This window comes from Hemibagrus wyckioides, linkage group LG11, assembly GCF_019097595.1.
Source record: "Hemibagrus wyckioides isolate EC202008001 linkage group LG11, SWU_Hwy_1.0, whole genome shotgun sequence".
Lineage (NCBI taxonomy): Eukaryota > Metazoa > Chordata > Actinopteri > Siluriformes > Bagridae > Hemibagrus > Hemibagrus wyckioides.
The window spans coordinates 26,480,635-26,552,723 of record NC_080720.1 but is presented as its reverse complement, the minus strand read 5'-3'; the positions used below and the strand labels follow the sequence as shown (position 1 = coordinate 26,552,723).

The 72,089-nt window shown below is 37.8% G+C and overlaps 2 protein-coding genes across 18 annotated transcripts in view; both read right to left on the bottom strand.

Annotated features, from left to right (window-relative positions):
* Window positions 1-12,196, bottom strand: part of cacnb4b (calcium channel, voltage-dependent, beta 4b subunit) — a 24,938-nt gene extending 12,742 nt beyond the window's left edge. Inside the window, exons 1-4 of one of the 3 annotated variants that reach the window (XM_058404242.1) lie at window positions 11,867-12,196; window positions 9,027-9,110; window positions 1,293-1,424; window positions 916-1,038 (exon numbers count right to left, since the gene is read on the bottom strand). In XM_058404242.1, the coding sequence (XP_058260225.1) occupies window positions 916-1,038; window positions 1,293-1,424; window positions 9,027-9,110; window positions 11,867-11,983 (456 nt within the window). In that variant the 5' untranslated portion in view covers window positions 11,984-12,196. Of the gene's footprint in view, window positions 1-915; window positions 1,039-1,292; window positions 1,425-6,897; window positions 7,530-9,026; window positions 9,111-11,866 lie in introns of those variants that run through there. The other 2 variants (XM_058404243.1, XM_058404244.1) reach the window with 2 other exon arrangements.
* Window positions 12,197-16,341: 4,145 nt separating this feature from the next.
* On the bottom strand, window positions 16,342-67,683 carry inpp4ab (inositol polyphosphate-4-phosphatase type I Ab). Of its 15 annotated transcripts, none has more exons than XM_058402773.1 (25): window positions 67,550-67,624; window positions 53,557-53,617; window positions 51,127-51,322; window positions 49,751-49,795; window positions 49,190-49,308; window positions 48,781-48,897; window positions 47,571-47,650; window positions 47,254-47,365; window positions 46,713-46,803; window positions 45,301-45,448; window positions 42,661-42,791; window positions 41,586-41,690; window positions 40,527-40,635; window positions 39,957-39,974; window positions 37,728-37,914; window positions 37,260-37,469; window positions 35,907-36,234; window positions 31,132-31,164; window positions 30,719-30,891; window positions 28,586-28,709; window positions 28,123-28,390; window positions 27,846-27,943; window positions 27,500-27,612; window positions 26,347-26,501; window positions 16,342-18,984 (listed from the first exon to the last, which is right to left on the bottom strand). In XM_058402773.1, exons 3-25 carry the CDS (start codon window positions 51,215-51,217, stop codon window positions 18,852-18,854), a joined length of 2,988 nt encoding a protein of 995 aa, XP_058258756.1. In that variant the 5' UTR covers window positions 51,218-51,322; window positions 53,557-53,617; window positions 67,550-67,624; the 3' UTR covers window positions 16,342-18,851. The 15 variants fall into 15 exon arrangements, with proteins under 15 accessions (XP_058258756.1, XP_058258765.1, XP_058258764.1 ...); XM_058402782.1 differs by having other exon boundaries at window positions 37,728-37,911; XM_058402769.1 differs by lacking the exon at window positions 16,342-18,984 and adding an exon at window positions 18,994-23,540 and having other exon boundaries at window positions 37,728-37,911; window positions 67,550-67,630.
* Between the last annotated feature and the right edge of the window lie 4,406 nt (window positions 67,684-72,089).

Here is a 72,089-nt window from a genome sequence, read left to right as displayed (position 1 = left end):
CATTAGCTGTTACAACATCAGAGGTTGACTAGAATAAAAGACTCATGGGAAAATATCATTAAGAAGGTTCCCATCATTTAAGTGTGTTTATATTACAACACCAGAAGTTATTACATTTTCGCAGTAGAACAGAATTAGGGAATTCAGAAATAACATGCCTGGATGGGTTCACCGATATGAATCAAGCTCACAGTTAATATATCTTTCTGTTAATATAGCCTACATCAATGTACATTATGCCCTCTATTATGTTTAGTTTTACTTGAATGGTACTGGCCTTTAAAACCAGGATATTCACTTGTCATGGCAAGTCAGCAGAGCACACTAAAATTCTGAATTGATACCCTTTTACTTTTTATTTCATTCATTTGTATTATTTTAAAGATTTTTTTCTATTTTTCCATCCCTTTTGGTCAACTGCAATTTCCCACCCACTCAGTGGACACAGCAAATTTCTCTCTTCTCTCATTATCGTATTGTTGCAATTCAAATTCCCAATTTCCCGACACTTGGAAGTGAACTGGATGCCCCACTGATATCTGATTAAATAATGTTTTTTATTCTTGCTGTACAGATCTGTGGTTACAGTCTAAAACATTCACCAGCCACCATAGATGCAGCTATTTATAGACAGAGGAGGCTAGGAAAAGAAGCTAGCAAGCCACCTTGTTTTTCAATGAGAGAAAGTCACCACTTTATTTCTAGGTTTCATCAGATTATAACTCAAACTTATGGAATGTTGTGAAACCAAGTGCAACAGCACCACCAGTGGTTGTAAGAAGAAAAAAAAACCCAGAATGTTCCTAACAAGCTGATATTTTTCAGACAGGTTTTAGGTTTCTCTCTCTCTCTCTCTCTCTAAAAGATTTCTATTGGTTGCAATCATCATCATTGTGACTAATGAGGTCACCGTACCTCTTTGATATGCAGGAAGTCCTTAGCATCAAATGAAATGGCTGTTCCTGGCACAGGCACATCTTCATCCAGCGCTCCACAATAACTGACATTAGTCTTCACGGCGAAGGCCACCGCTTTGGCCTGTAACATCACAGATAGATAACTTAACGACAGCAGTTACATAATAAAATAAAGCACAAAGCTGAACAACCATAATCATAAACACATTTACGTTAACCGTATGTCAGATCCAGCACTACATCTAGGTATCGCTGTGACATTTAACTGTGTGTCATACACTTTGTTGAAATGTAAGTGAGCATTACTGGCAGGATGAAACAAAGACAATGTGAAGACAGAAAGTAGATTATGATAAAGTAACACTGTAGAGTGACCTTTGCCCTCTCCAGCTGTATGGCGGCCTGTTGCTCTCGTTCTTGCCGGCCCTGGCTCCCCACATCCTGCCTCTCCTCCTCCAAAGACACATCCGAATCGGACGGCCTGCTAGTGTAGGAATCAGCTGAGCCCTGGAAAGAAAGGCAACAGTGCACTACTTACACAAACATGAAAAAAACTAGAATCTGTGCTCTTTTGAGAGATGGTACAGTGTGTTTTGGTAAACCAATGTTACTGCAAACAAAGACAGATCAAAGTAAAATAGGTTCCTCCACACTACTCATCATAAAAATCCCAATCTCTGAAGTGGACTACATCAAAACTTAAGCTCCTCAAGGGTCCTGAAAGAGGAATGAGCAAAAAACCTGTAAAAGCAGAGAAAATTAAACTAGCAAGGAAAACAAATCACAAACAAAAACAACAAAATGAAACAAAACAAAAATAAAACACAATTGCATATTGAAATATAATTCCCCAACCTTATGACTTAGTCATTTTAATATCTTCTGCTTTTTTACAGGCTGCTTAGCCACAGAAAGCATAACAAATGGCATCATATATCGAAATAAATGTTGACTATTATGCCACCTCATATGTTTTTCCACTCGCAACCTTTTAATCCCATTAATAAAAAGCAAAGAAAACGATGACTCATATTCATATACAGATACACTTCCTTTTTTCTCTGCGTATTCTTAGCTCTCCATTATTAAGAGGACGTTTTAAGTTGACTTCATTAACTCTTGTTCACATAACTAACTCTTGAGTGCACAGATTCGGTGCAATAAATAGATAGTGCTACATGTAATAACATTATATTATTCCTGCAAGGAATCTCCACAAGCCTACCACTGTCTAAGCCAACACATGCAGTACCTTCTCAGGACCATGAAAGACCTCACAATACAAAATCTGTACGTTTTCATCTGGGATCTCCATTAGGTCTTGAGAAAGTTCCATCGCCATGATCCGAGAAGGAAAGACGCAGCTGGAATAGATCTCAATCAAACCTCCAACATCGACTGTATCCTGATCATTCTGGCTCACTAAGATAATGAAGGAGATGCTCTGAGCAAGCGCACAAGTTGTGGATTAGTATGAACTCTGGGTAAAGGAGTTTTGTTGTGAAAATCCAACTGGAAAAGACATTAGCTCAAGTCAGTGAAATGAGCAGTTGGGTCAATATCACCTAAGAAAAAACCTTGCAGTCGGCTAAAAAAAAAATCCCCATACACTCCAACACACCAGCCATGTCAAAGCACTTTTTCCTCCATTGCAGCAGCAGGCGCTCAGCTCAGGCTTACTTCAGCAGGGACCCAATTGAGTACGGCAAGTCCAATCACAAAACGCCTGATTCGGGAAATGAGAACTGCACATGCATGCTTATCTTTCACCCCCAGAAGTGATGATTCTGGCGAAAAACTGGGATTCGAATGAATGTCCTTCATCCTTGATTTCAATGAGATAACAGTGTTTTTGCTGCAAAATCACATCTTGGGGTCAGTTGGTGCATTTTACAGACTTGAAATGTAATTAATAATGATGTTCTTGTGCCTCCCACATAAGGTTTAATCTTCCCGAACCTTCTATTGTTATGCTGAAAACATTGCAAATCTGATTACTTAATTAATAATGTGATTTTTAGAGCAATTAAATCATTTGTCACTATATTACTGTAGATGTGGAAGACAAAATGTGGGATCCACATGGAAGATATGTTTTTGTCTCCAAAATAGTTATAGTGGGCACAGTATGAGACTATTATAATGAAGACTAAAGGAATATTTCAGTATTTCTCAACCTAATCTTTGTCTGCAGCATCTCTAGCGCATGTAGTTACCACAGACAGTAATTGAACACATTTCCCTGTGAGGTTGAAAAATATACCCAAGAAAATCAGATTACTTTATAATGGAAGTCTAAGGGCAGTTGTTGACTCAATAATGTTGAAAAGTTTTAAAATTTTACCTCAAGTGCTACATGTATTTCAACACATAGATTTGTTGATTTTTCCTTGAGGATTCTGGGATGGTGTTAACAATAAATTCTAGACCGCTGACTCTTAAAGCAAAGCAAAGCAAAGGCATTCAATCCCCCCAAAATTGCTGCTATTAACTTTACTATAAAATTAAAGCTGCAACACCAAATCAGGGCATTACCCCTCCCTGCCAACAGAGGTCTCACTTTTATGAGCTCTAGTAAATCCTCTGACCTCAAATTTCTCTTCTTGTCCCCATTTCACATATAAAAGTCTTGCCAAAGTCTTGCCGATTCTCTAGGAGTGTAAGAGTGAGTTTGAGAGTATTCTATTAAGAGTATTCTTAATAGAATGTTTATGTGCTCTTCTCACTACTCTTTCAGTTATCCTGTGGGTCAATTGATACCTGTTCATGTGTCATGATCATGATCATCATGATCATCATGATCATCATGATCATCATCATCATTATTTGGATCAATTCTTTAGAGGCCAGAGGTTTAGAAAAGATCTTGCACCCTCTTTACCACTTTACTAGTTTGTTTGTTTTGGTGCTGAAAATCCTATTACTTTTCAGTACTTGGAGATTCCAGGGATGCCGGTACCTTTATGCATGTAGAGCTGTGTGAACAACTCAAAGTCCCTCTCATCCCTGCGCTCATCAGTGCTCTAAAGGGTGAGCCCTCAAGCTATATAAAAAAAGAGTGATGGACAGTATATCCCTAATTATGTACACAGGGCTTCTCTACACATAGTCCTTCTCCTTCCTTTTCACTAAGTTACCCATTGTAAACCCATTGTTCATAACGTCTCTATCTCAAAACAAAAAATAATAATAAATTTTAAGCCGGAGCTTTTATCGTCATGATGTATGCCTTTTTCTTTTATGTCATACATTGCAAAGAAAAGAGCCCAGAGACTAATAAAGAAGAATACCTTATGACAGATTATATAAAGGAGGCACTGGGCTACATTCATCCCTTAAACTCACACCAAGAATAGAGGAAACAGATCCTGCATTGTTTATATAAGTTAAATGAAGAGGTACAGATATTCATTACCCCTCAGTGCTATAAAAAGTGTGATCACTAAATGTGATCTGCACAAGACATACAGCTTGTGCTGTAAATGTTCTTATCACAGCTTCAAGTTACTATGCATATAGAGTTACGCCCTATGGTCTGGTCAGTGCCCCCTTGGTCTTCTAAACAAACTCCTCTGTGACTCATTAAAAAATGATGTGTATGTATGATACACTCCATCATATGTCCAATCAGTCGAGAACCCCCTGCTAGAATAATAACCAAGTACTCACTGTCCACAATTTCACACTTCGCTTAATTTTAGCAACAATTTACTCATCTCCCAAGGTTATACTACCATTTAATTAAAGACTGTCTGATTTACTAGCAATAATCTAAAACCTCTTCCCAAATTACCCATTGCTATGGACACAGCCAAAATCATTTTGAAGACGTTTTAAGATATTACAGCATCCCCGAAGATGTCTCATGTCTGGAAAGTAAATGGAAATTAACATTAGTCTCTCATCTGGCAATCACGGTGATTAATACTGTGCCCTAGAGTAGATATAGCTCAAGAAAAATTGAGATTCAAACTCATAAATCTGACACATGCCTCTGTTTACATCTGAGATTCGAATAACCATTTCACCACTAAGATTTCAGACTCAGTTATAGATACTGAGACGATGACTATATAGTTAAAATTCAAAACTATTACACTCTACGAATAAATATTAAAGTAATTTGTCCTCCCAAATCTATTCTTGTGTAGTTAAGTAACTTGTCAACACTGGAGCAATACTGTCAAGTAATTCCTTTAATTTCTGCTTTCCATGGCTCATTAAGAAAGAAAATAAAGCTTCTTTGAGCTTTGCTCTTGGGAAAAAAAAAGGTTTCATCTAGCATTCTAAAGATGTCTTTGGCTAGTCCTTCTGAGGGAACATTTAAGGGTTCTGTGTAGAACCCAGTAAAAGAGGATTTCCTTTTTCAAATTTGGTTCAAAATTGATGCCATTTAGGAAGAAAAGAAGAGAAATTAGCCATTTCTAGTAATGCATAACCACAGATTCTTTCATCTGAAAAATAAACGCATCTCTAAAAAGGCTATATACATATAGATTTTAATTTATGAACGTCTTTGACAAAACAATTTAATCAGCTGTGGACAAATCAGAAGCCTATGTGCTCAGGACCAGCAGATGTCATGTTCAGGCTTTTAAAGATTTTCAAAAATCTTTCTGTATCCCTTCTATCCCTTTAACTAGCGAGGCAGCTGAGCATACATTATAACATTAAATCAGCTAGCAACTCATAGTCTCAATTAGATAGCTGAGCCTCCAAAACACAGGAATGAGCTTTTATTTGCCTGGTGGACTATTTAAAAATATAATTTGTCAACCGCTGATAAGGGCATAAATGTTTGCTGACACCCAAATACAATTTAGAATTTTATCACTTTATTGATAAAATTTATTCAAGCTGTTTGTAGACTTGTGGAGCTGTTTGGAGATTCTCAAATAGTCCTGGGCCTTACATCCACAACCTGAAATTCATTATCTCTGTATTTTAACCACTGACATCTACCACTGCTTCAACAACAGCGCTTAGACTTTCACTATAGATAAAACATGTTGAAATTCTTTGTTCAGACAAAGTAAATGATTCCTTTAATAAACTGAATGCTAATATTTTGTAATAATGAAAATATCTTACACCTACATTCCATGTGTATCACAGTATATCACTGTCATTCTGGTCTTAGACCATAAACACCTTCTATACATGTGAATCCACACCCACACATATTTGGATATGAATTTGGACACATTTTGGATGCAAAAACAGAATCTTCGTGCACCACTGTCCAAAATATCTCTCATCGTGACAACACGCAAGGAATGTTACATCACACCACATGACACACGAGCAGGAACTCACGTAGTGCTCGCTGACACACACGTTAGCTTTTTCTGTCTGCTTGCTCTATAGCAGGTGTGCAAGCAGGCCACGTAAACCATGTGACTCATTTCACTCTACACATCATCACCTGGCCAGTCGAGCCCGGGAACAGGATGCTGGCCCTTTAACACAGCCACGGTGAATGCAGCTTTCACATAGCCAGAGCTTCAGTCATGATATATATAAGGCAAGCTCTGGATTAAAAAGAAGTATGCAAATCATTGCATTATAGAGAAATAAGATGTGTTAGTGTTTTTCAATGTGCTAAAAAATAAAACTAGAGTTGAATGTAAATGTGTGCTGATAATGTGATAATGTATGATCTCATACACACATAGACACACACACACATTGTATATATATATATATATATATATATATATATATATATATATACATACAAACACACATATACTCCACTCAACATGTACAACCCAGAAATCGGCTGGCTGCATAATATCGCGTTAAAGTGAATCTCCCAGGGCCTGTGTGTGTGCAGCACAGCTGAGCCAGTGCTTGTCGCACACATACAAGAGCAGCAGCAGCAGCAGTCAGAATACACACATAAACTGTAACCAAAAAAAAGAAAAAATCTCAATCAGGAAGGACAGAATGAAAGGAAAACAGAAATGCTCACACTCACCGCCTCCGAGTCTTCAAATCCATGCAGGTACAAATTGTCATACATGGAGGTTTGCTATTCCAGAGAGATCCTCTTCAAGAACAGAAGAAAAAAAAAAGACAGAGAGGGGAGGAGGTGGAGATGGAGAGGTGGGGGAGGAGGAGGGAGCCACCAACACCACCACCACAAAAAAAAGGGTTGATGAGGGGGATGACGATCCCCTCGCTCACTAGAAGAAGGATGAGGAGAAAAAAAAGCAAGAGATGCCTATCGGAAAATGGAATGGAGAAAGACAGAAAGGTAGAGATAGAGATAGACAGAGACAGACAGAGATAGAGAGAAATAGAGAGAGGGAAAGAAGGCAGGCCTGTACAGAAGGCTTGGCCTGCAGCTCGTAGAAGATCCCTCGTTCAACCTCCGATTCTCTCACATCCTCAGGCTGGGAGAAGCTCCCCAGAGGCTGCACGATGCTTGCATTTCATTATCCCTCAGTACACACACGCATACATGCACATACACTCGCGTATGGCTCCTCGCACCAAGAGACAGAGAGACAGATAGACAGAGAGAGAGGGGGACAGATAGAGAAAGAGAGAAACGAGAGAGAGAGAGAGAGAGAGAGAGAGAAAGAGAGAACCCTTCCTCAATCTGAGACTGATGACACACTTGGTTAGCTCAATCCTGATTGGCCAAGCAGGTGATGACGCATATTCTCCTTGGCTGTGGAGCGGTAGATATTCTCTGATGTGGTTTCAATGTACAGTAATAAGCCTCATTTGCGCTGTGTAGTCTGCTCTGTTACACTGCACTGACCTCAGATTAAATCTCACGCAACACAACCTGGGCTATCACTGATGAATAAAAAGGATTGTTCTATTATTAGAATAAAGAAATAAGTAAATAAATAAACAAACATAAATAAATGAGAATATTTGCACTAGATTTGAGCAGAATTTGTCTAATTTGCTCATCTTACATTTGATTGTAAAATAATAAAGAACAAGGTATAATTTATATTTAAATAGTTATATACATGAATATAGACAATAAATACATACAAAGACACAGAAGACATTTGAGCTTGAGGTCAAAAGATGTAGAGCTGTAAGGTCAGCTGTAATTTCCTGATATTTACATCTTTATGTGTTTGAAAACTACAAATATGGCACCTTTCCTTTAAACCCAACCACTGTTTAAATAATCAAAAATACTGGAACATGTGACTGAAAGATATCTCTTATTGCCAAGGTGTGCCCTGTTCTATTGATTGCTTAAATAATTAATCGCTGTGAAAATCTGCCCTTGGTTTGAGGCCTGGCTTTCACCTGCGTTAAAAAGGATAATCCAAGATGAAGACTAGAGAGCTGTCTATTGGAAAAAAGCAAGCCATTCTGAAGCTGAGAAAAGAGGGATTATCAATTTGAGGCATTACGTGAGGGTTGGGCATAGATAATACAACAATGGGAAATATCCTGAAAAGGAATCATCATAGAAACATGTTGACAGAATCATTGTGAGAACTGTAGGAAAATAAATAAAATAAAATAAAATAAAATAAAATAAAATAAAATAAAATAAAATAAAATAAAATAAAATAAAATAAAATAAAATAAAATAAAATTCACACACATTCTTAATGTGTTAGTGTTCTTAAACCCACATTAATGGCACATAGATTTTTTGGATGTTTGTGGAACCAAGTGCAACAGCACCACCAAAGATTGCAAGAACAATACACAGAATGGTACTATGAAGTGACGCTGGGGCTGACTTCTTTCTAGACCATCGGTGAGAGTCATATCAGGTGATTAGACCTGAGTGAAATGTCCCCTAGATTTGCTCTCCATTTGAGTTAGTATTTTTCATCCCAATTAGCTGAATTCACATTCTTTCTTACCGAGCAGATTTGATTTAGTTTAACTTCTACGTGTTAATTAATACATTAACTAATACACATACTTATACTGACATGTACAGGGTGGCATGTTGATATTTCTGTACTAATGTTTGGTGAATAAACAGATTTCTGAATCTGATTCTGGTAACAGAAATTTTTTGGAAAGTGTTCTTAATATTCATCATCATCCATAATAAACCTATAAATTATTTTATGTAGACGGCTTGCTAATGAAGAAACGAGAGGAGCTCACCTGTCTGAGGATGAAGCTGGTGGAGGTGGTGCTGCCATCGGAGCGTTTAAGCCGACTCCGTCTCGAGTATGTTCCTCTGTTCACCTGCGAGGGCAGTGAAGAGCAACTCAGCATGATTTAACAACTGAAGCGCATTCTATATTTAGAAAGGATGAACAGATAAGAACAAAGTGTGAATGAAGAAACTATGAAAAGATGATGGTTTACGTATTCAGAAAAGTAATGCAAAGTAAAAATGCACTTGAAAACACATCACTGTAGTTTATTAAAAATGACAAATACCTATGTAAAAATAACGTGCCATTATTTATAGATGGCTTTTCTTACAGACATTTTTACAGTTTCAAAGGTTTCTATGCAAAGAGCTTTTAATGGTAATAAAGTTTCAGAAACACAAAGGAAAACACAAACACTTGACATCTGATATATCACATGTCATAGTCAGTATACTGTATCAGTTACACTCAGCAGGCTACATCCATAAGACACTACATATTTTGAAATGAACAGACGTGCAGATAAACAAAGCATCTTTTGCTTCACATAGAAAAGAGAGTTGTTACGCAAGAGACTGAACCACTCTCACTGCCCTTTGCCACTTTTTCTCTTTTCTTTTCCTTTTTTCCCCACCCATGCCATCTGCAGCCCCTGTAATTCATGCTCAGATTTACAGTTCTTGATTTGGTCCACATTTATTTCCAGAGCAGCTTACAAGCAAGGCTACATACAATCCAAGCCTAAAGCTGAGCAGGGCCAAGAGCCCAGCAGTGGCACTGTGCTAATTCTGGGATTTGGTGATTAAACTCACAGTCTTCCAGTCACATGTACATTTCCTGAAATGAATAATTTTGGGGAGAAAAAAGCAAAATGTTCTACTTTCTATAGTTTCAATGTTAAGCTATCGATATGTATCAGATATCAGATTTTAAACCTCCAGTCTAATATCATGACAAGCTGTCAGTGCTTCTTATACTCATCTAATAGCATGAATGCATTAGTTAATGGCAGGAGGTGGGAAGTAACAAAGTTTGTATTTCACCTGTACAACATTTCAAGAGAAAATATCTACTTTCTACTTCACGACTTTTCTCTAAACCCATATATATCTAAAGTACAGTGACGTTAGAAAGCTTCAACGAATCTAAATGACTAACAGTGCTAACAAATGAGACATTCTACACATCTTACTATTAATTAATGCAGTTTGTATTGTAACAGGTACTGCTAACATTGAGTTACTGTATATTTTTTTATACTGTGAGGTATCATGCTAGCTAGGCATTTGAGGGATAAAGAATAAAAAAACTTGCTAGTCAGATTTAGCGAATGTTTAATCTTTCAAATGCTAGCTAGCTATGAGCATTCAGCCTGTTTGTATTTCCATAACTCTAGCTGGATAGTTGAGAGATTACAAATACAGATGTTGTTTTTAACCTTAGATAATGTACTTGGTGTAAAAGGCTCCAATTTAGCCTGCAAAAATCAATGATTTGAGGCATTTCTTTTGTGAATACTTCTAGCACGTTTACTTTCATACTTTCAATAAATGGATAACGATTTACAATAGCAGTACATAAATAATCATGCACTTTTACTTGAATTAATACTGACTTAATGAACTAATGATGCTTCTTCTTATACTAAACAAATGTAGATGATTTTCCAATGTGTAAAATGTTTGCTTTGTAGTATTGCATTAATGTATACTTTAGCAAATGCAGGTAGGGTCCATAATGCATGTTATGATATCCTTAAATTCTTGGCCCTACTGTAAACTGTGTACCTTAAACTGCATCCAGTTACATATGTACAGAATCTGTGATGAAGCTGATGTGTTATTTGTTTACAGAAATCATCACAAAACTCTACTCAAAACCAGCCATTTTGGCCCACCAGAATACTTTTACCCATTAACACAATCACATTTATTTAAAAAAAAGAAAGAAAACAACCTCTGAAGATCTCTTGAACTATTCAAGCCCTGACATTAAAACCATTACCTTGCATGATATGTGATTTAATAAAAGTGCACCCACATATCACTTGGCACAATTTGTCATTAAATATTCAACACATTTCCTGTTTAACTTTACACCACACATCTTTGCCAGTCTGACCCTCCAGCTAAAGCAACATGGCCATGAATAGCATCCTCTGTGGGCTAGGTTAATTAGGAAGTCCTCATTTGATCCATTTTCGCAAGTCACCAGGGAATGTGAGCCGAGACAGCAGCTGATCATTTTTCTCCGAGTTTTGTTAAACAGGGCCAAGTCAAAGTGGGTCACTGTGCTCGTTTTCACTAACGCCACCAAATAGGATGCTCCTCCTGTGGTCAGTAATCGTGTGCGATCTCAGTCTATATAAAGTGGAGGATGCACAAAGCAGGCATCAAGATTCCTTTGTGAAATGTGTTGCACAGGAAACTCACTCAGTGTTGGTTAAATAAACACCCACAGCTTTGAATTCATAACACAGCAGCATTTGTGTTTGTTTGCGTGTGTGTTTGTGTGTCCAGGTGGCTGCAAATGAAGAGTTGACTCAACACTGATGGAATAATAAACACAATGTAATGTAATATCAACAAAATTACAGGGGGGAAAAATGCAACGTGTGTTAACAACTGTTATAAAAAAAAGTATAAAGTTTGCAGTATGAGGTAAGAAAGCAAGAGTGCAAAGTGTATTAACTCATGTGTGCATGCAACCTGAGGACATTCACTGTGAATCCTAATTTCTAATGAGAATGATTAAGAAAAAAAAGAAAGAAAGAAAACCTACATTTACACTATACGTAAGCTGTATGAATGCATTAAGCTAGATCATAAGTAAAATCGACTCAACTGCACTTTTGAGCTTGAGAACAGGAGGCGTGTGCAGCGCGCTCACGGGTTTCACCTGGAATATGGGCGCCTGGATGCCCTCGCCGATCTTGTTGCGGATGTAGATGTGCCGTGACATTTCCGCCAGCACATCAGTCCACACGGGCGGCTGCGCGGCCGCTGCGCCCCACGGCAGGTTAGGAGGGTTTCTCGCGGTCTGCTCCAGTTTCGCCCGGTTTGCGCGTTCACTTTCCCAATAAAAACCTACTGATGTTACTCCTGGTGCTGCTTTTTACTGCTGCTGCTACTCCTACCGCTGCTGCTGCCTCGCGCGCGGCCGCTCAACACTGCTGAGTGACAGACAGGTCTGTGTGAGGGCGTGCGCGTGACAGTGTACGCGACGCACGCGCTTTCGCCGAGTCTGGGTTCAGTACGTCAGAAAAAAAAGTAAACTGGCACCATGCCTCAGAGATCAGCTAAAATCCCCTCCCCTTTCAATTCACCTGCCTTTTCCCCCTCTAATTTTCTTTCTCTTTGTCGTTCTCACCATTTTCCATCTTTCTCAACTTTTCACACCTTTCCCCAGTTTCTTTCTTTTTCTTTCTTTCTTTCTTTCTTTCTTTCTTTCTTTCTTTCTTTCTTTCTTTCTTTCTTTCTTTCCTTTGCAAGTACATTACATTACATGTATGGCATTTAGCAGACAACCTTATCCATAGTGATTTACATTTATCTCATTTATACAGCTGAGCAGTTAAGGGTTAAGGGCCTTACTCGAGGGCCCATTAGTAGCAGTTGGTGGGATTTTAACTCTCTTTACAAAATTTCTATTTTACCTTTTCTTGCCCCCCCCCCTCCCTCGTATCCACCGCCTACATGCTGGCCTTCTGTTCCTTCCCTTCCCTTACATCCTTACTCTATGTCTTCTGGCTTTTGGGTGGAATTGTATACATTAATCTCAGACACACAGACAGCATGTGCTTTTTTTTTTTTTAAAGATGGCAATAATAAATGAACGTAATTCACGCCCGTGACAATCTTTTTTTAACTTTAGATTTTATTTTGAAATTAACCTCCAGAATAATCTCCTGCTCAGTCCTGTGCAGTGGGAACATGTTGAACTTGTTTGTTCCAGCAGAGGGCGCTCCACGCAGCACACCCACAACACCTAAACAAACAGTTCAAGGTAACCTTTAGTAAGTGACTGGAGTATAATAAATCTGCATAATTTCTGTACTAGCAACAATATTCATTCTTTTTTATAGGCTCTAACCTTTTCCATTCAACGCAAGACAGGGTGCCTCCACATATTTACATATTTTGTCCGCCTTCCTGTCCTCTGAGAATAGTCAGTTTCACTATTCACTCTGTGAAGCCACCCTCTATACTGCCTCAGGTTCCACAAAAAAAGCACACTTCAGACCCTGTTCCAATATTGTGTTTTATACAATCATCAACTACAGTCTCCACTGTAATATATGATTCCCAATATTATTTGTTATATTACTCAGTGAGGGGTTGAAAGATCAAGTGATCATGACTGTAGGCTTCGAGGGCAGAACTTTTTCTTTGCATTACATTATAAATGTAAACAGAGCTAATAAAATGCTTTCACATTAGGCAAGTCAGCATAACATATTTATGTTATATCCTAAGGATATAAGTGGTTAGGAAAACAGCTTTTCCTCTTCCTCTTCTTCTTCTTCTTGTGCAGTGCCAATTAACTTTCAAAATGAAGTTGACCCCGTGAGAATTTCAAGTAAGATCATCTGACAGGATCATTTATTCTTTACACCAGTATTTCCTAGAATAGAACACACATACACTCCAGTGTCTCTCTGAAAGTGATAAGACTTAAAGATGTCTGCAGATCATTCCTCTCCCCTTTCCCTCTTTTCAAATAGACTGAATTTTAAGCGATCCAGAAATCCAGTCTGACTGATTATTAAAAGCCAAACAGCTCTCGAAATGTTTCATGTAGTTGATGAAGTTTCAAATGCAGCACAATGCAGACCTCTGCTGGCACTCACAGGTACAGACATTCACATAAACTGCACAGTAGACAGAGCTACTAGCAGCTCAACACTAGCAAATTCTCACGTAGTTCATAAATAAAATAAAATGTATAGGTTAAAAAAAAGGTATAGGTAAAGTGCATTAATATTTTTTTTAACTACTTTGCTGCAGAGGTTGTGTTTATAACCTTATTGATATATTAGCAAAATATGTAATTTGCACAGGAGTGCACAAACTTTTGCATACAAGTGTATAAACCTTGGCTAAGAGAATTATCATCAGAGCCGCTATTATAGAAAATTACTCCAGGACTTATAGCAATAATAATAATAATAAGGACACCATGTATTCAGTGTTTATTGATGGAATTTAATAACTGCCCATAGACTTTCATTCTAAATGTATTTTTGAGTTAACATTCATGTGTTAGTTCAGGGAAACATGACCAGATTGTTGACAGTGGTTGTAATATCCTGATAAGTGTAAGAGACTGAGTCAGCACTCCTGAAACACTTGAAACAGAAATATGCACCAGTGTGTCATATAATAGTGCTGAAGGGATCATCTCTAACCCTCACATTCTCTTCATTATCTCTCCTGAATGCTCATTAGTCCAGATGCGTGAGCATCAGCAACATCATCCAATTCATTGTTCCCATGAAACTGCCCCGCATTTAGCATCTGCCCTAGAAAAGACTCCTCCTCCATACATGAACCACTAGGAACTACGGTGAGGCTTGAACCATGACATGGAGGACTGTTTGGGTTTCCAATTTCATTCTCCTATAATATTTATACACCATGTGTTTAGAGTAAATGTCTCTAATAAACACAAATGGTTTTTAAAAAGCAGCTTGACCACACACTTTTATAAATATGGGTTTTATAAAGTCAGGCATGGTGGCTTAGTAGTTAGCATTTTTGCCTCACACCTCTGGGGGTGAGGGATTGATTCCCATCTCTGTCCTGTGTGCATGGAGTTTGTATGTTCTCCCTGAGCTTCATGGGTTTCCTCTCCATTCCAAAGACTTGTGATTGGCACCTCTAAATTGTCTGTAGTGTGTGAATTGTTCTGTGTTCCCCCCAACCTTGTCCCCGGGAATAGACTCCAGGTTCCTCAAGACCTCGTGTAGGATACTTGGTATATGAAATGGATTGATTGATGGTTTATACAACATTAGATACACTATATTGTAGTGTTCTGTATATAACAGCCAGCTTACTTTGCCATTATGTCTAGTATATGTCTACTACTACTACTACTACTACTACTACTAATAATAATAATAATAATAAGAGGACAAAGAGGAAGATGTACATGTCCTGTAGTGTGTGTATGCACCTTCTGTGCTTGGCCCCCTAATTAGGTCCCATATTTATAACAATTAAGAAATCCTCAAGATGTGTTCAAATCTTTTTCTTCTAACTGTAATGGAGTCACTATAGTTTTATATCAATGAGAGATTCAGAGAAACAACACAACACAGTTCACAACCCCTTACATAGCACTTTTCATTCATATGTTTTCCATTCAGTGCACACATGCTCCCTCTCTCTTTCACACCCACCCATGACCTCTAACCCTCATAACTGACCATGGTGTCCACACACACACACCAACATTGACATCCACTTACTCTCACTCACACACACTGACCCCAACAGCCACATCTACTCACACACACATCCGCACACTCACTCTCTCTTACTCTTTCCCTTACATACATACATACATATATATATATATATATATATGTATACACACACACACACACACACACAGACACCAGCACCCACATCCCCTCTCTTTCTCCCTTACATATAACACCGATCGGCAATAACATTATGAGCAGTGAGAGGTTAAGCGAATAACACTGATTATCTCCTCATCATGGCACCTGTTAGTGGGTGGGATATATTAGGCGGTAAGTGAACATTTTGTCCTCAAAGTTGATGTGTTAGAAGCAGGAAAAATGGGCAAGAGTAAGGATTTGAGTGAGTTTGACAAGGGCCAAATTGTGATGGCTAGACCACTGGATCAGAGCATCTCCAAAACTGCAGCTCTTGTGGGGTGTTCCTGGTCTGCAGTGGTCAGTATCTATCAAAAGTGGTCCAAGGAAGGAACAGTGGTGAGTTGGTGACAGGGTCATGGGTGGTCAAGGCTCAATGATGCATGTGAGGAGTGAAGGCTGGCCCGTGTGATCCGATACAACAGACAAGCTACTGTTGCTCAAATTGCTGAAGAAGTTAATGCTGGTTCTGATAGAAAGGGGTCTGAATACACAGTGTATGATGGGGCAGCAAAAGGGGGACCAACACAATATTAGGCAGGTGGTCATAAAGTTATGCCTGGTCAGCGTATACACACCCCCCCAACACTGACACCCACTCACACAAACATCCTCTCTCTCTCTCTCTCTCTCTCTCTCTCTCTCTCTCTCTCTCTCTCACACACACACACACAGAAAGTAAAAATGAGCTAGATTAAAGCACATATTTCTCTTTTTAATGGCATCATATATTGGTGACAGCTTATTGTACAGCAGAACTCTTTGTAGACATCGTACACAGCTTAATAAAATATTAATAAAACAGGAATAAATACAAATCAAGTTCAAATATCTGGGAACATAATATTGTTTAAATACATTAGGGTCTATAAATTTCAGTCATTAAAACCCATCAACGTGTGTAAAATGAAAACAAAAACAACAACGGCAATGATACAAAATGCACAAATAAAAATTCTGAATAACGAATGCAAACAAGATTGAAGTTGCATTTCACAGTCGGGCTGACGGCTGCCAGCTGAGGTTGATACGGTAACATGACGCTTGACAAAAGATGACAGTAGTGCGTTGCGCTCTTTATAAAGGCTTTGCAGATTAATATGTAGGTGAATGAGACACTTTGGGATATGAGAGCTGAACACATGGATTGCATTCATGCACATGGCTGCAACAACAACAACAACAAAAAAATCCTGGAAAGTACATGGCTATAATATTTTCATGAAATGAAGGCATTTCTGAAGACTGGGGCATAGAATGATACTTAATGCACTCCACAATATAAAGAAATCTAAATGATCACACTCCCTCAGGCCTATAGCAAAAACAGCTAATATCTATTTATTATATTACTATACTATAGATATAGAATGAGTGTGAGGGGATGTGTGTGTGTGTATGTGTGTGGATACTCTGATAAGTGATGAATGTATGTGTGTAGATCATGATCACTAATGTGTGTGTGTGTGTGTGTGTGTAGATCATGATCAGTTAATGTGTTTGTGTTGGCACAATGATCAGTGGAGTGTGTATGTGTGTGTTGACACAATGATCAGTGACGTGTGTGTGTGTGTGTGTGGATACTCTGATCAGTGATGAATGTATGTGTGTAGATCATGATCATTAATGTGTGTGTGTATGTGTGGGTGCAGATCATGATCATGATGTGTGCGTGTGGACACCACAAGCAATGAAGAGTATGAGTGTAAGTGTGAGACTGTGTGTGTGTGTACACCATGATCAGTGAAGTGCGTGCGTGCATGCTTGTGTGTGTGTGCACCATGATCAGTGATAATGTTGAGAATCCACTGAATCTCCCTGTCTCAAAGAAGAAAACCTCATGCACGAAAGACTCAAAATGGAAGAGGAAAATAAAACTTTGTGACTTTACTATTATTATTTTCTATACTGATTCATTTTTAACTCTCCAAAACGTTTCCTTGTTGCTGGGGTTGGTGCAATCAAGGGAACATCGTTTGTCCGTTTAATTAAGTGTGTTTACATCTTTATAACTGGCCAAGATTAGCAATACAGGAAGTAGCGAGTGTGTTAAGCAAATTAAACAAATATTGTGGGAGTAGATACTGAATAGATATGAGCGTGTTTAAATTGCGTACAATGATTACACAAAGAGCTGAAATGTTATTTGTTTGTGGTATTAGAAATGCATGAATATGTGGTGGTCTGGGAAAAAACGTCCGATGTCAGGCGCCATGACTGAATTCTGGCAAACATCTTCCTAGAACATGCTTGGTAAATAATAAATTTCATGAAAACTATGTGGTTTCTGCCTGCAGAGATCACTAAGTAAAGAGCCAGTTTAATGATCGTGACTGAACAAACGATCAGTCTGCCTAAAGTCCATGCTTTAGCAAAGTAGATGCTTTCTAACACAGAACATGACGAGCTGCTGGTATTGATAAAGGATCAATTTAATCTGCATAAATTGTAGACGTGAAATTATCCGTGGTCACTGGAAATGTTGCGATGAAGGCAATCAAAGTTATTATTATTTTTTTGTGTGGAAATGTTTAAATACTTTTCAAATTTGCCAAGAAGGCAACTTCAGCACTGATGTTGGAGAAATCAGTCGAGTGATGAGAGGACGACGAGGCTCATGTTCGCCAAATCGCCGCGAGTGACTTTCACCTCAGGAGATAAGACTAGATACTAGATACTAGATAGTCTTCTAGGCACAATTAAAAATAATTTTCCCCAAACAGAAATAATTTACCTCAGGTACGGCTGTAGCTGTCAGAACTTCGTAGAGTAGAGAAGAAAAAAGAAAATGAAGATTTTCCCAGGCCGCCAAGCATATATAGATCAACTATACACAATTTTGTATTTGTGTCTATTAACCTTACATTTTTTTACTCTATAGTACTCCATATTATTAATATTTATCTACAGAAAGAGATTACACTGCCAAAAGCTGCTTTTGGCAATGCTTTAATAATGTGGGAATGACGTGTACTATCAGAGTGGTTAATGATTATTGGTTTAGAGCTGGGATTTAAAGGTGGGATCAGGAACATGTGATGCGCTATGAGTGTCTTATGAGGCCCACATACTGACATCCGTGTCAGGTCTAGATGGACTACAGCATATTTTACATACCAGCCGCACAGTGATTGTTTTTTCCTGTGATGTTCTCATCCACTTCGGATTAATCTCTTTAGTTTTGCACAAGCCTGGACCTCGTGCTCACGTCTCCACTTTTCCGAACGTCCCCTCAGGAGGGCGGTAATGCTTAGGGAAAGCCTTCAGCTGGAGAGAGTTGAAAGCGTATTTGCGGCATCCAACGTTCTTCACCGTGTTCTCACGCCGGCATCCCTCGCTAGGGGGAGGAGGAAGGGGGGGGGTTTGGGGGTTATGAAAGCAAGTGGAATTGAACACCAAAAAAAAAAAAAAAAAAGAACAGAAAAAACAAGGGGGCATGTTTAGAGATCATGAGCAAAGAAAACTCAAGACAATCAAGAAGCACAGGTGTATGATAGGATGGGATATAGAACAATGGCGTTATGGGTAGGCAGTGTAAAAATGGGGGGCTGGAAGAATGCTGTAAAATGGGATTGAAAAAAAGCAAGCAGGACATGCCGCTGAGCCAATGCTTGTCAATAGATAAAAGAGTTGGACTGAGAAACAGTTGCACTTTGAATAGAATAAAAAAATGCACTTAAGTTACAATGCTAAATATTTTTGTCTGGCTGTATTTGGAAAATCAATTGTTATCAGTAGAAAGTTTAAAAAAAAAAAAGAGGTTAAAAGGTGGGCTGACTGTGTACAACATAAGTGAAAAAATTAAGACTAGCTTATTATAAATTAAGACTGGTTTTGACAAAGTGGCTTCATACAGAACATCTGTTACCACAACCGTAACAAAACAAGCTAACAAACAGCTGAACAATAGTCCTGCTCATCCCACTATACTCACTCACAAGCGTAGAGATAATACGGAAGAGCAAAGCATAGATGGAGATGCACCGTCATCAGATTCTCGCAAAAGCAGCTCACACCACAGTGGCCTATATCCTTCACGTTCTCTACGGTCATGTCTCAAACTCTAGAGGTAGTTTAACATAGCTTATTCCTTAGCAAATAATATAAATAGGAATGTAAACATTCTCTAAGCAAGGAAGCGGAAGCTAAATGCAAGCGCTACCCGAAAGTCTATTAGCATGCGAAATCCATGACAACAAACACAGACATTCTCACTAGCAAGAAACGAAACTCTTGACTCTTGTAGCTTGCGTCTTGTAGCCGCTACTCTTTTAGTTCTGATGAGTTATAAAACTAGTTAAACAAATTAAACAATGCACGAATCAGGGTTAAAATCAGTTAAAATCAGTTTACATGTAACAAGCTAAGCTCTGAACTAGCTTCCTTAGCAGATTAGCAAAACAAGCTACCTGTACCAGCTACATACAACCATCAATCTCCACTACTTTGTATGCATTTTATGTGACAAAATAACATGAAACCATTATTATACCTTCGTTTTCAAACTGTAAAAGAGAGATAGGAGCTAAAGTTATGAGTGAAGAAACGTCATGTCACACAGTTGCTCTGAGGAACCATCTGGATTTGTTACTTTACTGTGCCACACAGAATTGAAAAAATCTCAGTTCAAATGTCACGCTGTTGCTTCGTCACTGAAAACATAGTTCTGTCGCACAGAAAACAATTGATTTTCTGTCGCTTTGTCACTTGCTAGTGTGAATGTAGGCTAATCATTCCCCGAGCGTCACACAAACTTATTATTCATTCCAAAAAACCGTAATAAACAGAGCAATACACGCAAAAAAACTATTCTGTAAATAAGACAACGGAGGGAGTGTAACTCCAGTGAACAGATATGACACTGCAACCTCATGCATCATATAGAAGGACAAGAGCAGTGCAAAGTCCCCAAAAAAAGTCTCACATCGAAAACTAGTGACCTATTTAGTAACCTATTTAATACCTCAAATCATATAAATGATATAAACAGATGTCCTGCAGTTTAGGATGTCTAATCTCACCTAAAGCATAAATATCCAGAACTCAATTCCAAGTCAAGTGATACAATAAAATCCATCAAACCTATAGAAAATTTTTTATATCTTTTTTCATATATCAAACTCTTCTGAGGATCCATCAGGCCTACTAACTCTCTCTCTCTCTCTCTGACATTTCTCTAAGTATATAAATAGCCACTATGAAAAATATGCCAAGCATATTTTTAGACACAAGCTTTTAAAAAAGCCAAACGATTCCCAAATGACCAAATGTGGATATTCAGAGCAGTCGATTTCATTACTTTGGTCAGATGAAAGAGTTTTGTTTAGAAATGAAGAAATCCTGACCAGGCTGTTGAGAAATATTCATTTATGTTTCAGAATGCATCAATACTGCTAATCAAGTGTTGGTCCAAAACCGTGCTCATGAAATCGTACTCAAGACCCAATGTTTGACATGTGACGAAAGTCTAGCCATCACACGCAATCATACTAGACTGTGAAAAATACCATAGGAGTAACTGGAGCATCTTACAATTAACATGACAAAACGTTTAGACAGTAGGTTTGTTGTGCAAAGCAGTATTCAATTCAATTCATTATAATTAATACAGAGCTGTTAACAACGAACATGGTTACAAAGCAGCTTTACAGGAATATATAAATTCAAAAGATATATAATTTAAAATAAAATATATCAATTTATTAATAATAAATTAATATTGATATATTAATTAATAATTAATGTATTAATATATTTAATATCCTGCTCCTAATATCATTTTATTAAATAAATATTTTAATTGTTTACATTTTCCCCCACATTTTTCAATTAATTTTTACATTTTTCAGTAATCAATTTAATTGAGCCTTTATCGGTATCAGCAAGCATGGTCATTTAAAGGAAATACCGTGAATTGTGAAAACACAAATGAACTTGTGATTGTCTCATTTGACAGTTTCTCTGCACGTTCGACATCACTGCTAAACTTCGTTTCAGCGAGCACTGAAACAACGTGCCTACGAGACAGAGAAAGTGTATGTCAAGGCTCATTGTAATGACCACGATCGCTGATGATGATCTTTGTGCTCACGTCCAACCCCCTCGCTGTCTCCGTCTAACCGCTGTAGAAATCTCAACAGCAATAAATAAAAAGTTCCATGATGCCCCCTGTTGTGTATATTATAGGAAGTAGGTGAGCGCTGATTTTAGTAACTCTATCGACGAGTGAATAACAAACCAAAAACATAGTCTGTCTGGGGGGAAAAAATAGCATTAATACATCCCTATTTGTGCAGCATACAAAAATCCAGGTCTGATCCAGATCTCAGAACATATTTATTTGGCATCTCCGAACAAATACTGAAAATATATTGATTATACAGGACTGAGGAAGCTCATACGATAACCTTCTGTGCTAGTAAAGGTTGTGAATTCAAATCTCAGTACAGCCAGGAAGCTCCTTTGACTCGGCCCTTAATCCTCCCGTGCTAAAAGCGGCTGCCGAGGAAATAAATATAGCAATCATAGCAAAAATAGAGATTTCTAAGATAATGAGCTGGGAAAGCCCCAGGAAGAGCTGTGAAGCGTTTGGGACCTGAATATTATTAATATGGCACAAAGAAAGCAACATAATTAGTACAATATTTGGCACTAGAAAGTTACATTCTGCTTAGGATTTCCTGCATAATTTGCCTTAGTAGAAAAAGCAACACGTTTAGGTTCGCATCATCTAAAACAAGACTCGGATAATAAACAGACGTATTCAGTTAACCAATGCAACCTAATTGAAATTGAAGTCAAATGAAAAAGGGCATATTGCGAAAATTATTGGCTAATAAAAAATAATCATATTAAAAATACCGAGCTATATTTACTGCATAAGTAAAAGTTCCCCTGACCTAATGTACAATCAGATTCACCTGCTGCTAAAACGTCGTTGTAAAAGTGCACCGGCTTTGTATATAGGAGATAATGCTCTGGCCAAGCCGACAGCTTTGCATTTTAAATACAAACACATGGAAGACGTCAAAATTCAATCACAAATCACTGAGGAAATATGATCTTGGTTAAGAAACTGTGTCTCTATGGTATATGGTCTTTAGAACCAACACATCTGTAGCATGTACAGGGAAAAAAACGAAACAACAAATTCTTACACTTTGTGTGATTATCTTATACTTAATAAAGTCTTATATATCTATATACACATGTATGTATATACAGTATGTTATAAATCTTGGGATGGACACCCCAGGTATATAGGGAAGTAAGGAAGTAAGGCAGAAACGCATTGTTAGGGACACAGAGACCTTTAAACACATGTGTAGCCACTGAACATGGAAAAGTTTGGAAAGCAAAAAAGGAAAGGAGGAAGGCAATCAAGCAAGAAAAGCAATATTTAAATACTATTAAAAAAAAAGAAAAAGAAAAAAAAAAGAAATTAAATTGAAATAAAAAGATGTTATGACTAGATCAAATAAATAAACAAATAAAGGAATGAATAAATAAATGGCTTGTAATGAAAATTAAAAAAGCAAATAAATAAATAAATAAAGACAGAAAGAACAAGAAAGGAGAAATAAAAATAAAAAAACCTCAGCATCAGAACAAAATGACAGACGAACGGAAAAAACTTAAAAATAATAAAGAAGTAAAGAGAGAGCTAGAGAGAAAAAGAAGAAGAAGGTGTAGAGCTGTGGGAGTGTAGTGGCTCAGCTGCAGCGGAGTTTGGCCAGCAGGTAGGCGACGCTGAGGAAGAGCCAGACGATGAGCAGGTTGGGGCTGAGAGCGAGCAGAGGCAGAGAGTACAGCAGACTGGGCTCTAGTCTCAATTCCCGCACGGGCAACACGCCGCTCAGGTTCTTCTGCGTCACGCCCTCACGGGTACCAACGCTGCAGCCAAGGGGTGGGGCAGAGGGTCGGAGGGTGGGGTGGTAGGGGGGGCGTGTTCACAGACGTTTCACAATAGGGTTTGGAATGAAATAACCGCAGCAGGAAAGACAGTGAAGAAGATCAATGATAAAATAATAAATAAATGAATAAAACATTGTAAGGTATATAGGGATAAAATAAATGTATGTTCAAGAGGGAAAAAAACAAAACAATAAATAAGACCAAAAATGGAAACAACGTCACATAAAACAAAACAGAAACAAAAACAGACGACGCAGAGAAACAAAATGGAGAGAAGAAGAGAAAGCGAAGAAGAGTAAATTAAGAAGAAGTTCAGCTTAATCCATGTGTACATTCTCAGACAGAACGCTACCAAGCTGCACTTTTCCTTGATGCTGAAATGGTACCATTAAGAGCACTACTTTTATACCTTTAGTATGTAATTGTAATCCCTTTAAAACAATTTAGGGTGTATATATATATATATATATATATATATTTTTTTTTTTACCTTAAAGTTCCCATGAAATGACATACACTGGAAAAAAGAAATATGAAGTCAGTCAAGATTTAAGAGGTATAGTTTATGTAAAAATATTATGTTTCTCAACAAAGTGTGATTTCATTGCTTAGACTTAAACTCAATTTGAACATGCTTCTAAATGACTCGATTAAATGATGTAGAATGCGTGTGATCAATTCATATAGCATTACTGTAGGTTACATTGTGAAATCTCACATGGACGTTGGCACTGATGGGAACTAGAACTATAGTATTACATTCATGTGGAACCAATGTAGGAGTAAGAATTAAGTCAATTCAATAAGCTTTATTTTCCCCAGAGAGAGTGACATTGTGTTGAACTGCTTAGTGGACTTACACAACAACCAACAGACACAGTTCAAGATATGACACATGAAATCTAATCAAACCTAATTTGAAAAAACCTCATAGTAGTTTAGCACGTATACTGTATGGAGAAGGCATAGAGTTTAATAAATAATCAATAATAATACAGAAAGAATGCATGCCAGGGGGTGGTGTGATGCAGCACAACGTGCAAGTGGAGTGCTGCTAACCCCCTGAAGTGCATTATATTTGTATAACAGCATGGTTTTGGAGTGTGTTATTCTGTTTATACCACAGTGCTGTGATTTTGGTTTCAGGGGCTCTTAAGGATGCATCATTAAAGCTTTAAAGCCAATTAAAGATAGATATTCACCCTAAAAAGATACCATAAGGTACACAAGATGTCTCCATGATGGTACCATCCCAGCAGCAATGAAAAGTACAGAGTGATTTCTTTATTCCTGAGAGTGTACAATGAAAGGCCCAATTAGGAGACAACATTTCCTGTACGTTATTTACAAAGCTTCAGGGTCGTGCAAGCTAGAGCATGCAACAGATCCACGTCGCTAATGCAGCCCAAAATAAATAAATAAATAAATACACAACATCCCTCTTATCCACTGCGGTGGAGTGTAACGTGGCCCAAAAATAAAGTGCAGCTCCAGAGCCACCCAGGCATAGGTTAAGACCTATGGAGGAGTAGAGGGAAGTGTGTGGAGAGTGTGATTTCTCGTGCACTAGAGCAAAACACACTCACACACAACTTTGCTCTTTGTTGCAAAGCCATTTTTCGAGATACTGATCACCAGGTGAACTCGGCAGCCTACATGACTTGACATGACTTGAACAAAATCATCCCGCTTCTTGTCTCCTTTCTCTGAAATCCATGACGCTTTACAATCCCTTCTTTTACAATCGCTCGACTTACACTTCAGAGAGGATCCAAGAAGGGGATAAGTAGTAGTGTAGATGATTTGAGATGAAGCCATTCCACCTATACATGCTATGTTAAAATGCCTTTTCGAAATGTTTGTTCATTACCCCTGCAGTGATTACTTTTAGTTTATTTATTGGCTCAGCTTCTGCTTCTTATCTGTTCAGCAAGCAAAGCACAGGAGGGTGGATCGATAGGGATGGAGAGGCAAGGCAAGATGGCTGGTGGAGATAATGCATTGTCACTTGACCCCAAAAAAACCCAACAACCACAACAAACAATAAACAAAAACAACAGGAGCAGCAGCAAGAGCAAAATCCAGAAGCAGAGACACACAGACTTCCAGAAAAAAGATGATGAGCTTCAAGACTGCTTAAGTTTATAGACAGAAAGATGCAGATAAAGAACTGGAGAGACGTACAGTACAGCAGTGTCGAAAAGTCTGAACCTGCTTTATTCTTTGTTAACATAGGATTGTTAAATTTAAGCTTTAGTTAAAAACAATGATTATATTTAAAATATATATTTAATATACCTGAAAGTTTAGTGTCTGTCTGTCTGCCTAAATGTTATATAGATAGATAGATAGATAGATAGATAGATAGATAGATAGATAGATAGATAGATAGATAGATAGATAGATAGATAGATAGATAAGAGATGAGCTAATAAGCTACATAAGTTCTTTAATAGAGACTGAGGGAAGCAAACGTGTGAAATGTGGAAGAGGACGACGCCGTAGTAATATCCTTGTCCTCTTTCCCGAGACATGTAGGTGTAATGTTCTGTCCTCAGATGCCAAGATAAAATACCATCATTTTAGGGGTGTTTATTTTCTTTGCCAGAAAAGTTACACCACTTTGCTGACTAGCATGACTCTGCTTGTTAAAACTGCAAAAATGATACACATATTACTAGCTAATTCCACTGCTGATGGTTAATGGAATCAGACTTTTCGATCCTCCTGTATCTAGTAAGACTCGTGCGGCTGGCATTGTCCCGGTTCTGAGGCAAAGTCTTACCTCCGCATGCAGTCGAGTGCCTGAGTGAAGACCTGAGGTGCCATGCCATGCTCGTGCTGCAGGATTAGACACTGCTCCAGCGTGACAGACATGGCCGTGCGGTCCTTCGCACTCTTACAGCTTGTAAAACGTACACCGTTTAGCCGCCGGCAAATCTAAAAGCGAAAAGGATATGAATTACACCGGATAAAATTACAGTTTATTACAGCAAAGTCAGTACAGACTTGGTGTGCAGTATGGCAAGTCAGATGTAGTGTTTCAATAGTAAACAAATCAGTGTTTTTTGAACAAATCTTTTAAGTACATGATTCGTTCTCGGTGACATCCATCTACTGACTCATATTTTTCATTCACTTAAGACATTACCACTTTGGCAGCTTTTTCCTGCTTGTTCCAGACCATACTAGAGTACAAGCTGTGTAGGAGCAGGTCATCGTTTGGACGTATTGAATCGAAAACACCTCTTACTGAAGGAGACCTGGTGTTGATTCTGAACAGAAACTGAAGGAACTGGTTTGTGAACAATATGATCGAACTGGGACTTGTCGGTTGTGAATGAAAAAAAGGCACAACATGTGTCCATCATTGAGTTTGGGTATGAGTCTTTGAGGCTCAACAAAAGGAGATGGAAGAGCACTTGAGCACTGGAGAATTATTATATCTGTGCATGAGGCATAATCCCAGTTTATGAATATGTAATGAATGACAATGACCTTACTCAATAAAAATGATTTTATTACCACAAATGTGCTTTTTTTTAAACATATAATATAGGAAAATATAGTAAATCTGCTGCTGATGAAAATATTAATCACCATTTTTCACATCTTATTTCTCACAGTTTCATTGTATTTCTTTTGTACAGTACATAAAGCATTAAAATGCAATTAATCTGATATCATACAAGTGTACAGTAGAAACAAATTGCTTCCTTAGCATATCCTAACTCATAAAGACAAATAGGTTTGGAGACAGGCTCAGGCATTGCACTGCACACCTGAAGCAGCTGGCTTGCTCAAGAGCCCAGCAGGAACTGATTAACAGTTCTAGGACTGCAGAGAGCTAGTTATTTAGAAATGTGAAAAATGTGTTGCGATTCCGAACAACAATACAAATGGGAGGAAAAAAAAAAAAACTATGATGTATTATCTACCTCTGCAGCCTGCCAGAGGATGTCAACGTTCTTATTTTTCCTGGCATGAACATTTTGACCAAGGAAGCGCAAGAGCTCGGGAAGACATGTCTGACTACGGGAACGAGGGAGGCCTAGGAGGAATAATAGAGGGAATAGAGAGACAAATCGATGCCATTAGTGTTGGAAGTAAATATGAAATTTGACACTATTGTTCAGAATATTTCAGTAGACAGGTTTGAAAACAGAGACAGCAAAGTCAGACAAGTTCATGCTGGAATCCATCTTGGAAATCTGTTAAGTTTTTTTTTTTTTGCAAGAAAACTGGTGGAAGAACATGTGGCATAAAGAACATGTGGTGACTCACAGTCATCTGGAAGCACCTCCTTGAACTGTTCATAGTAGGAATTCAGACGCCCCAGGCTCTCCGAATTAATGATCTCCTGCAAGGACGTGTCCCCAAACCTGGACACACACCAGAGTTATGTGCTTTTTAATCCTTACACAAACTGTACAGAGACATCTAAAAGGTATGTTCAATTATTATTACACAACAGTGTTGACACAAACTGAAACTAAATAACTGAAGTAGATGTTGATATTGAAATGACTATGTTCCAAACACAACGGTATTAAAAACTCACTTCTCAGCTAGCGTTTGCTGCTCGTTGATGCCCACATTGAAGTGAACGGGTTGTACTCGCAGCAGCATGCCGTTCTGAATTTCCCGAGGAAGCGCGTCGAACATGGTCCCTGGCAGTGGAATGCGCACGTTAAAGCCGTCGCGGTTCCCTGTGATCACAGGCAGCATGTCTGGAGAGGATGCTGACACAGCCTGTGTCACCTTAAACGTTACGTTCCTTAAGTCCATGACGCCCACACTCATGTCCTCAAGCATGGCTAGCTCCTCTCCTACAATGCACACAAACACATACACACAAACACATACCTGGATGTAAACTTCAACAACCTTCCACATGCTTAATGAATATTAACACCTTTAGCTGTGCTGCTTTATAATTGGGTCAGATATAAATCATCAGGACATGTCTAGCTGACTATGTACAATATGAAAAACCCAGCAAACAAGATGCTCTGCAGGTTTACCGTAGGTACTCAGTAGACTTTCAAACTGAGCGAGCAGTCCGATGGTGTATAGCTGCCTCAGGAAGCCGTCGTTACGGAGACAATTCCTCAGTTTAATAATAAAGCCACAAATAAGTGCCGTAAGCTAGAGAGAGAAACAAAGAAGCGTGCATTACATCATCTTCCTCATAACCTGTGATGATTTGTTTCTCACTATTAAAAAAATTCTGGTGCACATTTGATGTCACTAATTCGAAGACTTTACCAGCTTTATTTTTATTGTAAACTTTAAGTTTATTGCTCTTTCAGCTTCAGTGGCTAGTTCATGGATACAAATATTACTCAAACCTTTAATAAAATTTAAAAAAATCCAATAATTCAGTACAATATGACAATTCTATATTAAAGATTCTTAAAATTTATTTGTGATAAAAATTGTAAACATTCTCCTTTTTTCCATGGTTCTTGCAATATTGACAGGATTCTTCGTCCTTCAATAAACAGCCATGGGGCAATCTGATGGGCTTGAGGTCAGATAGTGTTTTGATTGCGCTCTCTGATTATTTCCATGTAGGCTTTTTTTTTCAACCATGTCTATTTTACCAAAATGCCAAAATGTCCCAAAATCCAGCAGAAAACTATGCTGTAACTGTGTCTTTGTAACTGATTTACTCGAATTAAAATGTCAACAATTGGATGGTCTGTCTTCAAAGATTTCAGTGCTGGAAGGCAGGATTTTAAATCAGTATGAAGTTCTGCTCTTTTGCTATTTCAATATTTCAGAGCAGGAAATAGAGCACAGCACTTCTGCCTGGAATACGAATGCAGAATATGGTGCTGGTGGCTGATTACTGCTGCTGCTGATATGTGACTGTCTATTTTTGACCCGTCTGTGTATATAGGATTATGGATAAGAAAGGACTTCTTATGTCAAAAGCATGCATTATATATATGTTTTAATATGGGTGTCATGAACACAAATTCTTGGAGGTAGGATGCAAATGCTGTTTGTTGATCACCATCTCAAGAAATTAGAAAACTGCTCAAAATAAAAGTCTATTGGACTATCCAATAAATGTCAGGCAAGCAGCAGGGGCAAAAACAGGCATAGGTCAATCAGGATATAATCAGATTCCAAACAGGTTAGGCACAATCATGGTCAAGAACAAAAAACAATGCTTAGTCAATAAAACATGTACACAGGAACATCAGCACAGGCTTTGGTAGACCTCACTGAATGTATACTTCACAAATAAATTATAACAAGGTGCATTTAAGCTGTGCTAAACCTAACATACATATTTAAACACAGGTACATAATGTACATAGAATGATGGTGAGGATGGGATGATGGGAGTGCAGGTGGTTGCTGGGAGTGCGAGTCCATGGTGGACGAGTTGAAACAGAGTCTGTAACGTGATGATGTGACGATGGGGCAGTTCCGGGTTGCATAACTTTTCCAGTCTCCAAGGGGGAATTGAACAGAAGTGAGTCTGGGTTTGACCTCATACGCCTTCGTGTAAACAGGCATTAATCTACTGTACTTGCTAGTTATACAGTACACTGTGCTTGTCTGTTGCATTATCTAGCTAAAAACATAAAACTATGAGACATAACATAAGACATGACAAATGATTTTACTAAGAAAGATACTCGCTTCTTCTACAATACCAAAAGTCTGGCTTGTGCTGCACTTTTCCTCCAGAGTCTTTTAATCTCACAGTTCAAGGATGTGTCCCAAACCAAACCAAGTAGTAAAGCTGAAGAGTAATGCAAGCAGGTGACATGACAAAGTATTTAGTACAATAGTATGCAGTTTGGGATGAAGCGCTATTATCTGTGATTACTCAGTGTTACAGAAGAGTTATGAGAATAAATGAGGTTTATTGTCTGCATTAATGCGGCTGTCACAGTTACTGAGTATCAAATAAAAGAGAAAGACTTCTCAACAATAGCTTGTCTATTAGCCAGCCAATCAGCCTTCACTGTGATTGCCTAATCGAGCAGGAGGGAGCTAATGCGCTAACTCATCCAACCCAAATATTCATGTATACATGCTCATACAATTCCCAGCATTCTTAGTAAGGATAATAGCATTATGTTCCTTGGCCATTTTAGTAGTTTCTTTTTTCAGTACATGCCTGGTGTACTCACCGTTTGGCAGAAGACCACGTCTCGGCGGTACTGCACACTGAGGTCCATGGCTATGGTTGGCGCTCGGTCTTGCATCAGCAGGAACACCATTGACTTTTTCGCCTTGTCGCTCATCATTGCCACACATTCCGTTAGCGTCGTTAGCAGGGGATACAGAGCCTCACTCCACTCACCTGACACACGCATGACCACACACACAGACGAATCAGTACTACAGACCAGCATTATTCACTGTGAAGTAGCAATTAAAGAGTCAATATGCAAAATATTGGAATAATTTCTACTGCTTCAGGACAACATAAAAAACAGACAACACAAAGCACAGGTAAATTATGGACAAAATGACTCTTGTAAACATTTAGCATAAGCACGTGAGCGATAAGGGGGTCGTAAGGGGTTGGTGGGGATCTTACCTGGGTAACTCTCCTCTCTGCTGCTACTGGCATCTAGAGGGGCAACATGCACAGTTAGGAAGCACAACCAGCACATACAGTGTGGCCTTGCCAAGCACACACGGACAAATACACACACGCACACACACATACACTGTGGCTCAACATGGCCATAGACATGATATAGACATTAACTTGGATTTTAAAACTTTGCTAAACATAGCATGAAATTGTCTGAAATTCTATTTATCCTGGTAAGGGTTGTGTTGGATCCAAAGCCTAATCTGTGTACACTGGGTATGAGGTGAAAATACACTACTCACAAAAAGCTAAGGATATTCGGCTTTTGGGTAAAATTTCAGGATGCACCTAAAATGCACTATAACCTTTACAGGTGAACTTAATTTGACCTTCTCTACACTTCTGAATGAACATGTCCAACTGTTCAGTGTTTCAGTACTTTTTGCATAACTTGCTGTTCTCTAACAAGGTGCAAAATATGCAACTAGTGTTTGATCGATGAATCGACCAATAAATTTTCTGGTTCAATTAGAATTGGTATTTAAACAGTCCTCTTCATCATGCTGTTCACATTTTGACATCATGAGACCAAGATGACACCTAACAATTGATCAACAGTACCTCGCCATTGCGAGGCTTCAGACAGGATGTTCTCAGAGGGAAGTGGCCACTGAGCTTAGAGTGTCACAGAGTGTCATCAGCAGGTTGCGACAGAGATACAGAGAGACTGGAAAAGTCACAGAAAGGCATAGAAGTGGACGTCCTTTGGCCACATCCCACATTGATGACTGTTTCATTGTGAACAGTACCCTGGGGAACCGGTTGTTGAATGCCATTCAACTCCAGGCACATTTAAGGGAGGTGAGAGGCACCCAAGTGTCACATCAGACCATTCAAAACCGTTTACATCAGCATGGTCTGCATGCTAGACGACCTGCATGGGCCAGGGAGCATTTACGCTGGACGAGGGACCAGCGGGCCTCAGTGCTGTTCTCTGATGAAAGTCGATTCACGTTGAGCAGAAATGTTGGCTGCCAACGATGTTGTCAAGGATAGCGCTATCCATCAGGCACTGTTGTCACCAGACGAGCCTTTGGTGGTGGTGGTGTTACAGTCTGGGCAGTGTGTCTACTCAATACAGAACTGCCGTACATCTTGTGAATGGTACAGTGACAAGCCAATACCACCTAAATAACATCATTAATCCAGTCATTGTGCCCCTTGCATGAACAACACAGGCCTAATTTCATCTTCATGGACGACAATGCTGCAGCTCATCGAGGTCGCATCATTAGGGAACGGCTGCTGGAGGCTGGGGTACCTCAAATGGAGTGGCCTGCACTTTCTCCAGACCTGAATCCCATAGAAAACCTATGGGATCAGCTGAGTCGCCGTATAGAGGCTCATAACCCTGCACCCCAGAACCTCAATGACCTGAGGGCCGCCCTTCAAGAAGAGTGGAATGCCATGCCTCAGCAGACAATAAGTCGACTCATGAACAGCATGAGACGTCGTTGTCAAGCTGTAATTGATGGTCAAGGGCACATGACACATTATTGAGACATTGACATTTTTTGTTGTGGTATACCCACCACTGTTGTTGGCTTTTGTTTCAATAAATTGTTTGAGATGAGGAAATCACCATTGCATGCTTCTACTTAAAAGCCCTACTTTCATGATATAATATCACTGTAGTGCGAACTTTTTACATTTTCCATAAATTTCACCCAAAATCCAAATATCCTTAACTTTTTGTGACTAGTGTATGTTACAGATGGGTTGCCAGGTCCATTACAATGGGAAAGTTTATTATAGCCAAATCAACCTACTGGTATGTTTTTAGGGGATAAAAGCAGACAACTCAAAAGACAAGGAGGAGAACATAAGGAGACAAAAAGACCAAAACTCTTTCACCAAAACCTGTTTCACCCAAGCGCGCACACACACACACACACAAACACTCTGGGCTTGTGAGCTATAAGCTATCCCTAAGTTTACATCTAGGAGCTTCGCAATTCTCTGTGAGCCGTCCTTATTCAATCATTTCAAATCTTCCTCCTACTTTTTATGCTATGAATATATGGGTGTCAGTTACTGTTTACTATTACTAACTGCCTATTATCAGTTCCTTATTGTTATAATTATTTGTTTTTCCCCCCAGTATGCTCTGTGCCTGAGTCATGCCAGCCCTCTAACTGGCACAGATTAAACAGACATGCAGCAACACAAAGACACCCCCAGAGTGTGGGCCAGTCAGTGAGCCAATCACTGCACAAGCTGCAGGTCACATGAATATCCAAGCTTAGATGAAAGACAGAAATCTCCAGAAGAGCTGAGAAATGATACGGCGACAAAAACAAAACATGACTCAGTCGCACAAAGTGTTTAACGTTTTCGTATTTGGCACATACCAAGACACAGACAGAGACAAGGTTGTGGACTAACTGTAACAGCGTCATGAGAAAAGTTGGATGATTATAATATGGATTATAAAAGTGATAACGTAAAGATATATATTAAAAAAGAAGAAGAAGAAGAAGAAGAAGAACAAAAAGCTTGTGCATATATAACAACTAATGACAAACTTAGCCAATAAGCCTGTTGCTATGGCAGCATGCACCCTGATGAGCAGGTGATAAGAAGGGACATGAAATGATGTGTGTGTGTGTGTGAGAGAGAGAGAGAGAGAGAGAGAGAGAGAAAGATGGAGAGAGAAAGAGGTAAGCAGCCATATAACTAAGGTCACACATACCTTACAATTTTACTCCCAGAAGTAAAGATGAAGCCAAATTTACTTTGCTTTCACAATACATTTGCACATGATCAAATTCTTTCACAAATGCACAAGTTTTTCACTATTTTCCCACTCTGACTTTTTAGCATTCACACATTCATCTAACACCATGTTTTCAACCGGTGAAGCTGTTACTACTTTGCTGCACTCTCATTGGTGGGCAAACTGATGAAAAAACACTGTAACGGCATATCGGTCACACCAGGCAGTTACAACACTGGCAGACATTAAGAAATTATGTACAATCTGCAAGTAATAAACACAACATGCTATTGCAGGAAAATAATCAGTGATGGGGTGTTGCGATGAAGCCCTATGAAGTTCCCCAAAAATACTGCTACACACTGCAGTGGATTCTTTTCTGCTAACACTACATATGAACACTAAAAATGATTTCTTAATTATACCACAGTGTGGCGTGGTGAATTCTTCAATCTAATTCGTCAGAAGGTGTGAATAATTTTCATATATGTGCACAGTTATAAATACACGTTTCCATAGAAACAGTTCATCCACTCATACTTATACATGTATAGTGGATGCTTGACTTAATCTTAAATGTTTAAAAGTCCAAAAGTCTTGCATACTGAAAATCTGGGATTGTTTTTTGTCCATTTAAAATTGAAACTAAACAAAAGACTTTGGAATTTTTAAATATTTAAAGCAAAGAAATGTCCAATATCTTGAATATTTAATATTTCTAGGTCCCTATTTAAATGCAAGAAAATTTGTAATACTGAGCATGTTAACTGCTTGTACAAAAGATCAGATTTTCCTCATGTCTAATCTCTTCCACAGAAGCATGTGTTTAGAAGACAGACTGATAGATTTGATGTAACATGGATCATAAGTTTTTGCATAAACGACTGGAGTCCATGCCAGCTTGAGAGCAGACTGCCATCAAAAAGTAAAAAGGGAACACATCAAATCCTAAGAATACATGAATACTAAATTTATATAAATATATAAAACATAATACAAAGTTGATATTAATAATATAATCTGCAATGGAAATTGTGGCAAAATAGAAGCTGCAATACCCATGCCTGAGTATGTACATTTACAGCTTCACTTCTGACAATCAATTTTTTGTGACATCTTACTCTTTTCTTTTTTTTTTTTTTTACCAGGTACCAAAAAAATGGAATTTGCCATTGCTTTTTCATGTTAAACTCCACAGTGGTGTTTAATGGCTCATATGGTATGAAGGTAGACACCCAGGGCTTTAAGTTTTAGCGGTTTTTCACCAGTATTCCTGTTTTTATCTAGCCTAGTAGGAGAAATATTTTCATAGAAAAGTTATAAAAATAATTATTTTTCCACCTAAATGTTTCTATCTTCATAGTAAATGGTGATGCTCTCTGAGATGCCTCAAGTGCTTGTCCATAAGCATCTAAAATTTGAAGGCGTTACCTACAACCACTAAAAAGGTTATCCAGGGGTAAAAATGTCTCACACTGAAAGCCAACAGTGTCTTGACTAATTTTAAATCAGACTTGCGGTGATGAAATAATTCATTTATTTATACAGATTGAAAAAGTCAGTTTCTATTCTGTTGGTGGAATGGAAAAAGCCAATTAAAAAAAGGGTTAAAGTACATAGTGGACATAGTGCCAGTTTAAACATTTTTGACCTATTTTTATTGTTTGGACAATAGTCCTTTACTGGGTGTGTGACTAGAAGAAATGCAGAATGTGAAAAGCATGAATCTGATCATGTATGCAAATGAGGAAAGGGCAAGTTTACACAGGAGCAGAGTCATTTTTAAGTGCTTTGATTTGAACCGCAAGCAAAGCAAATCATCCAAGCAGGGAATACCTAATTGCTGTTGTACAAAAGCAAAAGAAATGACTCAGTTCCGAATAAGTCCTAATTATAGACTAAACTATTGTGTGCATGACCTTATAGCCAGAGAGAAGCCGTATAATGGAAGGAAGAAAGAAAGAAGGAAGGAAAGAGAGTGTGTGATTGGGCCACCTACAGGCTTGAGTTTCTGTATTAAGGGAACATGCAGGGTTCAGAGCAGGCAGTGATGATGTGGATGAAGGTGAAGGCAGTGATGAAGATGAACGTGAGGATGAAGATGGTTGATCCCGTGGTGAAGCTGTTGACGCACACTCATTCGTGCAGACTGGGTTGATCCAGAACGCCTGAAACCTCTCGTTACCTTTCTTAGGAACGGCGCTCTGTTGGTCGGCCTGCATCATGTCCTCGCTGCTGCTGCTCCGCAATCGTTCATTCTGCAAGAGTTTATCCACCCGCTGGATGATGCACTCCAGACTCTTATCCACGTTCACCCACACCTTCTCCTGAGTGCCAGAGAAAAGTACAGAGGATATTTGGTTTATATCCTTGTCATATTACGGTAAACTGATCTTAATTACTGCTGCAGCTCTCATCGCTCAACTTCAGTAATACACACACAATCGGATGTGCAGCTACGAGCTCAGTTCATACACATGATATTTCAGCCAAGTATTAGTCTACAAAAAGAAATTGAAAGTAATTTTTATAATATCATGTAAATAAAACAACTAAAACACATACAAAATACTGTATATTGCATATACTGTATATTCCTCTATGATACAATTAATTACATTATTTAATGAAATCTATTAGCCACAGACATTTTAACTCGGCACAGTCACAACATGACAAAAAAAAAAAACATTTATCAGACAAAACAAACAGATTGGCTCTAACTTTGGTTTCTCATCTTGTTTGCAGTTTGTCTCTTGTGGGCATGTAGCCACTGCTACTGTATTGTTGTTACTTGTGGGAATACCATCTGTGCCAGGTTTTTTTTTTTTTTTTATTCTGATGAGAAACGGCAGCTACAGTTCTCTCCGAAAGTATTGAAACAGCTACAAACAGCACCTTTTGGTTAAAAACCACCCATTTTTCAAGAGATCAAAAATATTGGAAGGGTGTTTATTGATGTCTACCTTGTTTAATTGCGTATTTAAACTATTAATAGCTGTGAATGTCTACTCTTGGTTGGAGACCTGTGTTTTATCTGTGAAGACAAAAAGGATAAACAAACATGAAGACCAGAAAGCTGTCTATGGGGGGAAATTACACCATTCTGAATCTGAGAAAAATGGGAAAATCAATCAGAGCCACTGTACAAGCATGGGGCATAGCCAATACAGAAAGAAATAAACCATTTATGTATTAACAACCAGAGATTGAGCAGGTTGTCCACCAAAACAAGAGCAGTTGATGACAAGGTGTTTACAGTCCAGAGTATGAAGAATACTTTGAGAGCATAAATATAGAGACCATACAGCAAGACTGAATGCTATCTCTTAAATTCCCCCAGTTCCCTTACCCATTCCTCTTCGTGCCAGTCCGCATGCAGGGATGAGCGGTTGTTGCTCCACTTGGCTAGCAGTGTGTCTTGGTCATTGCGTAGCACCACATGCTCTGAATCAGCTGATGGTGAGCTCTTGGAGGCGATGTACTCTGGTCTGGCGGCGTTCAGGGCTTGCACAGCTGATGCCAGTAGCTTACAGTCACACACTGTCACAAGCTGCCGTGTCTGTTAGAGCGTGATTTAGCAACAAATATTAGCTATAAATTATTCTAAAAAGCATAAGACTCAAACACGTGCAAATATTTTTCATTCTTATGTATTACCTATATTATAGCAATATTATAACAGCTGAAAAAGCATAAAAGCGCCCCCTCTTACAGCTACAGGTTGTTTTATGACAGACACCTTAAGAAAATAATACACAATATTAGCTGAATGATATTAAAGCGATATTAAATGAAGTGTGTCTATCTCCTTGCCCACCTTGTCTGCCAGTATTGTGAGTGTTCTCTCCAGGCCGTTGGCAGAGCGCTCCTTGGCAGCGCGAGAGAGGCGCTCGGCGTAGTAGCTGACCTGAGTCTTCAGAGTGTTGATGTGTGAGATGATCTCTTTGGCGCGGACAATGTCCTGAGGGATGTACATGATGGACTGGGAGCTGCTCAGAGAGCTGCTGCATGGACACAGAAAGTTACACACATTAGAGGTCTGTATGCCAAAATTCTATTAGACAACATTTCACAATATTCTTATGACGTATGCTTTAGATTAGTCAGTGTCAATCTATTTATAATATCACAAAGAACAAACAAATAAATGTGGAAGTCATGAAAAATGAAATACATTTTGATTGACATTTAGTAGTTTCGCACATACTAATATCCACAACAAGTGGATACAAGCAAAATCCAGTCTAAGCACAGAACTGCTGAGGATTAGGAGGGTTATGCTCAAGGGCTTAAAACAGTGTCTGTAACTTATTATCATTATCAACTAGCCTTAAACCATACAAGTGTAACCCACTAGCCCTAACCCACTATCCCTAAGCGTACAACTGTAACCCACTGGTCCAAACACACTATCTTTAACCCACTTTCCCTAATCCTACAATTATAACCCACTAGGCCAAAGCCACCAGGTCTAACCCACAAGCCTTAACCCATTATCCCTAACCCTACAACTGTAACCCACTATTCCTCACACACTACCCGTAACCCACTATCCCTAACCATACAGCTGTAACCCACTAGCCTTAACCCACTATCCCTAACCCTACAATTATAACCCACTAGAACAAAGCCACTAGGTCTAACCCACAAGCCCTAAGCCACAAGCAATAACTCTGTACCTGCTATTCCATTACCCTCTGTACCTGTTCTTGTTTCTTTCCTTATTACCCATATGTAATCAGCCAAAACATATTTGATGCCCAAAGCTGCAGAGGCCCATAAACATATACTGTGGTGAGGCAGAATAATTAATAACAACACAAACTACAGTCAAAACTCTCACACTTGACTACACCAGGAGCTACAGTCTACTGAATTTTGAGAATCCTCAACATGCAGTCATCCAGCTAGTCTAGCACTGAGCAGTTTTCGACTTCCCTTTACTCAACTAGGTGTAAAACAACAAGTGTGTTTGCCAGGCTTCTGCAAAATTTCCAGCCCAACATCTCAAAAACCACACAATCGCCCTAAAATTTGCCAACTTGTCAATTACCATCTATTTGCCCTAATCATACAACAATTTTCAAATCAGAGTGTGTGGGACAAAAAAAAACAACCCAAAACTCGGTCAATAATGGCCATTATCTTCTATCTGTTAAGCAGCAATGTTTGTTTGAATATTCGTTCATTTGTAAGTCTTAACATTTTGTGAATGAGAACTTTATAAACATTTGAAGACCTATGTTGGGTGGCTGATACACATAGTGGGGCTCTGTTACACCTGTCCACATGGATGAATGCCACCAGGCCAAAGTTTCCTTTTATAGTCTAATCAATAAACTGGTAGATGGGAACAAAGCTTAACGTGCATGTTAGAACTATTAGCATTGACATTCCAAAATCACCAAACATGCTTCCTTTAATAACACACCTACAGATAATGACAGTATCAAAATCAGACGTATTGAAAGACATTTTGTGTCCCTTCCCATAGTGCAGCGGGGTGATTAGGGTTCAGTGATGCACCTGTTTTCTGAAAAATTATGTTTACTGCTCAGCTTTATAAAGATGTTCTCTTCTGTAAAGGTTGTAACTGTGGTGATATTTCTTATCTTATATGTGTCTATATATAAGACAAGGAACAAACACAGACCAGAGACATGTATGCTTGTGTGTGTATGGAGTACTTATCACACACATACACACACACACACACACACACCTATTGTAACACTTATAGGATGTATCCATGGGGAAAAATCATGCACAGACATAGAGCACAGAGTGGGGTCAAAAATTTCCAGCCCACTACAAAGAACTGTTTTTGCTTCATCAGTTATAAAAAACATATAGAAGAATAATACTAACTTGTTACTGTTCTAGCATGAAAATGTACAATTTTTAAGTACATCACCTGTTCAGTCAATAAGGATTTCTTGGTGAATGCTGATAAATTCATTTTTCATAACTGATCAAATACCAAAAGTTTTGGACAAAAACAAAGGTAACAAATAGGTGGAAAAAACTTCAACTTAAAATAACTCACCATTCCTCCTCATAAATGCTGATTGGAAAACGAAAAGGCAATTAAAGAGCAAGAAATAAACGACAAAGGAAAAGATCAGCATCACTACAAATGAGTAACTTCACTCTTGAAAACAAGAGTGTATGAAAGCAGCATCGAAAAATAAGATGACACCAAGAGCTACGATGAAGAGCTAAACCAAAGTGGAATAATCAACATGCACTAATATATAATGTAATAAAAAGTACATGCTGAGATGATCCTCAGGCATTATGTTTATTGACAGTGAGCAATTATAGCTGTAAATATAAAGAGGTTCTGTGGTGAATGATATTCTTATATTCTAATTAACCTTATAAAAGTTGCACAAAAGAGCAAAGCTGTGATTTTAGAGCGCTGGTGTGTGTCTGTGTATGTGAGCTACTGAAATGTGCTGAGCTTGATGCACAACAATGCTGAGTAGGCAGTTATAGATGCTGTGTTATACACACCAGCCTCTTACCAAGCTGAGTAATAGGAGCGTTTCTGCTTTTCACACACACACACACACACACACACACACACACCCAGACCTCTATCACTGTCACTTACTGTTTCTTGGCCTCCTCAAATTTCTGGATGAGTTTACGCAGGCCGCTGTTCTTAAAGCCCTGACAGTGAGCTGCTGGAGCACCGATCGTCACCACATCATATGTGTGATCTATACACACACACACACACACACACACTCAACATTACACAGAAGCACAGACACATACCAGAACATCCATAACACGTTTGGTAAAGACAAGCTAACAAAATTTAAGCTAAAAATGCACATATGTAATATCTGACTAACTCAAACACACACACACACACACACTCCTGTTTTATGTTCTACATTATATATCAGTCAGTAAACTAAAACAGATAGCGGCTTGTCCAATGTAGGTCAGTGCTTTCAGGGTGCTGTGTCCTAAAAAGGAAAAGTGTGTGTGTGTGTGTGAGTGAGAGAGAGAGAGAGAGAGAGAGAGAGAGAGAGAGAGAGAGAAAGAATGAGAGGGCCATAATTCAAACTTGCAATATTGAGAAGATATGACTGTGTGTGCCTAACGTATAAACACTTGTATATGCTGATGTGTTTACTACTGTTTCCTCTGGGTGTGGACACTTTGAGCACTAAGGCATAAAAAGAGAAACAGTCAGGTGTGTGTGTGTGTGTCTGTACACTGATTCTCACAGTTTGTTGTTTAAAAAAATGGGTCACTTAAGTGGGAAGAAATAGGAGGAAAAGAGAAAGAATTGAAATGAAAACATTTTCTCAACCTTGATTTAGTTCAGATTTTTTGTGTCTATTTGTATTGTCCACTTTAACTGTTCTGTTATAGTCATAGTGTATAGTCATTCATACTCGGTTCTTTCAGTTTGTCTTTAAAAACGAACAATCCTACAAATAAATGTGAGGATTTCTGTGAAAAACCTCATTTTTTTTGTCTATTTTGGGTTTTTCTGCATTCAAGTAGACTGGAGGCAGGTTTTATACTGCTGGAAATAACTGCCTGGGAGGGTTGCCAAGATGGCTGCAGAGAGGACAGACTCTACTAGAAGGCTCTGGCAGAAGGAGAAGCGAGCAGGAGAGCAGAGACGAGGAGAGGCGAGGTGGAGTCTCACCAAACCCAGAGTCGTCCTGCACTCTCATCCTCTGCATATGGAGGTTAGTGGACATGAACTCCAACTTCTTGTCAGCTTTGAGGTTGCTTGCTTTGAATGAGGGGCCTGAAAGAAAGCGGGAGAGGTAGAGAGAGTTAGAGGGAGAGAGGAAAAAAAACAAAACAAAATTACACTTTACAATCTAACTCCAAATTAAAGGCACCATTTAAACCAAAAGACTGGTAAACTACTTAGATTTGTCTGAAGATAAGTGAGAAATGTGCATAAACCTAGCTTCCAAAACAACACTGATTTTCACGCAAGCCTTTATGATGACAAACTTTTCTTAAAGGGTTGTGCTAAAGAAGTGCGTTCTGATAGTAGCCCACACTCCTGAAGCAACTGGACTCAAACACTGGACCAAAATCAAACACCTGAACACCATTACCAATGACAAAAATGGGACGGCATACAAGAAAGCCCCTAAACCCATGGTAGATGATGATGGTGGACCATGAATTCTGTTAAGTATTAGAACATTTTAGGTTAAGGTTCAGAACTTGACAATAAAAGGGTAAAATCTCCAGGGCTTGCAGAAGGGCAAAATCTACGTTTAGAGACAACCATTTCAGTCTTCAGATTTGCACAAACTAAAGACATACAAACTTAAGAATGTACAAAAGTTTTGCATAGAGTGGACCAAGATCCTCTACAGGCATCTTCAACCATGTCAGAAATAACAGGAAGGGTTTCAGTTATTCTCTCAAGGGAAGACTTCACCATATGTATTTAGGGGTGCCAATAATTTGAAACCAGTATTTTGCAGAAGTAAACTTTATCACACAGCACTATTTACCCTGTAGCACAGACATGCACAGAGGCCAACATCTGGCTATTGCAGCTGCTGCTGCGTGTGCGTTTCTAACTTGCAAGCTCATACCAACAGCAGCTGTACAAATGTGTACAAGTTTAAACTGAAAACACATTCATTTTTTCATAGATTTTGTACAGGGTGCCAATAACTTTGGAGTTGACAGCGTACGTAATAATATGTTGCATCATTGTTTACATCATTGTTTATAATTACTCCACACACCCTTGTAGTCCTGCAGGTGTTTCAGCATCTCCTGATAGGTGAGAATAACGCTCTGGTACTGTGTTACGATCTGCCGCCGGAGATTCTCCCAACATGGGGATAATTCCCCCAACTCTTCCAGCTCATATACTCTGTGGACACACACACACACAGAGACAGGTTAACAGTGACTAGCTATTTTCCCCATTGTTATTCAACAGTGTGTCTAAGTGAATGTGTTTATACAGTCATGTGTCAAAAGAAAACCTTCACTCAAACACATTAAAATAATTTTATCTAACTATTTGTAGTTATCTAACTATAAACTAAGTTATGGTATACTATAAACTAAGCTATAGTTATCTAAGTTTATATAACTATTTGTGAGGAGTTTAGTGATTATATTGCTAATTTGCCACACTCATGTCTCATTGCTAGAGCAGTTACAATGCTGTTTAATATTCAGTGATACCAGAAATTAAGGCAAAACTGTGCAAACTCAAAAATGAAAGCAATTTCCTGCAGATTTGGAAAGATTTCTTTGATTCGTGTGTGGGCAACATGAGTACAGATTATCATAGACAGTAATAACGTGTCATCACTAGTAGGAGTTTACGAGAAGCATCCTGTGATTGAAATTAAAACTCAAGTAGTTTTTAACCAAAAACAAAGCACAAAAAAGTTCAGCAAATCAAGGTGACATTTTTTGGCCACAATAATCCCAGAAACATTAAGCAAAATTCGAGCAGGGACTGAATAGGTGAAAAAACAAAAAAACAAAATCTGATTTCAAATATAATTGACAATGTTCCTGTTGCACTGTAAGCCCCTTAAATCAAAAGCGCAAGAGCTTCTTTCATCGCTCACCAATTTTCCAGCGACAGTGAATCATATTAATCTAGATATACTGCAAAAATGGACTCAATGTTCCAGAAGGGAATACAGCAAATTAGACCAGAGACATGGTTCAGCTAGTTGGCGATCTACGAAATGACAAGTGTTGATGCCGAGCAGCGATGTAAGATTGAAAGTTGAAGTTTTGGAAGCTGCTCTGTTTGAGCAGAGTATATAGGGGAGAGAGGTGAGAAGAATGCTAACTAAATCACACAATTACACACCATCATGTATAAGCATGTACACAGTAAGAACCTGTGTAGGAATCTGTATATCGTGTTCTCCACATGAACAGATTTTATAAAATGGATGTAACTGTTGATATAGTGAAGCGTTGGAAAGGAGATGTTTAACATTTTTGGAAGGAATCTGCAATGTCAGCATTTTCAGTATGGAGGGCTTTAATGCCTTCCAGCATCTCTGCAGCACAGTAAGCTGCATTTGTCTCATCTTATTAACTTCAAGAGTGAGATGCACGTGAATCGACGAGAGCTTTGGCTCGTCTTGAATGTGTGCTGTGATGTCGTCAGAGGACATGTCTTGGCTCAAATCTGTGGAAAATCTGCAGTAATTTTGAATAATTTTTTAAGCTCCTTCAAATATCACATTAATAATTTGTGTAAATGTCAATCACAAAATCCTGGAGGAACTGTCTGAGACTGACTATATTAAGAAATTGGAGAGATACAGATGTTAGACAACACTCTCCATCCACATCAGAAGCACACCAGTTGAGGGAACATCTTTTGGAAGAATGGTGTTCATCACTCCGGTACATTCCCAGAGCTGTTCTTGTGGCTGATGACAGCATGAAAACTTACTAACACACTGACTCACGGTTTCACTTCTAATTTATCAGTCTTTTCTGCTTTTAGCTTGTTAGGATAAGTCATAATATGAGCAACTTCAAATAGTCCTGTTCAAAAACTGGCACCTACATATTAAAAATAATAATAATAATAATAATAATAATAATAATAATAATAATGTTTCCTTAATAATAATAATAATAAACAGTTTCCTTCTCAGTTACACTGAGGTGCCAAAACACAATTCTCTCTGCAGGGTGTCCCAGCATCATTAGAGAAAAAAAATATATGGATAAAACAGCAAAAGAAATGAATTCATTTACAAAACATGCTGGATATGTTCACATAAATTACAATGAGTAGAATAATTTACTGGTTCTTAAGATTGGCTCTTACTTCCTCAGATTTATCATGGTATGTATAAACATGAAAAATAGACACACTGAAAATCTTGGATTTTTTTTTCCATTTAAAATTGGAAATAAACAAAAAGATTAAGAATTTAAAAACACGAGTCTACATGTTCAATATCTACCGCACTAGGGTTAGTAGTTAGTTAATTTAAATATAAGCAAATGTATGATATTGACCTGCTTATGTGAACTGCTTTGCATAAAAGATCAGATGTCTATCATGGATCGTTAAACACTTTTATTTAAAGCAAAAAAATGGAGACATACTGTGCTACAAAAACTTTAAAAAAATACAAAGAAACACTGAAACTCCACTTTTTACTCAAGTTGTTGTTAATAATGGCATTTATAATGAGAAATTGCTGCATTAAATGATAAAAGTATACAAAATAGAGGCATTTTCACTGGTAGTTTGTTAACCCAATGATCCTGGACATATGGGACATTCCTATTTTTGAAAGTCTGGTGAAGCAAATAATGTTGACATGTCCTTGATTAAACAGGATTACTATCTCAAATAAGCGTGTGTGTGTGTGTGTGTGTACCTGGCAGAGTCCTCTTCCAGCAGTAGTTTAACAAACTGTCGTGGGACGTTGAGAGACAGCACACTCTCAGCCATCTGCTCCAGAATGCGTAAGTGATTCCCGTCAGTGGTGGGGAAGCGGTACATACGAGACATGGTTCCTCCAAACACTGAGGAAAAAAAGAAGTGTTTGTGTTTTTACCCCTTTAATAAATTCTGCAAGACAGAAACTGTGCAGCTATGACAGTAGTGTCACAGGGTTATATGCGATCACGTATCATCATGTACACAATAACACGTGTATCTGTACATCGTGTTCTCCACATGAACAAAAACAGATGGAACTGTTGATATGGTGAAGTTCAGCATTGGGAAGGAGATGTTTAACATTTTTGGAAGGAGTCTACAGTGTCAGCATTTTCAGTATGGAGGGCTTTATTGCCTTCCGGCATCTCTGCAGCACAGTAAGCTGCATTTGTCTCGTTTTATTAACTGCAAGAGAGAGATGCATGTGAATTTAATAGAGAGCTTTAGCCATCTTGAATGCATGTTTCGCAGGACATGTCTTGGCCCAAATCTGTGGAAAATCTGCAGTAATTTTGAAAAAATGCATCACATTCATTTTTTGAGTTAATTCCCAACGAAAAATCATGAAATCCTGGAGGGATTAGTCTTAGACTGACTCTCTGTTATGTTTGTATAATATTTTATTATAAATTATGCATCTGCCATATGCAAAAAAGTGTCATTTCTATTGCACACACAAAAAAACCAACCAAAAACACTGGAAACATCAAACCATGGGATTCTAGTTTACCTTGCAAAAATTCAGAGATAACCGAACTTAACACAATGATGACAGTTAAAGTGATTACATCATTATTTCATTGTTATAGTACAAAATGGAGGAAGTGTGTGACTAAATGCTGCCGTTTTTCTATCTGATCTGCTTTAACAAGATGAAAACTTTAATCAGCATTGCGATTCAATCAAAATAAACTGATTATTGCAATTTAAACTGATTATTGGCAAAAACGTGGAAAATCATCCTGAAACGATGAATATACTAACATCCATAATCTATAATTCTCCTCCTCAATAAAGTCCTTCATAAACCTTCTGTCTAATTCATACTGCTGACACGTGTCCAAATCATCTCTCGATTTTTTTGATTAAACAACTGAAACTCCCAGACAGGATCGAGGAATAACATCAGTAAATACACAAAACCTTTCACAGTTAATGCTAAAAATTTTAACATACACCTCTAGCTCATACACGTCATCTATAACAGATGATTCAAATATAAATTTGTCATCAGAATAATAACACTTTCTTTAACACATCCTTATAGTGCAGTTGTTATCATTTCTGTGACCCAGTCATGAACAGAAGTTTAAAGAATTAACATTAATTGAAAAACTCAACTCGTACCTGATCGCAGGAGGGTGTCTTTACTTAAAGAGGCATATTTGGCTCGGATTCCTATTGATTCTGTCAGACTCTCATCGACAGCGAGGACTGTCTGTGGAGAAAGAAATAAAGCACACACAAAGGTTCCCATTTTTCACAGGTTTTCCCATTACACATTTAGAACTCAAACAGGAACCAACATATGATGGGGTTCTAGTTTCATGTATTTTTTTTAGTTTAGCAATTATAAGCTCATAAATGACTGGACTAAAACCGATATATATATATATATATATATATATATATATAAATATATATATATATATATATATATATATATATATATATATATATAGTGCACTATTTTGGAGCAGAACTTGTTTCTGTGCCAAATGGACAAAATGTATAAATGACATTTGATACATTCCAAGGAAAAAATATGTTTATGTTTCTATTGTCTATTTGGACAGTTGGTTAAATTGTTCCTATTAGTAATGCTTATGGTCTAAATAACATGCACACAAGGTTTGGGTCATGCTAGTGTGTGTGTGGTGTGTCTCACCCTGCCGTTAATGGTGTCTGGTAGATGGGTTAGTGGTGCCCGCTGCTCTCTCTTCTCCTCCAGCTGCCAGGCGATAACTGTGATATCCCCCACGTGCATGTTCTCTGCCGAACTGAGACATAATGAAATAACAACATTAACAACATCATATTCACTCTTACTGCATCTGCTCGTAAACAAATTCTACATAGAAGACATTAATGCTTTTCCTCCTTGGTATAGCTTCCTATATTAATATACACTGATCTTTCTGAAGTAGTCTTTAAAAAAGAAAACCTTAAAATAAACTTCACTAGAGCTGTATAAAAGGGTCGTACCTTAGAGGCAGGTGGAGTGTGTAGCTCTTGTCCTGCAGTAGTTCTTTCACTGTGAACATCGCTGAGCCTAATAAATACATCTACAGAAAGAGAGAGCAGGTCTGATGCATTTTCATGAAGCTGTATTTTTAGTACATTCTAAGAAAACGGGTTATTTGAATAGCAAAATTTTAGCTTCCTGAAAGTGCTGTACTTAGAACCCTTTCTCATGAGGAAACTGTGTTAACTTTCCTCTAGAGGGACAACCAAAGAGCTCTTAATGTTTCTTATTTTGAGAGTGTGGAGAAACAGTGCTCTAAAATGTTCGTCACCTGAAAATAAAATAAAACAAATAAAAAGTCTAAAATTTTAATTCAAGGTCAGAGCTGGTGGGTTGGATTTGCGCCTTGGGACTCATACATCATCATGGATACATCAGATTTAATCACGCCAGACCCTTAGGCACCTTATGATCGTTCTAAATGCCAAACACTATTATCCTACGCAGCGGTTATCAGCAGTGGTTAAAAAAAAGGGAGAGAGAGAGAGGTCACACACGGAAAAGAAAAGAGTGAAAAGTTGCTTCAGAATTGAATGAAATTCAAAGGTGATATGGTGGAGCATTTCTTGTTGAACAGATGACTGACAGAGATCTGGGTTTTCAGTTATTTACCTACTCAACTGACAGCCAGGCGATTCCTTCTCATTGTGGAATTTGCAACATTACCCTTTTGCTCCAAACTAACATTTGTCTTGTTGTCTTGTTATAAAACTGCAATAAATAAGATTCTGAGATACTTAAGACCTCACTGTAGATCACTGCCATTATCACAGCTGGCAGCTATCTATTGCACTACAAGTAGTGTAACTTTTCCATCTTTAATATAAATATCTATATTTATTGTTTAATGTAAATATATAGTATATTTTTATATTATATCTGCCATCTCCATTTGGAAGTGGTGGCTTAAACACTCTGGGTTACTGATTAGAAGGTTGTGGGTTCGAGCACCAACGCTGCCACTGTTGGGCTCTTGGTCCCTGAGCAAGGCCCATAACCCTCTTTGCTCCAGGGGTGCTGTATCATTGCCGATCATGTGCTCTGACTTCCTAAGCTGGGATATGTGAAGAAATGTATTTCACTGTCTGTAATGTAATTGTGACAAATAGAGGGCAAACAGACAAACAGCCCTTCTTTCCATGTTTGTGGGTGTTTGTGTGAGCTTCTAACCGTGCCCTGTGAGCGGTCCTTCACATCGTACACAGAGAGTTTGATCTGTGTCTGCTGATTGATGTAGGAATCCTGGAAGAAGGCCACACTGCTTAAGAAGTTAGGGTTCATTGTGCCCTAGAAAACAATAACAAGACTGGACCTTTAGCCGCATTGATTTATAAACCTCTTGTTCTCAATGAATTCATATGTTTATAGAACTACAGTGTGTCCAGATGGATCCCTTATGCAAATATTGCTTATTATAGTCATTTTTATTGTTGTTAGCTATCACAATATTTGTTCTTCATTTTATGTGTGATTTAAGGTATGCATTGCAAAATGTGTACTAGACCTATATAGAAGACTATTTTAAATGCTCATCTGTTGTATAGGAACAACAGGTTTTGGGTGAGGCTACTTGAATTACCTCGATGATCTCCGTCTGTGCATGCTTGGTCCAGAAGGCTTGAGGTGGAGTTGTACAGCTCACAGCCACAAAGCTGTTGGGTTTACGGTCCAAACACGGTGTAGTCAGCTCACTGCAGGCTACACACACACACACCCATGCACACACACACCAAGGTCAAAACAGGGTGAGATTTTTCCATAAAGCATCTAGTATATACAAAACAGACAAGGCTGCAAAGTGAGGCACATCACTGCTTACTAGGCTGTATTTAGAGAGACAGAGAGCAGAGAGCAGAGTAGAGAGACTTTAAGCCTCAAGAACATAAGCTCTTTGCCAGGCACTCCCACTGACCTTCCTATATACACACACCTGCGATATTCCCTTCTGGACAGCCTCACACAGACTGAAGTTTAAAAACATTTCTGGGCACTAGCGCCTCCATTAAAACTTATCAGAACAGCACCCACCAGAGAGACAAGCCAGGAGTCTAATGTGTAAGCTTATACCTGAATGGCTGTGACCTTCTTGATACAAATAAAGGTATGATTTCAAAAAACGATGCAGAGATCATGTACTGACCGAGGCTAAACTCCAACACGGGCTCATCTGGGTCCTGACTGTTTCCTAGAGGAAGAAAAAGAAGATTGTGAACTTTTGCTTTTGGAATAAACACTTCAAATTATCCTTGCTGTTCCATTGGGAAGAGGTTGCCAAGGAAACAGTATTTTTAGGCAACTGTGTATGCCATTCATACATTTCATAGTCAAAGGCAAAATTCATTCAAACATTTCTTATTCACACTCACACTTCTGTTCTGGTTTTAGCTATTTAGGTGTTGCACATGTGCTAATGATGTGACAGCACACTTTACTGTTTAAGAAGACTGTAGGCTAAAAACAGGAGTTAAAAAAATACCTGTGGAATTGTACATTGCTACATCACAAGTATTATTTTGAAATATTTTTCGTATTCATTTCATAAACATTTCATTTTTCATCATGGAATATTTGCATCTTACTTAATTCTGACTTTTAAAAATGTATTTTGATGCTTAGATTATTCATTATAATTCTTTATAAAATTCATTATAATTCATTATAAAAGGCATCTCAATCATATCAATTATTCTTTTATGGTCCCCTTCTCACTATAACATAACACTATAGCCATCCGTATGCTTCTTAATAAGGATAAGCCGGTGTTGAACTTGAAAATGAACAGCCTCATAAAATGTTTTAATATGCTGGAGTAAGCAAACACACATAAAATCATTTCCTTTGCCTCCTTAGAAAGCATGAATATGATCCATCTAATTTAACCAAGCATGCTTGCATTCTGCTAATAGGCTAATATTATGCTACAATTACCTGGCTATAAAATTAAAATATTAAATATAAATTGGCTAGGCATAAAAGCAAATTCTAGCTAATGGTAAATATTAGATATTTTCATTTTTTATATTTCACCATTACAATTAATTCATTACGAAACTATGTAGCATTAGCCGTCTTTAAGACTAGCAACCTTACAGAGGCTAAATAATGGAATAGCTATGCCAGAAAATGTCATTGTTGCTTTTTCTGATATGTGCAAAGCAATAAGCAGAAGAAAGTTACATAAAAATTCACACAAAAAACGATAGTATAATACAACAAATAATCAGTTAAATCAATTATAAAAATAGCTTTGTGTTTTGCTTGAGCACACTTTTTGGCAGAATACTTTAAATTGAGTAACATTTCTAATAAACATTTCTAGCAAGCATTTGTTGGAGTCTCTTTATCTGTTATTAATGTGATACAAACACCACTGAATGTTCATTGTGTCTGGCTTAAATTTGAATGCATTCAAATACTACATTATATCAAATAACTACATTTCAAATGAAAGTTTTCAACCATAGAAAGCTTATTTTCTAGATATATTTGGTATAAATTACTGTAAAGGAGTCTGACCAGCAAGTGCCAGGCCAAGCATCTCAGAGGAGATGTCCAGCGTGGAAGCTCTGTACACAGACCACGGACGCTGTCGATCTTTCACAGACATCCTGCCAAGGTGTGTGTTCAAGCTGGAGAAGTAGCGGTGAAGAAGCACACACCTCCAAGCACACACTCCTCAGGGCAGGCTTGGGGCAGCTTACTTCTCAGTCAGCTGAAACAGAAAATGAATGCAGAAAAACAGAAGAATTAAAACAAATGAATAAATACAATACAAAGAACTGCTTTTCTGAGGTAAAGGTAAAAACTCAAACTCAATATGTGCTATCCTGGTTAGGGTTGTAGAGAATCTGGACCCAGGTACAGAAACACATCTTAAATGGTATATACACACACACACACACACACACACATCTTGTGGTAATTTCTGAATACTGGCATAGTTATTTTTTTACGAGATGGAGGAGGACACCAAAGATCCCTGAGGAAAACCATTCAGAGACAAGGAGAACAAGTGAAACCCAACAAAAAAATAATACAAAAAACTAATAAATCAAACAGGAGACCCTGGAGCTGTAAAGTGGCAACACTACCCGCTGCTCCATCATGCCAGCCTTGATTAATTAATGACAAACATCAATCAGTTGTTGGTTTGGTCACAGCACTATCAGTGAACTTGCACCAGTAACACCCACTACTGTTCAACGTACAGTAGAGCAAATCACTGATATAAACACAGGGTTAGTTGCTATTTACAAGTGTTCATACGATGTAATCTTGGTAGCTCAGCATTGTCTCTATTCCCATAATGCACTGCTAATTTGAACTTTGAGAAGGTGCAGTGAGCTTGTTTACAAAATTCAGCTGACTAAGAAATGAGCAATTTTAGGAAGAGGTAATGTTCAACAATCCTGCTCACTTAACTGTTCGTGTTCCCAGTAACCATTATTGGGAACAGGAACATATTGGGCACTAAATAATAAGTCAGGCCACTGCGGCATGCTTTATAGCAACACATCTTTGCCTTTTTATGTATTAACAATGTACACTGCTTGCCAGTATATTGTCAAGATGACCTCTACAAGTTAGACAGAAGAGTGTAGGTTTATCATTTATTTTAACAGAGAAAGCAGTCTTTACAGGTAAAACCCAAAGTTCAAACCAAAAGTTGACATTCAGGACTATTAACTGTTTAAATAAGCAATCTAACAGTTCATAAGGAACACTTGGCAGTCACTTGTTCCAATATTTGTTGATCATTTGGAAAATGAGTGGGTTAAAAAAAAGGCACCATGTTCTAAAGATCTAAAGATGTAAATATTTCAGGAAATGAATGCTGAAATTCTGAACTATCACATGTTCATAATTTGAGCTCAAACCCAAACATCTTCAGTCAAGTCCTCAAGTCTCCATTAGGCTTAAGGCTCACCTTGAAGTTCACCCTACCTCAAAGATCGAGCTGCTTCAACACACTGAAAAATTTATTTAGCAGTCTTTTAGTTAGTGAAACTGAAAAGACGTATATTTGTTGCTAGAGATCGAATAAATATCTGTACTGCAATTAGTGACATTAAATTAGAACAGTCTAGAAGTGCTCTGTAGAGAAATATTGATTTTTTTAGACTACAACATATTTTAAGATAATTAATTTAAGATCATTTTAAGATAACTGATCAACCAAATAATTGTTACTTGTAGCCCTGGTAGATACAATGACGCAACATAAAGTCACATAAGTCATCTACAAGCACAATGCACATGCTATCGAGACTCTTTTACGTGGCACATGAAGACATGATCAGTTTCCCCAAATCTGTTTTAATGCAGTTACCTTGCTAACTAGATCCTTATATTTGATTATGACAGCTACCACTTTTTAGTCTAGTTAATTATGTAGGGAACCAAACCATGGTACAGTACTTGGTAGCACACAGGGACTTTTACTCACAGAGTGAGCTAGCTAATCCATTTTTTTTTTTTTTGTCCATCCTGATAGTCCTTATCAGAATTATAGCATACACTAGCATTTGGGATACAGCTGCTTTGTCTGACTACATGAGTCATGTGGAAATCAATACTGTTGCAAGCACAAAGTTCAAAAACGAATCTGTGAGCTTGCTGAAACCACAAATACAATTCAAACAACAAAGCATGTGCCGATTATAATTATTAAAGGCGGTGTCTAAACCTGTGAATATTTTAGGACATAACAGTGCACTAATGTACGAAACAACGTTGTCTTATCATTCGGCTACAAGATGAGTATTTCTATCTTTGTGAGGAGAGGAGGATGAATATAGCTAGCTCTTCAAGGCATCAGAGTCCTCTGAGTCAGGCATTAAAAGCGGTTCATGAACAAGTGCAACACACACACACACAAAGAATTAGTCATGCACAAATACATCATGTGCATCCACACACAACAAATGCAGCATTATGACTACATACCACATATTTCATCTGTTAATGGGTGTGAGGTGTGTGGGGATCATTTTCTGTCCAGCAAGTTCTTCATCATAGTGGCACAAGAAGTAATCAGAAAAAAAAGGAAAATTAGGACAGTTCATAGACTCCTTTTTCCTCCATCTATTTCCATTTGTGAAAAGCAGGAAGTCCATTCAACTCTGTCCAATCAGAGAAAGCAAATCCAGTGTAAAGGGTTCTGCTGGTAGGTTTATATGTTGTGTCCCACACTGTTTTGCTAGTTGGCCCTGGAAAAGCACCATCTGACCATGTTGAATGAGCAAGTTTCTGATTGGCGGTACAGCCCAGTGAGTCAGCCCAGAAAGAAAAGAAGCAAGCAAACAAGACTCTTGAATTGCCTGACACAAAATGTCTCATTTTTCAACTTCTCAAAACTGGGTGAAATATAACACTGTGCAGTGCAAAGCTGTAATTCAGCTTCACATTTAGGACAATGGCTTGCAGTTAAACAGTGTACTGTGTAATAACAATAAATATGCTGCCCAGACATGAAGGAACAGCTTTATTTACCACAGTTGGGCAGCTCTCATATGAAAGGAATCAGTTTTTAGTATATATCATAAAACGCCACATATATGAGAAATCACAGTGAAAATGTGGTATGTGGTTTGGTTCATTATGCCTCAAACAATCTAGTTCACACTGGGATACACAAATATTATTTTTTAATAAAAGTATTTGACTTCACCTCTTCAGCATAATTAAAGCAAAAGCTAGTTAAGGGCAACTAGCTTGGGAGATTTTAATGAAATAAGTTAATAGGAAGTTAAATGAAGATAAACTGCAGCAAAGAATGCTTCAAGCTTTAATTAACAGCTGTACACAAGGAACAAATTACATTTTCAGATTAAATGCTTTTTAGGCTATACTGTTACAATGATAATCAAAACTGTACACTCACTGAACACTTTATCAATAACTAGCCAATCATGTAGATACAGTACATTGCATAAAGTCATGTTGATGCATGCCAGCAGCTTCCAGTAATGTATGATGTTCAGGTAATTAATCAAGCAGCAGAACAGGGGAAAAGTATGATTGTCAGTGTTTGATAGGATTGACAGGATAGTTTTAAAGTGTTTTTATATAACTGCTGAGCTCCTGGGAATTTCACTCGAAACAGACTCTAGCGTTTACACAGAATTTTGCAATAAAGAAAAAAACCAACACATTTGGATGATGGGAGAGGTTAATGAAGGGTGGAGATTTCCAGCAGCCTGCTGAATCCATGCCACAAAGAATTGAGGCTGTTTTGAGAACTAAGTCATTTGAGGTAATTTGTCTGTAAACAAATCAGCGTTTTTGAGCGAATGTTTTATGAATCTTTTTCTTTCAGTGCCATATACTGACTCATATTTTTCATTCACTTCAGTCCTGCCTGTTTAAAAACACATTACTGCTATGGCAGCTTTTTTGGACACACTGAAAGAAAACGGCTCTTAGTGAACGAGACTTGGTGTTGAGTCTGAATGAGAGTGATTCTGTATAAACTGGGACATGTAGTTCAGTTGAACTGAAGAACAAGGTGAACAATTTGATCGAATGAGACATTAGTCATTCACCTTGGATGTGACACTTGCTGATTCAACTAAAGGTGAAGGGGGTGGAGCACGAAGCATAATCCCAGTGTTTAACATGTAATGACTGATAAAAACGACAGTGAATGAAAGCTGATTACTCTAAATGTTGTGCTTTTTGTTTTTGCTCAAAAAATAATAGATTTGCTGTTGTCAATTGAGGTGAAAACTGATTTTTAAACACTCAAACGCATATTTTATATTTTAACACCACATAAGATCAAAGGTCACTGAATGAATCAGTAAATGAATCTGAATGAATCGCTTTGGTGAACAGAATCAAAAGATTCCAGCCACGAATCGAAATTACCCCGATTCCTAAGAAGTGTTGACTGAGTGTATAGACAAAAGTCATAAAATTACATATCAGACTATGAAACTATTTAAAAATTATATATGTATACACAAGCTCTAATTATTTCTTGTGAAGTATCTGGAACATTATCAACTTAAGCCGGTTTCACAAACTTACTATTACAACTTGTCACACCAGGGATAATGATCTCAGAAAGAACTGACTCTATGATAATACATGTCATTCATATCAGATTAAATAGTGAAGCTACTAGGTTCTGCTGGATGTGTAGTGACACAGTGTCGGTTGTAGCTCTTCAGCTGGACAGCATAAAAATTATTTCCCACAATCGTGATAGTAAATAAACAGAGCATTTTAATACTAATCAGCTAGCTAAAAACCTGCAAGCTGTAATTAATCCTTTCATTTTTCCTTTTTCCAAGTTGGGGCTTATTTTAACCTGTCATGACATGACTGTGATGAGACATTCCATCTGTCTGCAACTGATCTTCTTTTGAATGCAATATATTCTTTATGTTTTGCCAATGCCGCTGCTTCGTTTGTAGCCAGTTTACAGACAGTTTTCTGTATTCACACCCCATCATCGTATTGGTAGATTAAAAAAAAGACGGATAAAAATAATCTTTGTTGGATTTTTTACAACTCTGTCACTCAACATGATGGATAATGTTATATACTAATCATCATTTTACGATATTTTATTTACTGACCATCATTTTACGATATTTTATTTACTGATCATCATTTTAAGTACAAGTAAATTAGCTGTTATATATAAACCTAGGATTTATTTTGCATCCAGAATCTGAGCTGCTGTTGTGAAAAATGAATTCAACACCAGATTCAAAATTTAGCATCACTGTGCCTGATAATACCACGTTTGTCAATGTCCTGCACATTAGGGCAGCGTTGCATTCATGTTCTCCTTGCCTTTGCTTTCAGTAGTTTCTAGATGAAGTAATTCTACATGAACGTAAATCCTGATCATCCAGTTGTTCGTACGTGGAACTAAACTGGAACTCATACGTGGATTAATGAGACAAAACTAGAAACAATTTTCAGGTCCATTTATAGGACCTTCTCAGAGATCTGTGAACTAGAACAAGGATCTGGGGAAAGCTTTTTTTAAGCTAATTCCCTACAGACTGCCTAACACACTTTTCCTATGACCTGCTGAAAGTGGCACACATACTCGACCTGGAGACCATATCTGCAGGGTGTGAATGAGGGGCATACTTCATTAAATTTACTATTTAAAAAAAGCTGCTAAGAGTTGGCTTGAGCAGCAGGCCTGCTGGAGTAGACTGAAACACTCCTGGGAAGCATGGTGTGAACGTCCTCTCCCTTATGTTATTCGATGTGTGAACCTCTGGCAAGAGGAGGCACAAAACTGTCTCTAGCTTCTAGCAACACTCTCACGTCTATTAGAGCCTCCGGCGATAATGACAAGCCTTTACTAAATAGCTGCCACTAAGGGGTTCTAAATCATCAAACTTGCCATGTACAGTATGAGCGCAAAATACAGCTTATATGTTTGCAACAGCAATGGAAACTTTAAGCAGTAAAAATAAATAAATAAATAAATAAATAAATAAATAAATAAATAAATACATTAGTAAATTCAATAATAAATAATTAAAATCATTAATTAAAATGAATTCATTAAAAAATCGGAATCAAATAAATATAATTTATTATAAACTAATAAACAAACAAACAAATAAATAATCATCAACACCTCTTGTTAAACATATTGGAATTATTCACATAAACTTTTTTTTTTTTTTTTTTTTTTTTTTTTTTACAGACAAACATTTTTTTCCTCTGAATTTTTTTCTCACAGAATGCACCTGCTAATAGATTCAAGTTGTATTTATACACTTGTTTTTGAGTTACTAGGGTTACAGTGACACTGATATGGTATCAGCCCCAGAGAGCTCCCTTTACTTGTAAAATATACTCAATAACCATGGTTACCATCACCAGGTGACCGAATGAGCCATAAAAATATGGTGTATGTTGTACTAATGAACAGAAGACACAAAACTCATTAGTTAACACTCCTTTCTTTGGAAAGATCATCCAGAGTAAACACAAGAAGCCGCGTTTATCAGATATCAACAGACAAAGATGAAAATGTGAGACAGGTTTGTTTAAAGAGTTTCATTTTTCACAGGCTGCTGGACTGAGAGCAGAGCAACCATAAAAGGGCAAATCCTACTTTTGGTTTCTGTCTGCGAGCCAAACCTCGAAACCTCCTGTTTATGCATGCATGCACAGGCGTTACCAACGAGGATGGCAAAGAGACCTGAACCACCCTCAGAAATGACATTTCATCGCTTATCCAACCCTCCCACACTGAATACTAGAAGTGCAGCACTAAACTCAACAAGCCTTTCTCTCCTGCAGGTTTTTGGTCGCCTGCCCACGTGCACTAACTTTTATTGCACAGTCACTCTGTGTGCATGCACACACACACACACACAACCACCACCATCATCATTTCAAACTAATATACATGATTTATTCTGTAAAACCTGACCATATAATAATTATACTGGATACATTCTAGTGGCAGCACATACAACGGGAACAATTTCCTGTTCTGGTGTGCTGACATGTACGCTGACATAGTAAGCCTTACTCCAACGCTCTTAACACACATACTACATACATTACATTAATATTACATTTTACACTGCAACATGGATGAATTCTCAATTCTGATTGGTCATCAAGGCATTGGTCATCAAGGCTGCAAGGCAAATCACACATATATATTAATGTGCTCCTTCTGATCAATCGTGTAGCCTAATATATGTCATGTGCATAGTAATAACAGTCTGTATTAACATATTATCCACATTTTTTGTCTTATCTTTCTATCTTCTAGAGAGAGAAAAATATAATATATAATATATATTAATATATATAATATAATGAAAGGTACTAACCTGTTTTAGGGTCATTCAAGAACATTTAATCATAACCAACCCCTCCAGGACTTCAGTCATTTTTGTGATCGCACAAACAACAAAACTTTACAATATTCAGAGCTACAATTTTTCAAAATGAATTTTAGGATTTTCTACAGATTTGTTCCAAGATCCCCAGTGTGATGTCATCACAACACACCCTCAGCCGAAGCCCTCATTGACTCATGTGTTGAACATGACTACAGTTATCATAGGCAGTAATTAGATATGTGTCTTCACCGGTAAAAGTTTAAAAGAGGAATCCTGTGCCAGTTCCTGCAAAGAAAAGCACAAAAAAAACCTCACAAATTCTTTTTAAAAAAAAAAGGGAAATCCTGGAGGAGATGACTAACAATAAACTGATTAAAGTTATAACACTGATCTTTAATATATAAGAAAATTATTCGTGTTGGGTTTTTTTTATGGTGGTAGAAGAAGACCCTTCAGGATGTGGTAGTAACAGTAGCTATGCCTCCCACTAGCTTCCTATAACAGCACATCCACCCTACACACCCTGAGTGAGTAGAGTACTACACGGTGTCTTAGGGTTCTGTAGGGTAACACGATACACTATTAATAATCAGTGTGTTCTATTCATTTCTCCAGACGACATGTCCAACTCTGATTTTGCTGTGTTTATGTCAAACCACAAATGAAACCTTGTAACTCCTGAGATAAGAACATCTGCTCAGCGATAGTCTGTCGATTACAGTCTCAAAATGATTTGAGCCCTTAATAACATCAAACAAACAATGCTGGTGTCTTGCAACAGGCACACTTATTACTGCTGCATTATTTGTAAAAATGTAATGCTATAGTTCTAGATCCTATTATTGCCAACATCCTCATGAGATTTCACAAGGTAACTGGTTTACGTTAATGCTACATGAATTGATTATGCTCACGACACATCATTCAATCTAGTAATTGAGAAACTTGTTTAAATCTTTTGAGAAACAGAATATTTTGAGTCTGACTGTTTTTTTTCCCCCCAGTATGCTTAGTACATCAAATATTTTACACATTAAATCCTGCTTATTACATCATCGGCTGCAAGTTCATTACATCCTGTCAGATTGCGGTTTCACTGGTTATGTTAGCGCTAACAGCCTGGTGGTTTCCCCAGAACTCTCAGCGTCTAGCCTGCAGCTCCCTTTTGTTACTCCTGCGTTTCTCCAAGACGAAGACTCCAGATGGCACACATTGATCATGTGCTGGTGCCCCAAACGCATCCCTCACCCCTCACCCTTTGTGTTTGTGTCATGAAGGTGACATCAAGGCCTGTTATTCAAAGTAAAGCATGCATAAATTTCTTTAGAAGGGCTCAAAAGGGGAAACCCTTTCACATGAAAATGAGCGTCGGTCATCTTGCTTGCAGCAGAATGTGTTTTCACTCTCTCTCCCTCTTCTTCTCTTTTACACCCACAAACAAGCAAGCTCCCTAAAACATGCCAATAGCCAAACACATAGCCATAACACACACATACACACACACACATTCAATATCTTACTCCTATCAACAGCAGAAATCTAACATGAGCCCCATCACCTGAAATGTCACACTGAAATCAATTTATAGATAAAAGCCTCTTGGCCATGTATTGACGAACCCATTTTGTGTGCTTGACAAAAAGTGCAACGTGGCCTACAATATAAACGCATCCTATAATAGCCGGCCATCGAGGAGCCGTGTTAATCGATTGGTGACTCAGAGCAGGGGCAATCCGGGAAACACAAGGTGGCCGATGAGTGACCCTGGAAAAGTTTTTTTTTTTGTCTTTACATATTTTTATTTATTTGTACCGAAACATGTCATGCATGTCATAAGAGTTCCTGTCAAGCAGGAGGTGGGAGGATGCAAACGACCAACCTCACCACTTCAGCTCTCATCCTCTGAGAATAACAGGAAGCTTCTTTGAAACGACTGCTGTGCACTGTTACACCAGCAGAAGACGACTGAGCGCTGAGCATTTCTTACACTTACACTATAATGACTATTATAACAACGCAGTTGACTTCCTAATAATACCGAAGGACAAAACAAAATCTACAAGATGTTGCAAAGGGATGGTGGGAAGCTTTGGTAAAGCATTTGTTAATGTTTTACCATTATGTCTAGCTGCCTTTTCTATTATAGCATGGCAAAAATGTTAAAGCTGTGGTTTTAAGGTTGTGAGGCGTGGTAATAGTGTTGAGGCCTTATAGCTCAAGGGTCCCAGGTTTGAGCCTGAGCTCAAGTTTCTGGGGTTTGCAATGTTCTCCCCATGTCCTCAGCAGTTTCTCCAGGTTCTGTAGCGTCTCAGAAACATGCATGCAGGTGGACTGGCTATGGTACACTGTATTCCTTATAACAGCTAAAATCACAAAACTGACAAGAGTAAGTTAAACATCTAAAATGCCTCCAAAGCAGTGTCATTGCTTTGATTTAATTAATAAATGAATGACTTGAGGGTTTTTTTTGAGGTCGGCAAGACATATTTCAATAGGGATGCGGATGTGCCCATGCCACAGCCACCAATTAGCATTGGCTAAGACTAGCTTCCATCCGTTGTTAGCCTCACATACACGTGTGGTCCGGCCAGTCATGTAAATATAAGAACTGGATGCACAAATTGTGTGCGAGTATGGATGTTTGCATGGTTGATGCCGAGTGTAGACGTGACTTGGTTAAAGTGATGTGGTTAAAACAATCTGTCTTGCATTAGGAAGATACTCAATGCTTCTACTGAAATGATCCGAGAGCTTGATGCCATCAATGCGTTTTACATATATCTAATAATGTAGGGGGAAAAAAAACTCTTCAAAAAAGGCAAAAAGCAAATGCACAAAATAGCACATAGACTTAAGAGATATAAACACTGATTGCAGAAACCTTTAAAAAGAGCCAGTGATAAATTGATAAGTGAGCCGATAAAACAGTGGTATTTGAATGGCAGGCTGGGGTTGGGTTGAACTGTAGAACTGCTAGACATTACATTTTAAATATGCTTGGTAAAGATAAACATGATTCACATTACTCGTAAATAGCTGTAATTGCATGTGGAGGTCTTGGTTAAGTTGTCAGATGTCACTGTTGCTAAATTCTGACTAAGAAATTGCAGCTGATTATAATGGAACTCATCAATAAAAAAATAGACATAATTCTAATTTCTCAATCTACTGAAAACATTGCAGCACCGTCTATTTCCATACTTGCACAATCTGATAAACGCTGGCTACACATGACTGCCGTCTTGCCATCATGTAGTTAAAAGCAAATATAAACACGACAACACAGCAAAACTTCTGTCTTCTGTCTCAGTTCTGCCAAATGGGAAGTTCTCCATGTTCTACGTGTGGATCAGTATCAGCATATTCTGCCCAACAGCACATCTTTCACAGCTGAGCATGCCTACGCTAGCTCTTGTAGAAAGTTCTCCATTAATCACAAGGCTCCGTTTCCAAGCTGCAATCTGCCACATGACTACAGACCAGATCCTGGCCATGTTAGCATCAGGACGAACGTTATGCAACACCACAGAGGCCGGCTGTGGAGATGTTTCTGCACAGTCATCTTTAAAGGCACACTCCTAAAGCAGGTAGGGAGTAGAGATGGAGAAGCCCCATTACATGGCTTAAATATTTATGCAGGTCTCAATAAAACGCACTAGGGATTTATGAAAACAAGTAAAATAATAAGACAAACTTTTTTTGGTTTTTTAAGAAAAACATTCAATGAAAATGTTTTAATTGCCTCTTATTTGTTTCATATTGTACATTGCAATGCTATATTCTTTTAAATAAAGGCAAATAAAAGTAGACAAAATAAAATGTATTATTAAAAAAGAGTGTATTGTGAAGACACTTAGTATGACCCAGCTGAGGCTCCTATTTCATCAAAAAAAAAAAAAACTGCTCGTGAAAAATACACGCTCCAGGTAAAATATATAAATCATATAAATAACTAGAGTTTTAATTTTTTTTTTTCCATATATACTCTCGAACAAGAAAAGTAGCTTGCTGAGATTTAATAAAACATACAAAGGACAATAATAAATCAGATACATTTGATGGGTTTCAAGGCCTTGGCTCAGCTAGGACATAGTATTTGCAAAGTCATTTGCATTTGCAAAACATCTCTGGCTCTCTACACCAGATATTTCCAATCATCTTAGATGCAAAGCAGCTTTTATTATTTTTTTTTTACCACTCAGAATACACAGAAAGTAAAAAAAAACAGCAACGTATCTCAGGTTTTGGGCCAGCACAAGCAATCAGAAACAGCTTGGCACTGATTCTACAAATCTCTGGAGCTGTACTGTTAAGATAAAACCCATTCTTCCAAAGGATATTCCCTAAAATGTTGGATTGATGATTGTGGCTCTTGCTGGGTATAATTATATAGGTGTGTATTGGGGGTTGGAATCTGGTGACTGTGAAGGCCAAATCATACAACTGGCATCATTTTCACCCTCATCAAAACATTCAGTACGAGCTTGTGCCCTGTGGATGGGGGTGGGGTCATCCTGGAAGAGACTGCTCTCTTGCTTTCTAGATAGAAATAAAGGTAATCAGTCAGAAGAACTTTGGATTGAATTTCACAGGGTTCCCTGTAGAGGACAAGTGGAACACAATCATGTCAACAAAATACCTCCCACTGTAAGGGTCAAGCATGTACTGTAAACATGCACTCTCCCACTTGTTGAAAATATGGTGAAGAATGACTCATCTCTGTAGACCAGCACAGAAGGTCAATTAGGGGTTTACTCTAAGGGAGGCAGAGCACTCAAATAATTTTTCCATCTGTTTCAGCTAAAACCCTTTCTTTTTTTCAAACTAAATACAGAATATGTTATTATAAATTTAATTAAAGCAGCTATTAAATTAAAAAATTGTCAGGTCAAACTTAGTGTGTTTTGGTAGCCACAGTTTTAAACACTTTATCAAGGCAGAAACTTTAGCATGATGTCTTGAACACTCCTCTTAACCATTTCTTAAGCTGTGTTCAACAATTTCATACATCAGTGCTCCTACAACTGGTTGCCATAGTACTAAGGTTTCTCAGTAGGTGGCGCAACTAATTTCATTTGACAACAAATCTGTTTACTTCACCCTAAAAATAAAGCATTTAAAATTCAGCAATGTATACCTGTATCAAATCATCCAATGAATGAGAGGCAGTGTTTGCTTTTTGCTACAGATCACAGGCACTGTACTGTCTCACTCCCATTGGTAGTCACCGCAGCAAGTCGCTCCATATTTGCAAAAAAGCTAAACATTTATCAACTCTACAATGGTCGCTGTCGCACGTTACCGGAAGTCACCAACTCTCATTGAATAGTCGCTTTGTTCCTGTGACTCGCTGTATGTGTGAACGCAGCATTAAACATTTAAACACAATTTCATTTTATGTGGCTGCAGTTGGCTTATTTTAATGTCCCACTGTCCCACTAGTCCAGAAGTCCAAAATGTCAAGTAGCTATATTCTTGTAGTGGACATGATATAACATTAAAATATCTCTTATACAAGGCTGTATCCTTGCTGAATAAACAAAAAGGTTGTTTTCCACCATCAAAATACTCAATACGCCATAATTGTCCTCTAGGATTTTTATAAACTTACTCTGTGAGAAAGAAAATGATTTCATAAAACTGAAGCTCACAACTGACTACTACACCAGTGAACAGGGTGTGATTTCCAATATGCGCATGATGTGGGTTGATCTGATTTGAGAAACGATTTACATTTTTCCGAAGCACCTCATCCTCTCCTTGCCCACACTTTCATCTTACTCACTCTTCACACACACTTAACTAATACAACCTTCCCAATAACACGCTGTCACTTAAATAACAGGTCTCTAAACATGATCAAAATACAAATACGCCTCTCTGTCTCGCTCTATTTCTATTAGACCTGAAAATAGGAATGGATCCAATGTCCTGTCAAATCTGGCACTAAATAATGGTATGGGAGCCAGTGTCATCTCAAATCTAAGGAAGAATTTCTGGCAAGAAAACAGAGAATGGATCCATCAGGTATAATTGACCCTTGACAGCAGAGGCATTAACCCTCTATAACAGCATTTATTGCTGATTACAACTGAACTTCCAGTAACAAGAGATTCAGTGGCTTCTGTATCAGATGGACAAACCAATTAGTCTCCAGTAAAGAATGCTGTATGACAGAAGACACAGAATCTCCAGGGATACCACTCCTGCCTTTGCATTATTGCTGTTGTAAAGGTCTTGCTATGCCACTGAATGGCAACATCATTGCTTAACTGTTAGTGATTGAGTTCATGACAATAAATAAGACTCATCTATTTGAAGTGGTTTAAGCACCTCACTTCACGTTATGACTTTTGAATAGCACAACAGTCTCTGAACAGATAAGACATCCGAGTTGACCATGAAGCAGAGAATAAACATACTCTTCTCTGTCTCATTATCATTAAACGTTGGTTTTGTCATTAACCAAAGCGGTATTGAGAGTAAATGAAATTATGATTGGTCGCAACAAGCCATCAAAGAGGATCTGATACAGAAGCCATGATGGTTCACAATGAGAGCTGCTAAACAACAGACAGGTATCCCCCTGTTTATATTCTTTCATTTAGTCCTGATTCAAGCACTGGTGTGTGAGACCTGCAATTGCTTTGTTTTCAGAAGTACTACTTAAGACGAGAAAAAAAAAAAACTATGTTAAATGTTGGGAGTAAACGTTCTATAAAAAGGTTCTCTGAGCAGCTCTTGGTAAGAGGTAGGAGTTAATCCTAGGAGGAAATCTTATACACAGTGTATGATAGTTTTGCCATACTACTACTACTACTACTAATAATAATAATAATAATAAAAGTAAAAAAATAACATTAAAACTAGTTTCATATGGCACTTATATGTTTTGCCAGCTAAATAAATAACTCACATTTACTACAGTGTAAGTGATAAGTGATAAGGTGGGAAAGAGGTAAATAAGGAGGGAAGGAAGGAATGAAAAGAAGGAGAGAAAGAAAAGTGTGAAGGAAGAGTGCAGAACGAAAGAAAGAGAGCAAGAAAAAGAGAGAGAAAGAAAAGCCTAAACAGTGGATCTGAGCTCAACCTGCGCAATCAGAATAAGAAAACAGTGTGTTAGGAGACAGCAGAGGTGATTAATGCTTTGTATCAAACTTTTACAGAGAAGCCAGATGATTCTACGTATTGCTCCTGACATTGTTGCTGAGGTTATTTGTTCTTTATAAGCTCTGTATAAAAGGCAAGAAAAAAATTGTTGAATACTTGTAAATACTGACTATTCCATTACTGAGTACTAATGAAATTTTGCACATTGCTCCAGTTCTTAGGCAAAAGTAAAGCAGCAAATTTCCTAAGAATTTTTTTGCCATTCATTATTTATGTTTATTAGTCCAACATTTCACTCTGAGCAGCTTTCCCAGGCCAGGTTCCCCTGTGAAGTGAGAGGAAGCACACCACATTTCTCAAACTACATTTCTCATCTGGAGTTTATGCAACATCCTGACAGCCTACCACTGAACTTCAGCAGCCCTGTGTGAAGATCAATTCAACCTATTATTCAACTATGTCCTGATAACACACTGAACCAGTCTCAGATTGGACGGGATATTTACTTACCGATCTAATGACTTATTTCATACCATGAATGTGTGTGTGTGATGTGGACTGAAGCATCACAGATCTTGAGTACAGTACATGAGCAGAGAAGATAAACTGTCTTGATGCACACTGTCATAATGCCTGTGATAAGAAGCTTGAGCATATTCAGCTTGGCCAGTAAGCAGATGCCAGTATTGGATTACTCTTAGATCAGATATTAGAGTTAAATCAAACAAGTATGGAAAAAAGAGCATCAGTGCATTTAATTTTTTATCAACATAATCTAGTCAACTAGTCCGTCATAAATCACATGATTTAAATGTGTAATAAAAATGATTTAAATCGTGACACAGAACTAACCTATATCTCCAACCTCTCTTCTTTCTCTAAAGCTATGGTAAGATATAAAGCTAAGATCTTCTAACCAACTTCTGTTTTTGTTTTGTTTTGTTTTATTTCACACACTCATATGAGGTTTAAAGGTAACCAGAGATTTCTGAGTTTGTTGAAACACTTACTTCCTTTTTTTTTTATTTTTTTTTTTATTTTTTATGAAGACATCTTGACAAAAATCCAGTCTATTTATTCTCACAGTTTGGATATTTAGTGTTCAGGTAGTGTTTCACATGTAGGCTTGTCTTTTATTTCATTTATCATTGTTAATTATAGCTGCTTGGAATGGCTTGATTCATCACTCAGGACTTTGGTCAACACTTGTTTTAAAAATGTGTACTATACTGTGCATATAATGTGGTCCTTGGTAATGCTGCATGAAACCGTGGAACCTGGATCCCACTTTGAGAACCATGACACTATAGAGGACCTACTGAACCTGCTGGATTTTCTCATCATCTTCCACAACCTTGCTTAAATCTAAAAGCAGGAGCGTTAGCAATCATATAGCATGTATTACACTTCAGTCTTCTTCATAGACTTTTTTTCCAAGATCTTGTGTGGTATAAACTGACCTCAGGTGGCCCATGTGATCCTGATCCTTGAGCTGTATGATGAGTCATTTCTTCAAATAATATTTCTTCTCAGTAATAAATAATGGTGCTACGGTATAATTTTTCACGACAATCTGCATTTCTGTGCCATGTCTGTATTAGATTAACACTGGACAAATGCCCATGTTTCATGACCGCCTGTCACCTGTTTATTTATCTACACATGCTATAAACAAATACACAGCCCTGCTTCATGTTTAGTGTCCCATTTGCTAAATGCACAAAGTTGCATTTAGATTTCCACCTCCATCTGTCCTGGAGAGTTTCATTCTATAAACTTTACATGAGAACACACCTGAATCAAATCCAGCATCACCTAATATCCCTGAGTGTTTACTAGTTTATAAGTTTAGCCTCGCTGCGCACATCTCTCTCTCCCTCTATTACAACCATCCAAGTAAACACAGCCGCCGATAAAATGTCCGGTGACGCAGAGGGCGTTCCCCAAACTGACCTTTAACATACACACTGGAAATGACATATACTCACATTTTAGCGGAGACATATGATCAGTCCATGTTTGAATCCAAAATGGGTCCCAGTCAGCTTATTTCCTTGAAGACATGTTCCACCGTACAGACCACTCTGCCGCCTGCGCCGCCGCATAATCTCGCCCCTCCCTTCCGCGTGACGTATACCTAACGGGCCCCGCCCCCTACCCACGTGCTGTCTGCAACTACACGCGTGCCTCCTAGAGCCAAAGTGTTGGAAATATATTTTTTTTAAATAAAATTCTTTTCAAATATGAATTCATAATGTTTATTTTTTTTAAATATAAACTATACATATTGATTTATATACGCAAAAAATCTTTTTTATTTATTTATTTATTTTTATTTATTTTTTTATTTTCTCTATTTAAAATGAAGATAAAGCCAGATTTTTAAATAGTTAAAATGGTTATATTTTTAATTGAGCTGCTCACTGCAACCATTAAAAAAAAAAAAAAAGTTTACGGATATTCCCAACAATTACGATCACCGATCACCATTTTCCTTCACGTCACTTTCTTCACGTTACTAACCACTACTGGATCATTTTGTCTACTTCTGTCTTAATTCAATAAAATAAGGGACCCTTCCTTATTGAGTTTCAGGTGTCTCAGCCACACCCATTGCTAACAGGCACATAAACTCAAGCACATAGCCATGCAATCTCCATAGACAGACTTTGGCAGTAGAATGTACTGAATCATACTGATGGTCCTAGTGAATTTAAACACAGCACTCTTAAATAGGATGCCATACGTCAGTTTATCAGATTTCTGCCCTGCTTGATTTGCCCTCGTCAAATATAAGTGCTATTATCGTGCAGTGGAAGTGTCAAGCAGCAACAACAGCTCAGCCATGGAGCAGTAGACAATGCAATCTCACAGAGTAAGTGCTGAAGTCTGTAGCACATAAAAATCACCCATCCTTTGTTGCATCACTCATTACAGAGTGTCAACACGCCTCTGGAAGCAACTGTGCATCGGGACCTTCATGAAATAGGTTTCCATGGCCAAGCAGAAGCACAGAAACCTGAGATCACTATGTACAATGACAAGCCTCAGCTGGAGTGGTGTAAAAGACACAGCCACTATCGAGTTATAAACCACGCTTCATTATCTGGCAGTCTGATGGACAAATCAGGACAAACTTTGTTCCAGTGAAGATGTTAATGCAATGTAAAGTGATAATGCTCCAGCAAAGAAAGGCATTTAAGAGCATTGCAAATTTGTGGCAACATTTTTTGTGGGAACATATTCATAGTGGAAAGCCTTTTCCTGTTCCAGCATGAATGTTCCCCTGTGAACAAAATGAGGTCCATAAACACATGGTTTGTTTAGTTTGGTGTCAAGAAACTCCACTGAATTGCAGCTTTGAGTCTTGACCTCAATCCTAATGAACACCTTTTTTTCCCAACATCAGTTCCTGATCTTACAAATGCTCCTTTGAGTGAATTGGCACGAATTCCCACACCCATACACACACTCCAAATTCATGTAGAAAGCCTTCATAGAAGAATGAAGACTTTTATGTGTCCAAAACGGGGGAAAACCTATACTAATGCCTATACAAAGAATATCGATTCAAGGAGTTTTTCCTTGCAGCTGTCACCTGAAATATACACTAAATGGACATTGTGAAGAATATTAAACCCAGTTATATAGTGGTATTTACTCAGCATAGGCATCATCCTATACTCTTGACACATTAGGTATAATATCAAAGACATGAAAATGTGATCTGATCAAGAAAAATAAGAGCAATTTCTCCCCAACATCTTTAGCATACATCATACATCCAACTAACTATGCATCAGTTTTCCAAAAATAAACAAGATAAAGTTGAGGCTTTTAACTAGCAGGAGGCTTGTTTAATATGATATTCATTTTGCTAGTGAACAGTGATCATTGTGAGTTGATGTTCTGAAGACGTTTTGGATTAATACCTATTACATAGTTAAGAAATTCTCTAGTCTTGCCTAAAGGACTAATGCAACCCAATCTGATTTATTTACCTATAAACAGTTTCATCATTAGAGCAGTTTCATCATTTTAATTGCATTGTGATGATTATAGTCATTGTTACTAGATAACAGTAAATAATAAATTAAATCTCATAGAATGATAAATATGTACCACAAAATGAATTGCAGTTTTGCATAATTTGACCGTTTTTCTTTATTGTTAGATCTATATTAGGCATGCATTATTTTACTGAATATTTGTTCTATTTTATATTTACATTTCAGTGTGTCTAGTGGTGGCTGTTCAGTTGGCTCAGTGAGCTACTGGTTGTTGACACTTCACACACCTGGAACACACCTTGTATGTAATCATTTAGAAAGCCTGTGATGGTCATGTGGGTGCTATATAGTGTATGTATTTAGTAAGTGGTACAACATTTTCAATTTAAAAAAAAAAAAAAATAAATAAATAAATAAATAAAGATAAGATAAGATAGAACTTTATTAATCCCGGAGGAAATTCTTTTGCCAGAGACTGCTTCAGATTACAAGAAAAATAAAAATAAATAAAATATGTATAAAAAATAAATGAAAGAATCTATATATACAAATGTATTCAAAAGTACAAAATGTATTCGAAAATAGAAATTAAATATTTTATATATATAAAATGTATTCAAAGTACTAAAAAAGGTGCTAGGGAACTCAGAACATATTGCACATGATATGATATTGCACATGATGTGATATTGCTACAGCATTACGTTTCTCATATTAAATAAAACAAATATCCTATTAATTCTGCATCACGTCTACAAATGTTGATGAACAATTCTATATATTATGACATAAACAACTTTATAAACTTCCTGAACCGAATCTGTTTGAGTTAGGATTCTGCTGCCCCCATGTGACCATTCGTTGTAAGTTTTTCACTTTCTATATTCAAAATATAATGTCATAATAATTCTCGGTGGTCAAAGAAATTTAATTCAGCATCTACATAAGAAAGAAATAACACAGGTAGCTGAATCTGTTACATGGACAGGTTGGGCAATGGTGGCTTAATGATATGAAATGAATGAAAATAATTAAAAGAAGTTCAGATCCCTGCATCAAATCAAATGTACAGTAAATGGATGACAAGAGATATAGACATCATCATCATCATCATCATCATCATCATATTCTATTATAGACATTGTTACTAGATAATAATAATAAATAAGTTCTCGTAGAATATAAAGTTTGTACAAAACAATGCATTAGAAAATCACTATAAAACACAAAAGTGTTTTGTTTTTAATTGTAAGAAACTTATGCTTGCATGTATTTTACTGAATATTTGTTTCAAATTATTTTTACTTTCAGTTTGTTTAGTGTTGGCTGTTCAGTGTGCTCAGTGGTTAAGGCTCTGAGCTACTGGTTGTTGACATTTCACCTACTGAATACACCTTGAGAGATTATCTTAAGTGTTAAAACAATTAGACATGAAGAATTTCCTTCTAGAGGCTATCAAACTCATGAACTCTCATGAACCTTGAAGATCATTATTAATCTTTAATACAGTAGCACTGCGATCACCAAAATCTGATGCAACTTCATTCCTCTACTGTGCAACACGGAATTTCACAATGCATGCTTAAAAAATTTGTACTATTATTTATTATAGATATTTATTTCTTTTCTCAATTTGTACATTCAGTCACTGTAATTAGTAAAATGTTAGAAGGAATTACTCTAGTGCTGCCTATTTTTTTTATTGTTGATTTATTTTGTGGTGTTTGTTTCTGTGAAAGAATCATTCATTCATTCATTTGTTAGTTTGTTTGCTCGTTCTTTGGTTTATTCATCTTCAGTAACATCTTGTGTCCTGATCAGACATGATTAAGTTTGAGAGTCTATTCTAGAAACAATGAGGACAATACAGGAGAATGCACAGCTTATTCTCTCTCTCTCTCTCTCTCTCTCTCTCTCTCACACACACACACACACACACACACTTCCTGGTAATTCAGCATAGCCAGTCTACCTACCTGAATAGTAGAATAGAGCTGAAAAACCCTGAAGGAAACCCATGCAAACATAAGGAGAACATGCAAAACAGAACTTGAGCCCATTTTTTTGGAAAATTCCCCATCCAATATATTCAGAAGGTTTTCACATGCGCCATCTGCCAACCTGAGTCATGTCTGTTCATCATAGGCCTGATCATGGCCGGCATCATGCTACATCCTTTGAATATGGGAAGTGTGTTGGGCACCCTGCAGAATAACATAGAGGTAGGTTTGTATGCCATCTGTTAGATTCGGGGGTCTGAAGAGCAGGATTTTTGTGAAAGCTCTGCAGTTCTCAACATATACAGCTCTAATATAACATTTTATTAGAACATTAATATGTTTAAAATACTATTTTTCATTTGTACCACAGCACTATTGAATTCTCTAACCTTATTGGTCAATTTTTTTTAATGTACAGCTCTGACAGTAGCCATAAAACTACTGGGCAAAACTATTGGGCAGGTATATACATCTACTGACCATTTGGCTGTTTTTTCCTTATGAGAAAAATAAGTCTA

Excerpts from the sequence above, each read along its gene's own strand:
- inpp4ab (XM_058402767.1), bottom strand. The coding sequence starts at position 51,217 with ATGTCTGTGAAAGATCGACAGCGTCCGTGGTCTGTGTACAGAGCTTCC. Across the intron at positions 37,470-37,727 it reads TCACAATACTGGCAGACAAG|ACACGGCAGCTTGTGACAGT; the intron begins GTGGGCAAGGAG and ends ACGCTCTAACAG. Across the intron at positions 36,235-37,259 it reads ACTGGCACGAAGAGGAATGG|GAGAAGGTGTGGGTGAACGT; the intron begins GTAAGGGAACTG and ends TCTGGCACTCAG.